This window comes from Chenopodium quinoa, unplaced genomic scaffold (assembly GCF_001683475.1).
Source record: "Chenopodium quinoa cultivar QQ74 unplaced genomic scaffold, ASM168347v1, whole genome shotgun sequence".
In the NCBI taxonomy this organism is placed as follows: Eukaryota; Viridiplantae; Streptophyta; class Magnoliopsida; order Caryophyllales; family Amaranthaceae; genus Chenopodium; species Chenopodium quinoa.
The window spans coordinates 2,317,963-2,390,051 of NW_018743787.1; the positions used below are offsets into that span (position 1 = coordinate 2,317,963).

At 37.5% G+C, this 72,089-nt stretch overlaps 2 protein-coding genes across 3 annotated transcripts; both read right to left on the minus strand.

The window, feature by feature from the left end:
• Window positions 1–16,037: 16,037 nt before the first annotated feature.
• On the minus strand, window positions 16,038–17,402 carry LOC110684934. Its single transcript, XM_021861376.1, has one exon. It carries the CDS (start codon window positions 17,400–17,402, stop codon window positions 16,038–16,040), a length of 1,365 nt encoding a protein of 454 aa, XP_021717068.1.
• Window positions 17,403–19,502: 2,100 nt separating this feature from the next.
• LOC110684922 (phospholipid-transporting ATPase 2-like) lies at window positions 19,503–51,161 on the minus strand. 2 transcript variants are annotated; one of them, XM_021861357.1, is made up of 25 exons: window positions 50,823–51,155; window positions 50,402–50,532; window positions 48,038–48,251; window positions 45,275–45,391; window positions 43,835–43,927; window positions 43,570–43,744; window positions 40,645–40,811; window positions 40,413–40,517; window positions 39,173–39,270; window positions 38,952–39,094; window positions 37,565–37,661; window positions 37,322–37,431; window positions 37,068–37,232; window positions 35,909–36,063; window positions 35,746–35,826; window positions 28,722–28,842; window positions 26,430–26,536; window positions 24,401–24,532; window positions 23,883–24,036; window positions 22,008–22,125; window positions 21,736–21,909; window positions 21,221–21,272; window positions 20,718–20,845; window positions 20,201–20,351; window positions 19,503–20,072 (listed from the first exon to the last, which is right to left on the minus strand). In XM_021861357.1, the coding sequence occupies exons 2-25, from the start codon at window positions 50,527–50,529 to the stop codon at window positions 19,740–19,742; spliced, it is 3,318 nt and encodes a 1,105-aa protein (XP_021717049.1). In that variant the 5' UTR covers window positions 50,530–50,532; window positions 50,823–51,155; the 3' UTR covers window positions 19,503–19,739. The 2 variants fall into 2 exon arrangements, 1 of the variants encoding a protein (XP_021717049.1); XR_002503890.1 differs by lacking the exon at window positions 19,503–20,072 and having other exon boundaries at window positions 20,213–20,351; window positions 20,718–20,861; window positions 50,823–51,161.
• Window positions 51,162–72,089: the final 20,928 nt, after the last annotated feature.

The window sequence follows — 72,089 nt, forward strand, 5'->3', positions numbered from 1 at the left end:
ACTGCTCCTGCAGTGTTAAGGAATGGTCTACCCAAAATAATTGGGGTTTGCATATCCTCAGCCATATCAAGAACAACAAAATCTACAGGTATATAAAATTTACCTACTCTAACGGGGACATCCTCTAAAACACCTAGGGGGTATTTGAAAGAACGGTCAGCCATTTGCAGAGTTATATTGGTAGCTTTTAATTTACCCATATTCAACTTGGAACACACAGATAATGGCATGACGCTAACACTAGCACCCAAATCACATAATGCATTATCAATCAACAGATTGCCAATATGACAAGGGATAGAAAAACTACCCGGATCTTTTAATTTAGGTGGAGACTTATTTTGAACTACGGCACTACACTATGCAGTGAAGGCTACTGTCTCTACCTCACTAATAGACCTTTTTCTCGTCAAAATTTCTTTCATAAATTTTGCATATGAGGGGGGGATTTGTGTGATCAATTCAGTAAAGGGAACTGTTACCTTCAAATCTTTAACCACCTCCAGGAACTTACCAAACTGCTTATCCAAGTTTGTCTTCAATTGACGATTGGGGAAAAGAAGTTTGATAATTGGCTTTTGAGCATTCTTATTCTTATCTGGAGTAACCACCTTCTCTGGAGTTTTACCCTGCAATGTAGAATTAGATGTGTTAGTATTATCATCCAGCCCGTAGCAACTACATTGTTTGGTTTAATGGAATCAAGATTAGCATTATTTAGTAAAATAGGTTCATCAACTCTGGGCATAGAGGGCCTTTCATAGTTTGAACCATTCCTTAGAGTAATTGCAAATGCTTGATCTGTAGGCTTAGTCGGCTGTGCCGGCAGGGCTCCCTGTTGGCGTGCTTGTAGAGTAGCGGAGAGTTGCGCAATTTGATTATCTACAATTTTATTATGCGCTAAAATTTGATCAATTGTCGCATCTCTGCTCTCCATGTGCTTTTGCATATTGACCAACATTGCTCTAATTTCCCCCAAAGAAGGGTCTGAAGATGAGGGGGGTTGTTGTGGTTGATTCTTCTAGCTAGCGTTGGGATGATAGTATTTCTGCTGCTGTTGCTGTGGCACCTATGGTTCTTGTGGTGGTGGATTTTGAACATTAGTGCTCCGGTAGGAAAGGTATGGATGATTCTGATACCCAGGATTGTAAGTGTTGGAGTATGGGTTATTCTACCTAAAGCTTGGAAGGCATTAACTTGCTCCACGGAACTCCTGCAATCCTGCTCCCAATGACCTATAATACCACAATTTTCACAGAAAGCCTCGTTAGAATTATTGTTAATCGCAGAAACATTAGCTACATTAGCAGTGCTCAGATTATCTAATTTTTGGCAAATAGAGGTCAGTTGAGCTTGCAAAAAGGATACAAAGTCGACACTATGTTTCCCCTTGTTAGCAAATCCTCTGGGATTCCCGTATTGGGAATTGTGTATCGCCATATCTTCAATAACCTGACCTGCATCATCAACATTAAGATTCATAAATCTCCCACTAGCTGCAGAGTCTAAAATTATTCTAGAAGAATTTCCAATGCCGTTATAAAAGGCTTGGATTAACTGCCATTGTGCTAAATTATGGTGAGGGCATTCTCTTTGTAAGCCCTTGAACCTCTCCCAATCCTCATATAAAGACTCATCGGCTTCTTGGGCGAGTTCTGGATCGCACTCCGTAGTACTGTTGTTCTCTCTGCAGGATAATACTTGTTATAAAAATTCAAAACAAGAGTTTCCCAGTCAGTTATACCAAGTGTAGTTCTATTTAAGCCATTAAACCAAAATTTAGCTTTTCCAGTTAAACAGACGACTATAGTAGATATGGCTATGTCTACCTCATGTCGCATAAATCTGAATCATTTGAAAAGTTCAAAGAATTTCAGAGTGAAGTTGAAAATCAGCTTGGCAAGAAAATCAAAGCCCTTCGATCGGATCGAGGTGGTGAATACTTGAGCCAAGAATTCGATGACCATCTGAAAGAAAAGGGTATACTTTCATAATTGACACCTCCAGGAACTCCACAATGGAATGGAGTATCCGAAAGGAGAAATCGAACCTTGTTAGACATGGTACGATCAACAATGGATCTTAGTGATCTTCCTATCTCTTTCTGGGGACACGGACTTCTAATTGCGGCACTAACACTGAACCGTGCTCCATCAAAAGCTGTAGAAAAGACTCCATATGAATTATGGACGAAGAAACCTCCTAGGTTATCTTTTCTAAAGATATAGGGATGCGAAGCATATGTCAAGAAATTGATTTCTAACAAACTTCATCCCAAATCTGAAAAGGTTTACTTTCTGGGCTACCCAAAAGAAACCAAAGGGTATTACTTCTACAACAAATCGGAGAACAAAGTGTTTGTTGCTCGCGATGGTGTCTTTTTGGAGAAGGAGCACCTTTCCAAAAAGACAAGTGGGAGGAAAATCGAACTCGACGAAGTTCGTGAGGATGAGCAACAAAATCATAATGACAGTCAAAGTGCTCAAACAACATCTGTTGACGCAGGTCAAAATGATCAAAATGTGCAAAGTCGAACCGAAAATGCAAATGCTCAATCCATTACCCTACGTAGGTCTCAGAGGCCGAGATCTCAACCTGATAGACATCTTGGTTTAGTATTAACCGAGAATCAGGACATCTTGATTATGGATGGAGGTGAACCGGCAACCTACAAGCAAGCGATGGTGACAGCGTAAAGTCGTATCCCCTGATAAAAAATAATTACCTAAATCACTAACTAAGGTAGATAGGGAAGTAGGGTCGATCTCCGCAGGGAAACTAGTCTTTTTACTCCTAATTAATTATTATAATCTAAATTATTTAAGTAACCAATATTTATAATTGAGCAAGAAATTAAACTACTAAGGTTTAGAATAGGAAGAAAACGATATATAAAAGGATCTAGGGCATAGGTTCACCAATAAATAATATTTCGGGGTAAAACATAGTAATCAATCATTGACATTGCATAACTAACATGATTAACAGGCTCTCGCAATTTATTAATCAACATAGATCTAACAGGCTCTCGCAATTTACTAGATCTAAGTTCTTATTGAAAATGGCCTTTAATATCAAATTAACATCTGCTCGATTCATCAATTTAATATTGTTATACTTTTACAAGCCGCAATTGTAAAACATTAAAACAATCCAATAAGAAAATTATCATGCAATACCAATAATCAATAATAGTCAATCATCAATGCATCAATTAACCAGATTGTAAAGGGCTCTCGCTACTTATTACAATCACACAATTAATTTATCGGTATTAAATCTCATCTCTCGAATTTTGACTTAACCATTTATAAATAACTTGCCTATTGAAACTAGACCTAAACATTAATTCTCATCACTCGATTCTTGAATCAATATTGTCAAACTCATGCATAAAAGATAGGCCTAATCTAGTCACAGAGCATTAAATCAATCAATAGGAAATTAATCTAGCATTGATAGTCAACAACAATAAATTACCCCTTCATATTATTTATTAGATCCCCATAAACCCTAGAAATTGAACTACTCGCACATATTAAAAAATAAACTAATCAAAGTAGTAAAATAAATCATGATCAAAGGAATAAAATAAATAACTAAGATTAAGGGAAGAGAAATCGTTACCGAAATAAATCTTGAATTAATGAAAGAATTAGGAACAAAGGTTTAGAGAAATATTAAGAGAGAGAAAACTAAGTGGAGAGAGAAAGTCTAAGAGAGAAAGATTAAGAGAAGAAGAAGTCCCTCATTATTCCCTACAAAAACGTATTTAAAACAAAAACTAAAACAACTCCTAATTAGAAACTAATTGCTCGACAAAAGTGTTTCCCCGGAAACACGCGCCCGATCGGGCTAGAGGCCGCCCGATCGGGCGCGCCTTTTTCTCGCACAGGTCTTCACACAGCATCGCCTGATCGTGCTAAGCCTCACACGATCGGGTGCGCCTAGGGCCGCGCACCAGCACGCTGCGCATCTTGCCCGGCCCTTGTGGCTCCTCGAGGCTTTGGACTTCCGATTGGGCTCGACTCCTCGGCCCAATCCGGATCTCCTCTTTGGGTCTTGAATACTCGGTCCAAACCTCGGTATTCCAAATACTGAGCCCTTAATCACCGACTCGATGGCTCTAGCCGGCCTTGGGCTCCAAAAGTGGTCGTGTTCTTCCAATGCTCGTAGTAGCTTCATAAAAATCCCGGGAGAATGCTCCAAAGGTGCAATTCCCTATAAAACTCAACCAAAACTACGGAAACACTAGAAAACACATATTAGTAATAAAAGTGGCCCTAAAGAGCCAAAAACACTACTAATTATGACCAAGGGACGGGGGTAAAACACTATATAAAATAGACACATCAGATGGCAAGCACCGACTCTGCTAAATGGCAAGAGGCCATGAGATCTGAAATGGATTCCATGTTTGAAAATCAAGTCTGGGACTTTGTTGACTTACCCAAAGGTTATACACCTATCGGATGTAAGTGGATTTTCAAGTTGAAAACCGACAAAGATGGAAATTTATTCATTTACAAAGCTAGATTGGTGGCAAAAGGTTACAGACAAGTTCATGGTATTGATTACGATGAAACCTTTTCACCAGTCGCAATGCTTAAATCCGTTCGGATCCTCTTAGCGATTGCTGCGTATTACAATTATGAAATATGGCAGATGGACGTCAAAACCGCCTTCCTTAATGGTTATTTGGAAGAAACTGTGTATATGACACAGCCTGAAGGTTTTGTCGACAAAAACAATGCTAGGAAAGTTTGGAAGCTTAAGAAATCCATTTATGGATTAAAGCAAGCAAGCAGAAGTTGGAATATGCGATTCGATGAAGTCATCAGTAAGTTTGGTTTTATCAAGAATCTAGATGAATCTTGTGTTTACAAGAAGGTCAGTGGGAGTGACATCGCCTTCCTAGTCTTATATGTCGATGACATATTGCTCATTGGAAACATCATTCCGTTGTTAGAGTCTGTAAAGGCCTGGCTTGGAAAGTGCTTCTCAATGAAAGACTTGGGAGAGGCTCAGTACATACTAGGCATCAAGATCCATAGGGATAGATCGAAAAGGATGATTGGATTGAGTCAGAGTACTTATATTGATAAGTTACTTGCTCGATTTGGCATGGAGGAGGCCAAGAGAGGTCACCTGCCAATGTCACATGGAATAACCCTGAGCAAGAAGCAGTGTCCACAAACACCTGATAAGCGGGTAAGAATGAATCAGATTCCATATGCTTCGCTTATTGGATCGATCATGTATGTCATGATATGTACTAGGCTAGATGTATCGTATGCCTTGAGTGCTACGAGCCGTTACCAATCAGTCCCAGGAGAGGCGCATTGGACTACGGCCAAAAATATCCTAAAGTACCTAAAAAGGAACAAGGATAAATTCCTGGTGTATGGTGGTGTAGAGGATTTAGTTGTGGAAGGTTATACCGACGCAAGCTTCCAGACAGACAGAGACGATTTCAAATCGCAATCTGGATATGTGTTCTGTCTAAATGGAGGGGCGTTTAGTTGGAAGAGCGCAAAGCAGAGTACAACTGCAGATTCTACAACTGAAGCCGAATACTTAGCAACTGCTAAATCAGCTAAGGAGGCTGTTTGGATTCGTGAGTTCGTTGGTGAACTTGATGTTGTACCCTCTATAAAGGGTCCAATAGCCCTCTATTGTGACAACAATGGAGCTATTGCTCAGGCCAGAGAGCCTAGGGAACATCAGAAGGTCAAACATGTCAAGCGGCGATTTCACATGATTCGAGAATGGAAATCACAGGGTGAAATCAGAATTTGCAAAGTTGGAACGGATGACAATGTAGCCGATCCACTTACTAAACCTTTGCCTCAAGTGAAGCACAACAAGCACGTTGAGGCAATGGGAATCAAGCATGTAGGAGACTTGCTTTGATTTCCTTGTTTAGTGTTTTAGTTAATTTTGAGAAAAATTAATGTAAGACGCTAAGGAAAACCATTCAAGTTTTGGAGTAATATAAAACTTCATGCAATATTTTATTACTCCGTTATGCTATTTAATTGTGGTTTAGGATTAAATAATGAGTCCATTCGATTCTGAGAATATTCAAAATAAGGTATCAAGACCAGTCTTGGTAAGGAAACACCTATTAAGTGAACATTGAATATTATAATCGAAAATTATCCCTAATCAAGGTCATTCAAAAGATGGACGATTAATGACCGATTGAGATTAGTGTGTAGTTTGATTTATAGCACCGTTTCATGTGCTACAAGGACATGATTGTCATAAATCATTTGCACAGGTATTGGTTTAGAACCATACTGGATCGACCTATGAGAATACCTTAAGAAATTAAAAATTTGTCATAAGTATACTTCTCATTATGGCTATCGGAACCTATTTCCTCGACCATGAGTATTGTGAGTTCTCTTGTTTGAGTACTAAATCGCTTTGATGTTGTCAAACGTTTGCCGTAATAGGGGATTATAACGGCAACACTCGGGCGACTAGGTTCTCTCAGTAAGAGGAGCTACATTACAAGACTGGGAATGTCCCCCTACTAAAATAGGGAAGATGTCTTTGTTGTATACAAGGCCTCTCGTAGAGCGAGACTGTAAAATGCATGGTCGTGCTCGGATGGATTTTAGAAATCATCTGTTTATTGACAGTCGGACTCGGAATCGGGAAACACTTCTGGACGTAATAAGGATGACAAAATAAATCTTACCTTATAGTTCATGAAGAGACATTAAACAACATAGGAAAAAGGTTGTACACAAAATGCGCACTTGTCCGGAAGGACAAGTGGGAGATTGAAAGGAATGGTGTCCTTCGAACAAGTGTACTATTCCGTTAGTGGGTTCAGAATTATTAGAAAGCTAATATATTCAGTGAGGTCAAGTGATCGGAATGCCTGGGTGGAGGCCGCTTCCGATCAGTAATATTAATGAATAATTAATATTACAGCTTAATCTTGACTGAACCCTTCGGGTCACACCCAAGCATTCAACAAACCGAACCGACGAATTAATTCGGAAGGAATTAATGAGTCGACCGAGTAATATTTATTTAGACGTTGGAAATTCGAGCTTAAAGCGTCGGAAGTCAAGTCGAAAAATAGTGAAAGACGAGACGAGAAATAGTAATAAATCAACAAAAGACCAAAATACCCCTAGCATCGGAATGCCCAAGCAAACCGAGTGCTAAGGGCGTATGGCCTAGCATGGTGGCTAGCATGCGCACCGAGCCGAGCCTAGGCTGGCTGGTGCGTGCTAGCGCACCCATGCTAGCATCGCAAGGCTAGGCGCTGCCAAGTGCATGCTAGCATGCTAGGCACAGCCTTGTGCGCGCAATGGCTAGCAAGCCATGCCGCAACAAGCTGCAGCAGCTAGCACGCTAGGCGCGCCAGCTCGCCACAGCTAGCAGCAGCATGGCTAGGCCATTGCTTGCTGCCTAGCAGCGCTAGCCAAGGCACAAGGCCAGCAGCAGCCCGCACAAGCATGCTGGGCTTGCTGGCCAGCAGCACCTGGCAGCCCGCATGCAAGTGCTGGGCCTACAAGGCTTGCTGGGCGTGGCTGCCACGGACAGCAGCACATGGCAGCCCACCTTGGCTGCCTTGGTGCCCAAGGGTGGGTGCCATGTGGCTAGTGGTCCTTGAGTGTGTGTGGAGTGAGGTGGCCGGTTATGGGAGAGGGAGTGGGGAGCAATTTTGGTCCCCCCCCCTTCTCCAAGTGGTCCTCACCTAACCACTCACATGAGCTTGCCACTTGTTGATTTATTACTAGCTTGATTATTAATTTTATTTTAGCTTTAAAATAAAATGGAAAAATCATACTATCCCACATTGATGGGAGAGTAAATGATACTCCCATCATTTCCTATAAATACCCAAGTATGGGCATTGGGAATGTTGCTTGAGTAAGAGTTGAAAAAGGCATCACAATTAGTGAAAACCTTTGAACTCAATATAATTACTCGGGTTTTATTGGTCGGGTCTTGCTAACCCCAAGACATTGGACCTAGTCACTTTTGTTGGTGTGGGTGGACTTCGTTGGAGGTCTCCGTGTGAGCGGGACTTGAAGCTTTCAAGTAAGAGCTCATTTTGGAGCGAAGCACGCGTCAAAGGTAATTAGCTTATCTTAATCTTGTGATTAATTTAATTATGTTTATGGTTTTATTTATTGCGAGTGCGGTCTTGTTTTTGGGTTTGTTTCCGCGGTGAGTCGGACTCACCAAACCCCAACAACCTAAGGGAGTTTAGTGAGATGCTGAGAGGGTAGCAGCATATGTCGCGCAGCTGAGGGGTGTGAAGGCTGTGTTACCCCGAGGGACCAAAGGGGGTAGTTGGCACGCCTTTGGGGTATCGCAACGACAGAGAGCGGACTGAGAAGATAAATTTCACATCCTTAGCTGGGATTCTGCCGAGGGTGTGAGATGCGGAAATTACCCCAAGGTAAGGGCGGAGAGAGAGTGGGAGATGCGGAGCTTGAGGGAGGCAAGCTATGCCAAGGGAGTGCGAGCTGCAGGTCGAGGGATCCGAAGGGGGTATTTGGTGCAAGGCCGAGGGTCTTGAGTGCACGCCTAGCTCTCGGCCCAACTATAGAGGGAGAATTTTGAGGCATGAGAGAGAGATGCTGAGGGGTTAGGCCAGCTGGCCGAGGGCCTTGGATGCCCAGGCCGAGGGGTTAAGCGTCAGGCTGATGGGGTCTTGCGCCAAGCCGAGAGCCTTACCTCGCACATTGGGGCCTAAGTTTTGCTCGGGTTCTTTGAGGGATGCGAGTCGAATGCCGAGAGATTGATGTGAGATGGTTTTTGGGTTTTACTTGGGAATTTTAAGCTTATAATTTTTGTGTTTTTGGATTTTTGTGTGAGTATTCAAGCCGAGGGATATGGAGAGTTCCACGGGGGTGGAGCATAGTGCCGAGAGGGTTGGTGCGCCTAGCCGAGGGGATTTGGGTGTTACCCCTAGCTCTCGGCCTCCACCCTTGGGTAAATTTATTTGAATCTATTTCATTCGTGAACCACTTTGATCATGCTCCTCAGCTGGGCTTGTCTATGAATATTTTTCTAACACTTGAAATTTTTGTTGACATTATAGAAGTATTTCTCCCCGGGGTGCGCTTGATTTTGCTTCGAGAAATCCTTCCGGCCTCTCTGACTAGTTGGTGAGTCTTCAATACTTAGTTTTTGTTCTCCAAGTATCATATCTCCCTGCTTAGTAATTATTTTCTACTTTTTCCTTGTATGCTTCCTTGTTCCTCGGCTGCGCTATTGATGATGTTAGGCTTAGAGGTACGCTTGTTGTATTTTTGTATGTACATTGAGAATTCCTCGGGGTAGTCTTGAGTTGAGCTATGCATGTATCATGAACGACCAAGCGACTCAAGATTACCTTGATTCTCTCCCCGGCCCTTCATCTTATGATTTGTCTAAGGAAATCTGGGCGGGGGGAGTACTTGTAACAAATGTAATTGGTAGTAGTGTTGATTCTTCTGTTCCCTTGGGTGTGCCTTTTCCATGTGTGCCATCCCCTCCCCCCGAGCATGATTTAGGCTTTGATTATTTTTTTCCTCCTTCCCCTTGGGAAGTTTCTCTTGCAGGTGAACCAACTTCTAGGGGTTCTTTGAACAGATTGCTTATTGACGGAGTGGTGACAATGTCAAGTGAGGATGATACTTCTACTTCTCTTGGGGCGCCGGTGATTTTAAACCACCAGTTAGGAGAGTTAGCCCTTGTGTCACCCTTCCACTACTTGGCTTAGATCTTTATCTGAGGGTACTAGACATTTGCAGACTAAGTACCATATTAGGGAGCCTTTTCTCATTTCCCCTCCTGGGGGTGATAGCACCGTAGATAACCTCCCCCGGGGTGTATAGATGTATATAGGCAATGCTTGGACAACGGGTTGAGATTTCCGCTACACCCTTTTGTTGAGGAGTTGTTGATCGAGTATAACCTTAGTATAACTCAGCTTTTTCCTAACTCCTGGTTGACAATAAACACGTACATAGCCACTTGTAGTCTACTTGGAGCCCCTTGCACCATAACCGCCTTTAGGAACACACATAGGCTCTAGGAGGTCCCAGGTAATGTGGATAGCCATGGGTGGTATGCTTTTCACGATAGGGAGTTCTATCTTACTATAAACACTAAACCCACGAGTCAAAAGGTCTTTCACCACACCTTTCTCTTCATTTACCATGATGGGGGTTGGAGGGTTCCCCGAGATCATAGCGGTGTGCCTAAGGTTGGCTTGAACTACAATGTTCCTGCCATGGGAGTCGATGAGGCCGTGACAGCTGTTTGGTTGCAATCCTATAAGGAAAGAGGGTCCAAAGTGAAGCTTCCAATCATGTGGATTTTGAAGGATAGACACTTTCAGAAAGAGCGGTTTTTGAGTGTGGTGGGCTTGAGCCAAACCTATGATAGTGGTAGGATTTATTTTTGTTTACTTATGTTTTTCATTTCTATGCTTTCTCCTGAGCCATGTTGTTCACTAACAAACTTGTGCAAATGATGATTTCAGGTGTTGCTTTCAAGCAGTTGACAAAGAGATTTCAGAAGAAGATGTCGGAGGTGAACTTTCGAGCTGGGAAGGTCAAGGTTTCCATGAGGAAGGGGAACATGAGCATTCCTCCCCCTCCCCAGGTATGCCTACTTCTTTGAGGTTGGTTTTTATGAAATGTCGCTTTTTTGCTAACTTCACTTGTTATTTGTTCTTTCAGAACCCGAAGAACTCAAAGTTGAGGAGGAAAACGGCTGAGAGGGGAGAGGGATCCTCCCAAGGCACCACCAACATGGAGATAGCCGATCAGGGGTCTCAGCTTGTCTCTCCGACCGGATCCACTCACATCGAGCTTCTGGAGGCCGAGGGCTTTGGGAATCGAGGAAAACAGCCTCAGGTGGAAGAGAGCGAGGAGGAAGGGGGAGGATTGCGAGGACATGACTCCTTACTTTTCTGACTCTCTCCTCGGCATCACAAAGAGGGGCCGAAAGAAGATGGTAAAGCAGACGATGGTCTGCTTCCCATCGGCGAAGGATATTGAGGTGGTGAAGAAGGATCCCAACAAGGCTATTTCTTCAGCCTTTGATGGCGTCTTGAAGGTATATTTTGTTATACAACATTCCATTTCTCTATCTTTAGTTTGGTTGCATCTAACCATCATCTTTTTGTCTTTTTGAACATGTAGGTCGGCATGACTTTGAGTGTGCTCGTCGAGGAGTACCGAAGGGGGCCATGAAGGATGTTGAGGGTCTCCGTGGTGAGCTTTCAAAGGCTAAGACCGAGATCCACGGCCTCAAGGAGGAGCTTGCTGATGCCCAGGAGGCCGGGACATCCCGCATTCAAGCCCTTGAGACTCAGCTCAAGGAGGATAAGGAAGGGAAGGAGTTGATCGCCAAAGAGCTAAAGGAGAGGAAAGACGAGCTGGCCCAGATGAAGAGTGATCTTGCTGAGGCTCGGAGGAAGGTGGAGCAAAGCCAGGAGGAGGTAATTGCTGAATGGAAGAAGTCTCCGGCTTGCGCTGATTTCCAATCTGAAATTGGATATGTGGCCTTTGAGGCGGGGATTGAGGATGCCCTGACTCATATGCAGGTTACCTTTACTTCTTTCGGTCTCCAAGATTCGTACCCTAAATTAAGGACCTTGTTCGCGAGGCCGAGGAGGAGGAGCAGAGGAAGGTGCTTGCCGAGGAGGGCATGACCGAGGAGTAGCCCCTTGCCTTGCTTTGATTGAATTCTCCTAGGATGTGTTTTCTTTTTGTGAAACTTGTGATATTTGTGTTGGAACTCTGACTCGGCTTGTATATTTGCACCTTTAGCCTTTGCCTTTGTTTTTCTTATTTGAAGTAGATTTCATGTGCTCCTACTCCCGCTTGCTTTATTGTTTGTCACTTGCTTATTACTTGCTCCTTCACCTCTAGGGGCCAAAAAGAAGCCCCTAGTGCTTATCGAGTAACCTTGGCATGAACGAGGGCTAACTGAGCCTTATGTTCTTTTTTGCAAGTACGTGATTTGTGTGAACATCCGGGGGCTAAACGAGCCCCAAGTTATAATTTAACTAAGTAAATGGACTAGGGGCTAGACAAGCCCCAATTTAAGATTGATAGGAGAGCTAGGCTATCCCTGCTTATTATAACAAAGTGAAACGATTTTGGGGCTAACATAAGCCCCAAGTTATAAGAGTTATGCTTTTCCAACCTTTTAAATTAGGCTGGGGGCTAAACGAGCCCCAATTTATGAGTGATCTTTTGGCCAGGACTCTATCTCAAATGCTTAAGTATAGGCTAGCATCTTGCCCCAAACATTGGAACAAACTTTAGTGTTAGCGAACCAAAATGCCTTATGCCCGGCATGTGGTGCTATCAAATGAACGTTGGCTATGCTAATGAGCGATATAAAAGTTTCAAAAATAAACTAAGTAAACAGCAAATAACAAGTGCAAAATAAATGGGGCAAACATCCCAACCGGGGGTTTTTCATTATATTAACAAAAAGATGAAAGTCATTACAATGATGCGCTATATAGAAGTTGATCTCCTAGCATCGGCTCTTATTGCCCCTAGGGCATCATTGTGATGAAGATGCCTTAGACATAAAACCGCCGGAGGTTGTCTGCATTCCATGGTCGAGGGAGGTCCTTGCCATCAGGGGTTTGTAAGCGAAAGGTTCCCGGGCGGACTACCTCTGTAATCTTGTAGGCCCTTCTCAATTAGGGCTTAGATTTCCCAATGTCGGGGGCTTGCCCGCAGCCTCACACTTTCGTAGCACCCAATCACCTTCAACCAGGGGCCTTGCCTTGACTCTTTTGTTGAAATAACGAGTTATCCTTTGCTTGTATGTTATAGAGCGAAGCAAAGCATCTCCCCTTATCTATGGGAGTAAGTCTAAGGCCAAGGGCTTCAGCTTATCATTCCGGTAGGGATCATAGAAGGTAATCCTGGGGGATGGGATCCCAACTTCCACGGGGAGTACTACATCACTCCCATATACCAAGGCAAAAGGAGTTTGCCCCGTAGCTTCCTTGATTGTGGTACGAATGGACCATAAGATCCCGGGCAAGTCATCTACCCAAGACCCCTTCGTGCCTTCCAGCATTGTCTTCAACCCTTTCAATATTGTTTTATTTTCCGCCTCCGCTTGGCCGTTTGTTTGGGGTCGGCACACAGCCGAAAACCTTGTCTTGATCCCAAAACGCCCACAATACTCTATAGTTGGCCCACTATTGAATTGTCGGCCATTATCTGAGATTAAGATGCGGGGTACCCCGAAGCGGGTGATGATATTCCTCCAGATGAACTTCTGGACTTGCTTATCGGTTATTGTAGCCACCGGCTCAGCTTCAACCCACTTGGTGAAATAATCCACCGCTACTATCAGAAATTCCCTTTGTCCCAAGGCTATGGGGAATGGCCCTAGGATGTCCATGCCCCAACGATCAAAGGGTAGGACTGACTGAATACTTGTGAGGACGTTATCCGGAACATGGGGCATGTCAGCGAACCTTTGGCATTTTTCACACTTCTTGACAATTCTGGCAGCATCGTCCCTCAGGGTTGGCCAATAGAACCCAGCCCTTAGCGCCTTTCCAGCTATAATCCTTCCACCCTGATGGCTACCGCATGCCCCTTCATGAATTTCTCTAAGTACATAATTTCCCTCCTCCGGGGTAATGCACTTCAGCAATGGATGAGTAAAGGATTTTTTATAGAGGATCCCCTCATGAAGTAAGAACCACTCACTCCGCTTTTTGATCATTTTGAAGTCAAGGGTGTCCTCGGGCAGCTCCCCCTTTAAGCATTGAATGATTTGATCCATCCAAGTTTCCCCTCTATCAATGTCCATGACAGCAAGCCTTTGGGTACTTGGTTTTTCTAACACTTCCCACATGATATTCCAGGGGTCTATCCCCTCAGCCGAGCTTGCTAATCGGGCAAGAGCATCAGCTTGCTGGTTCTCTGAGCAGGGAATGTGCCTGATTTCAAAGTTGTCAAACGATCTTGCCAAGCTTTCAGCCTTTTCAAAATAGGCTTTCATGTTCTCCTCCTTCACCTCGAATTCCTTTGTCATTTTCCCCACTATGAGCTGTGAGTCTGAGCATACTTGAACGGATTTTATCTTCATGAATTGGCACAAGTTTAGCCCCAATATAAGAGCCTCATACTCAGCTTCATTATTTGATGCCTGAAAGGAAAACTTGACCGCATATTCAAACTTCTCTTCCTCCGGGGAGATGATGACTAGCCCAGCTCCACTCCCGGCCTTACTAGACGACCCATCCACATAAAGAGCCCAAGGGGCGGAGGTCAATTGGAGTAGGCCTGTGAGCGCATTCAGCTATGAAGTCGGCTAAGGCTTGGGCCTTGATGGCCTTCCGGGGTTCAAACTCGATTCCGAAATCAGCTAATTGATCTGACCAATCTGTCATTCGGGATGAGTGATTTTTGCTCTCTAGCAATTTCTTGATTGGTTGGCTGGTGAGGTCTTTGATCAAGTGTGCTTGAAAGTATGGCTTCAACTTCCTACTTGCCATCACTAAAGCGTACACCACCTTCTCTATGAGAGTGTATCGGGTCTCAGCCCCCCTTAGAGCATGGCTGACAAAATAGACCGGTACTTGGCCTTCATCTCTTTCAGCAACAAGGACCGCACTCAGGGCATAGTCTGATATGGCCAAGTACACGAACAATGTCTCCCCAGGGAGGGGGCTAACAAGCTTTGGAGGGTTCATCAGATGTTCCTTCAGCTGCTGGAAAGCTTTCTCAGCTTCTTCATCCCATAAGAACTTAGGCCTCTTGAGGGCCCTGAAGAAAGACAAACTTTTATCCGCTGATCGGGATAGGAACCTCCCCAATGCGGCTAGGCAACCTGTAAGGCGTTGCACTTCCTTCACATTTCGGGGGGATTCCATGTCAAGAATAGCTTGAATCTTATCGGGGTTGGCATCAATACCCCGCTGATCAACCATGAAGCCCAGACATTTTCCACCTTGCACCCCGAAGACACAACTGCTGGGGTTAAGCTTCATTTTATACTTTCTAAGGGTTGTGAAGGTTTCCCTTAGATCAGCTATGTGGTCCGGGCTTTCCTTGCTTTTTACGATCATATCATCAACATAGGCCTCAACATTCCGACCTAGTTGCCCTTCAAAGATTTTGTTCATCTGACGCTGGTAGGTAGCCCCGGAGTTTTTCAAGCCGAAGGGCATCACATTATAGCAATAACCCCTTGGCTAGTGATAAAGGCTGTGTGGGCTTGATCCTTCTCTGACATGGGAATCTGATGATACCCTGCATTGGCATCCATGAAGCTTAGGAGGGCGTGACCAGCAGTCGAATCCACCAACCTATCAATCTTAGGCAAAGGATGATCATCCTTTGGGCATGCCTTATTCAAATCTGTAAAATCCACACACATACGCCAAGAACCGTTGGGCTTCCTAACCAACACCACATTGGATAACCACTCAGTGTATTGGCATTCTCGAATGAAACCCGCTTCGAGAAGCTTCTTAACCTCAGAAGCTGCGACTTTGTTTCTCTCTGGCCCAGCATGTCGGAGTTTTTGTTTGACGGGCTTTTAGCCCTCCTTAATGTTCAGCTCATGAGTCATTATCTCGGGGTCTATGCCCGGCATTTCATCTGCTGTAAAAGCGAAGATGTCTTTGTACTCTCTAAGTACTTGAATGATTTCTTCCTTGAGCTGGGGGTCCAAGTTCTTCCCTACCCTCACAGTCCGAGCGGGGTCATCCCCTAAGGGTATGCTCTCATCTTCTTCAATAGGCCTATGCCTACCATACTGCTTTGGATTCTCAACAATGTAAATGCTCATGACTGGATACTGAGGTTCATCAATTTCCATGGCTTTCCTCTTAGCCCCCTTGTCCTCTTGATTGACGGAGCTCTTAGGTGACTTCAAGCTATCTACATAGAATTTTCTTCCTTCAAACTGATCTCCAAATATCTTGCCCATCGATCCGTCATCGGTCTCAAATTGGAGGAGTAAGTGATAGGTTGAGATGGCAGCCTTAACCCTATTGAGAAGGGGTCGGCCAAGGATCATGTTGTATGGCAGAGGGGTATCCACAAGAACGTGTGAACCAAGCTTCTCCCTTTGTTCTTTTCCCCCAAACGGATAGGAAGCTTGATTGTTCCCAAGGGGTACACATGATGCCCCCCAAATCCCACTAAGGGTTTCTCCAGGGGTGTAAGGTCACCTCTTCCAAAACGCATCTGCTCGATGTATTTCCATGTGATGATATCCGCTGAACTTCCACTATCTACTAAGATCTTCTTCACCTTAGCATTGGCCACCTTCATATGAATCACTAAGGGGTCATCATGAGGCCTTTGAATCTTCTTTCCTTTGTCATCCCCGAATACCATGAGGGGATCCTTCGGGGTAGATGAGGGAGTGCCGATATCATAGATGGGCTCTTCGAGCGACCGCAAGTGACTTTTGCGTGCCCTGTTAGACAAACCCCCGGAGGCAAACCCTCCGGCTATGACATTGATGCTCAAGTTAGTGTCAGCTGAGCTATGGGCTTCTTGCACTTCTTTGGCGGCCTTGCTTTGCTTATCCTTCGGGGGGGACTTGAGATATCTTTTAATCTTTCCCTCTTCAGCTAGCTTGTCAAGGGCTCTCTTAAGCTCTCTGCAGTTCCGGGTGGTATGACCACACTCCTTGTGGTATTCACACCAAAGCTTCTTGTTCCTCTGCTCTATCGGCGTGTTCATGGGGTTAGGCTTAGGAAGAATAGCCTTGTGATTTATGTCCAAATAGATCTCACGCCTATCAACATTGTACTTGAGTCCTTCATCATCACTCTCAGCCCTTCTCGGCCTTCTATTCCTGTTGTCATGGTAATTATCTTCTTGATTCCTCTTTCCCTTGTTGTTTGCTACGGGTGCCTTGCACACCTCACTAGCTTCAATGATCCTTTCAGCTCTCTCCATGGCTTTAGAGAAGGTGCTCACCTTGTCATGGACAAGTTCAAACTTCAGCTTGTTAGACTTGAGCCCGAAGAGAAGGGCTGTGAAATCAACATTGTCTTGGAGGTCGGGGATGAGCTGAGACTCGGTGTTAAACCTCTTGATGTAGTCCTTAAGACTTTCATTCTCCCCTTGTTTGACCGTCATCAAATGAACGCTAGTCTTTGTTTGCCTACTCCCAGCGATGAAGTGCTTTTTGAACTGAGTGGCTAACATATCAAACGTTCTTATGCTCCCGGGGGTAAGGTTGTTGAACCATGTCTGGGCTATGCCCTTGAGAGTAGTGGGGAAGAACCTACACCATGAGTCCTCACACCCGGTTTGGACTCCCATCTGTGCTTTGTAAGTGTTCAGATGGTCCGTTGGGTCCGTCTTTCCATCATAAGGGTCCAATGTAGGGATCTTGACCTTAGGAGGAATAGGGGTATTCATTATCTCCTAGCTGAAGGGGGTGATGTTCTTGACAATCCCGAGCCTCCGTGGCCTGGGGGAGGAAGGACGCTCGGGGCTTTTGCTTACTGAACGAGCGGGCTGATCAGTTCCTCTTCTTGGTCTGGAGGTAGCTGAGTGAATCATGCTATCTCGGTACCTTGTTGACCCATGCCGAGAGTGAACTCTAGTTCGACCTCTTTGGGGGGGGGGGGTTATCTTCCTTGGAGTTCTCCCTCTTGGAGTTGATTATCTCTCGGGCATCTAGAGTGCCATCCTTCAGCCTTCGGTCATTGATAATCTCTCTACCATCTCTTGGCCTGCTTGGCTGCCTTGTCTCCCGTTGAGGGTCATGGGACTGATCGGGCTGAGAGCGGCGAGATGTCTGATGCTGAGGCTGAGAGGAGGCTTGATGGAGATGGGACACGTGAGGCGGAGGATTAGGTTGTGGAGCGCTCCCCTGCCTGCCTTGCCCCACCCCTTGGTTGATAAGTGCCCTGAGGCTTTCCTCCAAGTTTCTGTTGATCTAGGCTGCCAGCTGGTCCAAGTCTCGGCGAGTGGCCACTTGGGGGCTGTTCACTTCTCTCTCGGGTTCACTACGAGCCCTGGGTATGATTTCCTCGACTATGTGAGCATTTCTAGCTGAGAGAATTGGAGCTTGCCTAGTAGCATCTTGTTGAGTGTTGCGGGGACGCCTAGTGTTCACCATGACTTTTTGTTAGTTATCCCCACAGACGGCGCCACCTGTTTCTGGAAACAGAATGCTCCTGGGAGTTTTAGGGTAGTAAGGGTAATCAAGATGTCCTAGAACTATGTCCAATGAATGTCCGAATTTCCCTCAGCTATGCCTTGCTGTCCGAGAGCTAGGCCTGCAAAAGAGAAAGAAGGTTAACTGCCCTGGGGGTGTGACCCGGGAAAGCCCCTCCGATGCTTAAGTCAGCGAACGTACTTTCTTGTGAGAGAAAGTAGAGAGAGAAATAGTACTTTAGAGAGAGAAAGTAGAGAGAGAAGATTAGAGAATTAGGAAAAAGTTACCATCATCAATGATTGGAGAGCTATTTATAGATGTACTTTCAGGTGGCAGAAGTTGTACTTAATTGGACAGATTAGGGGTAAATTCGTACTTTGCTCTAACTAATGATGGGCTGGATCATGGAGGGGTATTTTCGTAATTCCAGGTCACTAGGCTTAGGACAATGGACTAGGCCCAAACAACTTCCATAGCTCACGCCTCTCGCGCATCCCCATTTCCCATTCCCACTTCCGTGAACCAATAAAAAACACCTCGAAATCTTCCTCCTTTCCCCACGGAATCCCCTAAAACTATCTCCCACCACCGAAAAACCCTAATCGAACCTTTCCCGTCATCTCTAGGGTTTCTGTTAGGGTTTTTGAAGGTGGGGGATGAGTTTTAGGGGGTTTTGTGGGCAGAAGAATGGTGGTTTCGGGATGGGTTGGCAGTTGGACGAAAGAGGCAAGGGGGTCGGCGCCGATATCGGGGGAGGTTGGATCTACGCTGCTGGTGCCGGGGGGCAGAGAAGGGTGGAGCGGTGGCTAATAATCTTTTAAAAATGAATAAATAAATAATTAATTAATCACATTAAATTGCTAAATCGATAATATTTTGACAGGTGTCCCATATAATCTATTAATCAAGTCAATAACCAATTATAACTTGATTTAGGCGAAAACTCCACAAAATTTGTATTATTTAGAAATAATCAAAAGATTGAATTATTTATAGTGAACCGCTCAAATTTGTATTACTTTGACAATTTTCCAAAATATAATTTTTTTTTTTTTGTTGACGGGTACTAATATGATAAGTTAACAATAACAGTAGTGGGCGGGTTATTTCTCAAAAAATCTTTAATTTAAGGATATTATCTAAACGCAACTGATTGAATTTTGCAATGAGAAGCATGACAAAGTAACATGTCCACAAGAATAATAGAGCAAGTAATATATAATACATTATTAATTTTTTATTCAGATTTTTATTGTAATTACATTTTGATTTTGATTTTGATTTTGATTTTGATTTATCCCAATTAATACAAAGTTTGATCAACCACCACCACAACGTAGAATCCATGCGATGAGTGAAAACCACCCCCTAAGTATTAGAGATAAGCATCCTTGCGAATGTCACTCTGAAAATAGAATGTTATTACAAGGTTAAACTCAAAATTGTAACCCCATCCCCAAAAAATGTGCATAAACCCCTTTTTTTCCCTCTGTACACATGATACTCGCATTCTATATTTAGCCTAAATGTGACATTACAAACAATACAAGGGCTATGTATGATAAGCTATACACTCCCATCATGCTGCAGAATCAATTCGTCTTACAATTTCTCGAGTAGTTAGAAGATAACCTGCCTTGTGTCTGGAAAAACTCAAATGGTGTCCCTGGGCCAAATGACCTTCTGGTGGAATTCGGCGAGCCCGGCAACAGAGGCTCGAACACTGGAGTCCTCTTCGGGTGAGCTACAGACATGGGTATAGCTTCGTTCTCAATTAGCCTAGGCTGCGGTTCAATATTACCTAGAGATAAGATGGGGCCACCCAAGCGCTCAGCTTGCTGTAATAGGTTGATCTTACTTGGTCTGTATGTGAAGCGGAAGTATTTTAGAGCTAGTATGGGACCCATTCCCGCAACAACAATTAGCTGAAACAAACACAGGTTTCTGTCAGTCAAACAAAAAAAAAAAAAAAAAAACAGAAGTAGAAGAAAGCAGCAGGCAAGGAAAGGTATCTATAGGGAGTCTAACAGATATCCATCGAGTAGAGACTTACAAACATAGTAATCCAGTACGATGGTTGCTTACACAACCGGAACATGATTGTGTGCATTCCTGAAGATGGAATAGTGCTGACAATGAGATTGATGATGTAGAAGGCAATCAAATTCCCCCATATTGCAAGGTGCTGTAATATCGTAAAAGAACTAAAACCAGGGAAACAAGAACATAAGTTTGACAGGATAAACTAACAAGGGGGCTAAGTATGAAATAATAATACTTTATATCAAACCAATCGAGGTACATAACTGAGCCAAAGTGTGAACCACCCCAATCTCTCTTTTTAAAATATATAGCTCCAGAAATTGCAATTTAATAACCGCATTTAATGATGAAAGGTTTAAGAGACCCACATTGGATCCCAAGGGAGTTTCCTTTAACTAGGGGGAGGGGGTTGGGGAGGAAAAAAAAAACCTACATCTTTTATTCGAAATTCCTCGCCAGCATATTACTTTCTTCAACCAGCATATTCTAAATCTAGCAATCAGAGACAAGTATTTTTTAGGGCTTACTTTGTTTCCAGTGCTACAACAAAAGCTTGCAGCCAAATGCATCCAGACAGCGCAACCATAGCTACCTGCTCCGTTTCACTTTTTTCACCAGCATATGCATTTAAACTGATAATAAATACAACAATAGCCTGCATATTGCATCAACTTGGCCGGTTAAATACAACCAAGAAGATGAATATATAGGAAATTAGCTCAATGGATAAATGCAACTTAAATACATCGGTCCCTGATGGATAACCAGTACCAAATGCAATCAGGAATTTACAGTGTGTGAATAGACTTTCCTAAGGTGGCAGGAATTTACAGTGTGTAAATAGACTTTCCTAAGGTGGCAGATAAAGATGATCAAACTAGTGAAAATTGTCTCAAGGGGGTAGAAATGCCTGAAGAAATTAATTGTTATGCTTAAAATTTGTGCACTAAATCACTAAGGACTTTCATTTCGTCACTATTCTCAATAGAATTACAACAGTATAGACGCAAATGAGGATTAAAATACGTACATGGAAAAGAGACCGTCCAAACCACCCAGCAAAGGTACTTGGATTCAGAACCCTGTTACAAAGGAGCAACTATGAGACACACAGTACACTCAGCTGATTATATATTAAATGCTAAATCAGAGAGATTTTAATTTTTATAAACAATTTATCCCAATAAGAGTTATAATCAAAAGAAATGTCTTAAAGTAACATATAAATATGAAATCAATGCCGAGCAAATTCATGTAATCATTGAGAAATATAGATTTAATCTGTCTCACCCAGTCTGACAAAAAAATTCGACTAGAATGTAATAATGTATCATAAGTTTTTCACCAACATATCCTGATCAGTCTTTTACCCATTATTCTGCAAAATTTAATGATTTCACTAAGTATTTAAACTACTCTTTCCATCATCTCTGAAGACATCAAACTAAACATGCATTTAACAAGGAAGCAAACCAACAAATTAATTGATTTTTTTGTTTTCTTTAGTGAACCATATATTTCAAGCTCCAAGAGAAAAGTGCAGACCTTCCAGCTTGACAGTAAAATAAGATCTGGGGATGCTGCATAACTGTCCTCTCATTTAGATCTTTGTCAAGGACACTAACTAGCACAGGAACACTTGTGTAGAAAACATTATAAGCCATTAAACTGACAGAATTGAAAAGGCTAGTTCCAGATATGCCTGAAACAAAAGAGTAACTGAATGTCCCAGAAGGCCGGAAGAGTTAGGTAAATTGTATTAAATGAAGCCAAATAAAAGAAAAGTACAAAGATTAAGAGCTTTAAGAGTGGCGTACAATATTTGTATGAAGCAGATAATTAGGGACTTGTAAAAGGAGTATTGGGAAAGAAATGCAGTGCGGTTATATGAATAGCGTCCATGCACAAGAATCAATCTCTTTAAATATTGGAATCCTGCAATTGAGATATTCTTGTGAGACACATTTACATAAGATTTTAGACCAAAGTCAAGCCTCAAAAACACATCCAACGTGTTTAAGAGGCTTCCAAGATCCATGTCAAAATATTTATCTAAGAAGGAACATGTAATAAACAGTTTACCATACTAATTAAATTCTTAATCAGAAACAATATGCTCCTCTTCCATAAATTAGCTTGAAAATGAATTATCTGTAATATGTATAAATTTTATAAGGTCAAAAGATGTTCAATCATCTTCAGTTAGAGAGATGATCCGGCAACCTACAATTAACAATCAGGATTTTTGAATGTATGGCAATATGGTAGTCGCTTAAAATCATCAAGACCCAAATATCGGCAACTGACTGACAGCCTGAGTTGATAAAATATAAAAAGAAAATGATATAAGAGGTGCCTTTTGGATAAATCTAAGTCTGAAAACTTATTTATGGACAAAGTCTGGACACAACTCTAAATCTTCTACCAAAAAAAAAAGGAAACAATATTACTCATACATTTATAGGAAACTACCAATAGATCAAGGCCATGTTTATATACCGTGGTTTTTCTCATTCCCTATATCAACTCTTATCTTTCCATATTCATCAATGGATAATTCCATCCATTTACTTTATGTACTACTTCCTCCATTCTGGAATAATTGACTATGTGTAAGTGAAATTATAAAACTGTTAATTACACTTATTTAACAACAATTGACATGGTAATGCTTGTTCTGTTTTTTTGTTTTTCTTTTTCTTTTAATAAATTAATAAATAGATATAGTCAAAGTTAGGATATAAATAGAGAAAAAAGTCAAACTGTATTATGAGGAACGGAGGTGGTATCTAGAATTCTTAACAATATTTAATTTATTGCCAAGGACCACTTGATACTTCTCGCATAGTGGTTTATAAAAAACCCTCTAGCACAATTAAGGATGCATGTCTATCCATTACGTGTAACAGAAGGCTACATTGGGCACCTGATACAACTAAGCTGCCAAGATCTAAAAGTCCTAGGAAAGTTTTTGTAAGAAAATTGCTGATGATTGAGAGAAAGGAAATAAGAAGATAAGCTTACTAACTTTTTTCCTATCTCATTAACAGATAATTCCCAAAGGGAAAAGATAAGCTAGCCTACTTCAACAAAAGAAATAATTTAATGCAAACAAATTCTTCCTTCGTATCTTAATACTTACAACACTTCCCTAAAATGGAAATGTCACAATACTTGCAACACACTATAATTGGAAAGTTTTTTAGGTTAAAAGTTGTACTATTACCCTTATTTAAAGGTCATGGCCCAACCTCATTTTGAGTATATCAAATCATGTGAGGCCCACTATTTTTAATTACCGTGAAAAAGTGTGTTGCAAGTATTAAAAAACGGAGGAAGTATATTTTCAGACTAAACAAGCAATTGCTTTAACTGATAATTTTGATTTCCTTCATAAGATTTACAAACTAAACACATATGGGGGAAAAAAATAAAATAAAATAAAAAAAAGAAAAAAGAAAAAAAAAAAGAAGAAGAAGAAGAAGAAGAGAAGCTAAGAAGATTTTAGTTTCCCTAATCAATGTTAACTTTTCTTAATTAAAAATTCCATAACTAGTAATAAAGATAATAAACTTGACACAGTAACAAAAAAAACATAAAAAAACAACGAAAGTTCATGACTAAAAACAAAACCACAATTAATTATATGAGATGATGAGTAAAATTAACAAAAAAAACTTGAAAATGCATACTCCCAATGCTATAATCGGCTGCCCTTGCAGCTTGTAATCCTTCCCTCCCACTGATTCCAACACCAATATCAGCTTGCTGTATCATCCTTACATCATTGCCACCATCACCAATAGCCAATGTTTTATAGTCACATGACTTTAAGAGCTGTACAAGCTGCAATCAAGGGTCAAAAAATAATCACGATGCATTCACGAACACCCATACGTCCATGTAATATCAATTTTTAGATAACAATTAATCTTCCAGCGCAAGAAGTTAGCCTAAATAGGTAAGATTTTTTGGGCTTCAGGGATACAGAATTCTATCAGTTTTGGGGCACCCATCTACCTTGTGCAAAAAGTGCATAGCCATGGTTTAAATTGTTTATGAGCAACAAATCATAGACAAGTTCATCAAACTTCTTTTGTAACTATACTTAGGTTCGACTTAAAAAACTCAATGGATGAAAGTGCATTGGGTAAGAAAATATGATGTAATCATGTATAGACCACATATAGAAAGTCATAACAAATTGCACCTGTGCCTTCTGTGATGGAGTCACACGGCAACATATGGCAGTTCTTGACAGTATTGCTAATTCAGAGAACTCTTTTTTGTTATGCTTCAGTGCAATTTCAAGTGCCCAGCCATCTATTACAAAGGCTACATCCTGCATTAATAGGAAAAAAATGAAAAGAAAATATTGATGGAACAACATAGAATGATATGAAACAGCCATGAGAAAGACATCTATTGCTCTCCGTCTCCCCTTCTTGCCATATTTTCTAAGGATAAATCATAAACAGATTACAAATGGTGGAAAAGCTAGATACATGCAACTATTATTGTGCGCAAAGCATTGTCAGCTGCACTGCATATATAGTTTAGAAACTAAATGCTCTCCCCCTCACAAATAAAGCATTCTTCTAATTTCACTTTCAAATACAAGTGTATGCATTTTCAATTAGTACCTATAATTTTTATTCCCTTTAAGATGAAACAATTATAATCTCACATCGCACACAATATTAATCTCATTCTTAGTGAATTCTCGGTTAGATTTGTCTTCATTTATACTTTCCAAATACTATTTTATTTTATTTTATTTTACAATTTCACTTCTTGATGATTAAAAATAAAAATGTTTAAATATGCATAAGCAAGCATGAACCAAGAGATGTTTCATCAAAAAAATTGGCAGAAGTACAGCATATCAGTAACAACAAATTTCTCATACTGCTAAAAAATTGCAATAGATATTTTATTGGAAAAATTGAAAAGAATAATCCCACCTTTGCTCAATCTGGGAACAAGCCCACCTTCACCCCTATTTTCTCAAAACAAGCCTTTAACCGATTCTTTAAGTTAGTAACCAGATTTAGAAAGTGACTTGACACGTGTCACTTTCTAATTGGTTCAATTTTTTTTAAAAAAAAAACATTTTTTTGATATAAACATTTTTTTTTAAAAAAATAATAAAAATAAAAAAACTCTCTCCAGCCTTCTCCTTCCTTCAGCCACTACCACTACCGCCCTTCCCCCCTCCGCCCTAGTGGCCACCCCCTCACCGCCGCAGCGCTACCCCGCCTAAATGGCTACTCAAACCTCTTCCCGAAACCCCAGCAGCCAGTCCGAAAACTCCAACTCCAACTCAAATAAACCAACCCAGAAATTGAGACTCCTAACATGGCTAAGTGTCTCATGCTTCAATAATGATAAAATCAGGTAGTTGTAAGAGAGTTTACTTGGATTTTGGATTTAAATTCATTGAAGAAAAAAGAAAGTAACGGTGCTGCTCTTGTTAACAATGATTATGAAATTGAAGAAGGTGAGAAGGTTTTTGGGGTGGCTGGATTGAGTATTTTGGGCTGGCTGGGTTTCAGGGTAGTTGGGTGGGGTTTCCGGGTGGCTGGGTGGGGGTTTCCGGGACAGAGGGCAGGCTTTCCGAGGTGGGGGTGGTAGGGAATAACGATGGGGGTGGGGCTGCCATTGAAGTTGGTGGACTGGTAGTTAGGGTGGGAGGAGAGAGATTAAAGAGAAAAATAAAAAACCAGCTAAACAAGTCGTAGGTAAAAAGGCTGGTTTTGAGAAAATAGGGGTGAAAGGTGGGCTTGTTTCCAGATTTTGCAAAAGTTGGCTCGTTTTGAGCAAATCAAGCAAAGGTGGAATTATTCTTTTCAATTTTTCCTAATTTAATCTTCGACAAATCCATGTCATAAGAAATTTGTCGAGCGTCACAAAGTCAGCGAACCCATCCATGTATCAACTAATTTCGTTTTCACCTTTTTTTTCTACATAAACTTCAAATTAGGTTAATGAATCAAGAGACAGCTGTAAATGAATTTATTCAAATAAACAATTCATAATCAGTATATTCCTTTAAACCAGCCACTATACACACTTTGAAGATCATATACTTGAGTTATTGATCAGAGGAGCCATATCTTCTAAAAAAATGAATGGATTATTAACAGTTCACACAAACAGAAAATATAGAGTAACAAACACAGTGGAGACTGGAGAGTCCTATCATCAGACCAAAACCACTAAAAATGATATAACAGTACCTTTGTTTCAGCAGTTGTTATTCTCATTGTACGCAGGACCCTTTCCAAGTTACTGCGAACTTCATCTGCTGTCTTTCCATCAATCAACAGGAGCTGACCTTTTGGTTCTGTCCAAAGTTCAGAAAAAGTTATAACCCTTATTATTGAGATGATAGACATGATACGATCATCTCAGTATCTGTAGATAGGAAAAGAAAGCAAAGCAAGTGAATTCCACATATATTACATGGAAATGAGGTCATGTATTCAACAAATGCTGAGCTAAGTATCTAATCCTTCTGATGAAAAAAATTGGAACAGAGCAACTTGGATAATGATAAAGAAAGGGAGTTAGTATTCACCTTACTTCCTTTTGTTCTCTTTTGTCTTTTTTGGGGAACAGTGTGCAATTATCTAAATATTCAATTTACGAGTGATCCTCAAGAGAGGGATTAGGTGAACTCCCTATCCTACTGACCTTCCTTGAATCTTGATGGCCCTGACAGTGATTATATAGTGTTGAAAGTTGATATTGTAGATTGAATAAAGCATAAGGATAAAGAGCCCTCACAAAGTAAACAAGTTTACAAATAACCCCAACTTCTCGGTCACCAGATTGAGTAATACTTGAAACCCCCCAACTGCCTTGGATCATATAGATTAAATTATTGCGAAGTGGTACACTGGTACCCAAGAACTGTATGCCCTTTGTGGCTCTCTCTAAATAATTCCTATGGCCAGATTTGCTACGAGTCAAGTCATATCAAAAAGGAAAAATTGCCCGGAACAATCCCACCTTTGGGGCATCCGCTAATAATAATCCCACCTTTGGGTTATTTTTAAATAATCACACCTTTGATGTCAATTCTCTTTAAATGGTCCCAACCGGTCAATTTGTTATAGCAATTTTTAAATAATCACACCTTTGATGTCAATTCTCTTTAAATGGTCCCAACCGGTCAATTTGTTATAGCAAATTACCTTGACACGTGGCGGCATGTGATTGCTTCAAAAAAAAATTAAATTTTTATAATGAAAAAGATAAAAAATAAAAACAATTAAATATTTAAAAACCACTCCACCGGCTGCCCAAGCCACCTTCCCCGTGCCTGACTCCACAACCGCCCACCCCCAGCAGCCCAAAGTCCTGCCTGCCCCCCGGCACCGGAGCGCCGCGCTGACAGCCACCCCCCTTTCCCCTTGAACTGTCGACTTTCTTCTGGGACTTTTGATGGGCTTCATTAACAAGCTTTTCAAGGTCCGAATCGATTCTGGTTAAAGGAAATTACTGGTATGAACTTCATGGGTACCACTCCAATTAGAGACGGTATGAAGATCATCAAGAGTTGGGCTTTTTTGTGCTTGGTGTTTTCAGGGAGAAGGAAGTAGTAGTCAGTTCCAACGCCGCAGCCGAGGAGGAGGAGTGTGTAGCCGATGTATATGCGGTTTTCCGCGGCAGAAGAAGAGGAGCTTGGGTCGGAGGAGAGAGAAGAGAAATGGCGAGGGGTAAAGGAGAGAGAATTTGTGGGGTCCGTTGGTGGTGGCTGGGGTTTAACATGGCTGCCGGCAACCTGGGTGGTAGAGCTGGTTGGTTTTAATTTTATTTTTTTTAGAAAAAAGGTTTAAAATAGTTAATTAATAGCTAATTACTAATAATCATTTCTTAAAACAAAATTAAAATTAAAACTTATTTTTTGACCAATCACGTGATGACACGTGTAAATAAACACACATGTGCATAAGGCCCCCTAAGCAGACACGACTGACCAAACCTCTCTTGTATTCCTTTTTTATTCACTTTAACTCAACCAATCTCCACTATCTTAATGTTTTATTACCATCTAATAAACATGTGCATAAGGCATATAGGGCGTTTATTTGAGCACGCAAGGAGTAGAACGTATCTAGCACATGGAAAAGGATGCATTGAAAGGCTGTTCATGTAGATTTAAAGTTTTTGTACCACAAATATGAGATTCATATTAGCATGAAGCACTTTAAACATGAGGAACCATTTATAAATGTTATTGTTACCAGTATAAGAAATTAGGAAAAGAGTAGGCTCTCTATCAAATGGATCATTTGAGATAATGTATATTAGACAAATGAGATATTGCTGATGTTCTATTACATTAACAAATAGATCCCCAAAGCATAGGAGGCGTCTGTATATAAGATATAGAAAATGTATGTGTGAAACTTCTGAGATTTGAGGCTTCATGTTTTTCAAGATTGGTTTTCATATCTCTGGGGCTTTACCCAATTTATATACCGATATAAAAGGAAAACAGCAATTAGCACAAATTAAAGTACCTGGGGATACAAAATTGCAAGAAAGTGCAATTTGAATAGCAGTTCCCTGCTTGTCTCCAGTTAACATCCAAAAGTTTATTCCAGCTTTTCTGAGAGTCTCAATGGTTTCTGGTACCCCATTCTGCACAACACAGAAGCATACCAATAAAAAAGAAGTACCAATGCAGGTTTTGCAAATCTTCTCTGTTTTTTCTCAAACAAACAAATCCACAGAGATACAAAGAATGCACCTCGTGTTAAGCATTTACTTTCATTATTTACTAGGGGTGAGTAAAAATTTAGGGTACCCTGAGAACCGGAACCTGCTAGGAACGATGAACCTATAGACAAGGTTCCGATCTGGGTAATAAAAATGGGAACCTGTTGCAACAGGTTCGGGTTCCGGTTCCGGGTAATAAAATTTTGGACCAACCTGTAGGGTACCCTGTTAGTATAGGTTCCCTATAGGGTACATGAAACCGGAACCTATTGTAATCCCCTGTATTTTTAAATAGTTTATAAATGAGATTTTATTTTATTTATAATATTTATTTTCTATTTTTCCGGATTTTATTTTAAAAAGTTTCAAATTATTTTGGGTGGAAAATTATTTTATTACATTATGGTTTTTATGAACCATCATTCTATAGTTCATGTGAATACAAATAAGCCTAGTCCATTTATTCCTTAATTGGCCCATTATTTTTTATGAAGCCCAATATTCCTACTTACCCTACTACTCTATCTCCTATTAATACCCCATAAATCCCCAAAAATTTTCCCACACAAAACGTTAACCTTATTTTTCTTTCTCCTTCAATTTTATTTCTATTATTTCCTTTTTCCTTTATTTTTTTTCTTTCTTTCTTTTTCTTTTCTTTCTTTCTTTCTTTTTCTTTTCTTTCTTTTCCTTTCCCCTTTCCTCCTTTTATACGTGAGCCATGCTCATTAATTCTACCTGCTACTGCTACTGTTCACCGCCAGCCGCTGTCGGTCGCCGGAACGCCGGCCATCTGACCCCCGGCGCCGCTGCCACCTTGCCGGCAGCCGCCCCCTTTTCTCCTTCCTCCTTTGTTTCATTATTTTGCTTAATGTTATTAAATTGTGTTTGGGTTTTGATTTTGTAGTATAAATATTATATTTTTAGTATCAAAATCATATTTTTGATGTTTTAAACTAATAATTCCAGATTATAATTGTTATAATTTTCAGATTTTAAAAATTTAAAACCTAGGGTTCTAATTATTGAAATTGGGATTTTAGGGTTCTTATGAGCAATTAAATTGGGGCTTTTGTATCTATTCAATTTCTAAAAATAATTAAGCATAAAAACACGTTTTAAAGGAAGTTTTAAGGAGTTTTAATAAAAGTTATATTGCTGGAAATTAGTTTGGGTATTAATTTGTGATTATTGGTTGTTTTCTAGGAAGTGATTATTCCCTAGGAAACTTTTAATAATTGATTAAAAGTAGCACAAAGGATTGTTTATACGAGGTACGTACATGTCTACTTCGCTGTAAGTAGTATCATGTTTTGGTACCAAAAGAAAAGAACTTAGTTTCATGTTTAGAGAACACTTGGATGAAAATTGTTTGGTTATACATTTAATTAATTCATGTGCTTATGTTTATGAGACATGTTTTGGTGAATTGATTATGTTTGTATGGAATTATGGATGCAAGCACGTTGAATTATATTGGATTAATTGTTTGTATGGGATGCTGATTGCGTGCTTTTGTGTATGTTTTCTTTTGGTCATGGCCTTCGCCTTCCAATGACCTTGTGATGATCCAATTATTACACTTGTATTATTGGGAAGCAGTATTGCAAGGTTAGCTTGATGATGTGAAGTTCGGGGATTTGACATACGCATTGTCAAGGGATTGGTGTGATTGAGAGTATTCGATTCTTGTGTTGAACTTATTTATGCTTTGCTACTCCGTTTATGTTTTGGATTTTCATTACTGGTTTGGTTTTAAATAAGGGCCTTTATGGTTCCAATTTGTAAGCTTTGACTTATTGGTTTTCTAAATTATATTATTTTAAGATTTAAGTTGGATTTCCGCTGCGATACTTTGATAAAGCCTTATCGTTTTAACACGTGGCGGTAACATGCCAATGGTTCTCCTCTATTTTATTTAAATTAAGTGGCTTGGAAAAGGGAGAATTATTGGGATGTTACACCTATCATTTAAGCCCTAGTATAAAAGCCCTATATCAAAATTGTATAAAAGCCGTCACCTACCTCTCTCCCTCCTCTTATTCATTTTTCATCTTACCCTAAATGGTTTAATTAATGGTGCCGCGTGTCAACACGACACGACACGAGACGACACGACACGAGACACGACCCTTGACCCGGCTCCGGGAAAGTGTCAACTCGGGGATCGGAAAAGTGTCTGAAATAGGTGATAAACAAGATTTGTAATTTAAAATTTTAGGGTTTAATTCAAAATTTTACCAAAATTTCGTGAATTGCTAATTTACAAGACACATGTAGACAACAAAAGTATAGGGCTTTTGGTTGCCTGAAAATTCCGATTTCACTTATGTATTTTCCGGCTCATTGAACAGATCGCCGGCGACGACGAGTTGTGGTGGCTGGTTGTTGAATGAATGAACAAAGAATGAAAGAAGTGTTAGCAAAAATAAATGACATGCTGCCTTTGAAATTTGAAAGAGAAAAGAGAGGGGATTAAGTTTGATTTTGCATGCATCTGAATATCTGATTTAATGGAGGAAAGAGAAGATAGAAAGAGAAGATAGAAGAGAAGAGAAGATAGAAAGAGTAGAATACGTAGAAAGAGAAAGGAACAAAAGAAGACAAAAAAGTGTATTGGAATTTGGAATTCCCTATGTAGTACTGACTCCATATTATTATTTTTTTATTTTTTTGAGAAAAATGTCCCCTATGTATTATTAAGTGTGAAACATTAAAAATTTAAAACGTTGTTTTTCAAAAACAAAAAAAAAATAAAAAATAAAAAAATTATTATGTTCATTTTTAACTGTCGGATTAAATTTTTTGGACACTTTATACAGTAGTCGTATCCTAAATATTAGTCAAGAAACTCCCTTGAGGTGTTGGACACGACACTTTGTCTGAGTAACCCTGTGGTATTAATATAAGTATTTGTAATTTTGTATTAAATAGTCTAGACATCAAGTAACTATTAAGCTTACTTTGAAAGACAGAGTACCCTGTTCCATAATTGGTTGGTTCCGGCTCCCAATTTGTAGGAACCTGGTTCCAGTTCCTATTTTTAGGAACCTTTTGCAACAGGTTTCGGTTCCGGGTCCTTACAGAGTACCCTGCTATGCTCACCCGGTCACCCCTATTATTTACTCACCTCGTGCTTTGCAAGCTTTACTTATTTCTTTCGCTAATGTTTTTTCAATTTCTCATACCTTAATATTTTTACTAGCATGTTTATCCTCTCCTTCTAATCCCTTTACAACTCTTTTAAAACTCTCGTAAATTTTATTTGTATACTCTTTCTGTTTTTCACTTTACACACTTCTCTAACTTTTATTCAATTGATTATTTTGCTATGCTCTTTTTCCTTTTCGGACGGTTCCTTAAGAAGATTCATGTGCCAACCCCAAATCATTTTGGGCCTAAGGCTTTGTTGTTGATGTTGTTGTAAACAAACAAATCTGAAGTATGCACGACAAAGAGGCCTGGATCTAATAAAAAAACAAAAAACAAAAACAACTGAAAACCAGCATCAAGTCAGAATCTTGTAATCCCTCAGCACCACTATAAAGTTTCTATTCAGAATAACAGAATGGAGGATACTGTTAAGAAAGAGGAGTTTGATTAATTTCAGGAAAAAACAGCAATAACAAAAGGATATTCAAACTTCGACAGGTTTGATTCTCACCTATTTTAACAATCTAAAAGCAAACATAAACTCTCATCAATACTCAAGATGAATTTCCACCCTCTAATATTCCCTATAATAGTGCTTCCCCTCTAGATAACTACCTACCTATTTCATCAAGCAAACTATATTATAACACCACTACGTAAGTAACCCCCCCACCCCACTCCACCTTGTTTTGTTGCTTATCACAACCTAACTCCAAACTTTCACCCTGTCCTTTCCTTAAGGTAGATATTAGTTTGCATTTGACTCCCGGCCTAGGCAACAATGATCCACATCCCACTTGTCGCTACACAAAACCGAGATAATACATCAGCTTGACATGAAACTACCCAGCAGTAAGCTTTTATCTTTTCTTTCAATGGTTGAGCCATGAACATTAGTTATGAGACTTCCATGGAATGATATCAAGAGTAGGATGGGTTTGGTGCTGGAATCTGGTGAGTTGGGAGGCATAATAAAAACAATTTCTGTACAAAAGGTTAGATATGGTTATGAACTGTTGTAATGTCCAGATGAAGTTCTTAGTGCTTGCTGTTGGGATTGCAATAGGATGAATGAGGCTAAACTGAGGTAAAGAGGTGGATAGGTGCTGGAGTTGGAGTTTTGTGGGCTGAGAACGGGTGAGAAGGTCGGGTTTAATAATGTTGGAGTTGTAAGGTGAAGGATGGAAATATGGGGGTTGAAAGTTTTAGGCATTGGGCATCAACCTAGTGGGGCTCATGCCCTCTCTTTATGGGCTTAGATGAGCTACTAATCAAGGGATTAATGTTTAATATATTTGTGGGGTTATCCAAACTTGTGTTGGGTTTATAGGTGAGGTGAGGATTGAAATAAATGGGTAAGAGAATGTCCACAATCCCTTGCTTTACATCTACAGATAAATGAGTTGTCATTCAGATCCTTTCCCAATTTAATTGCAAGCTCCTTATCCAACCTCAAGGTGTGTGATCAAATTACCCTTAATAATGTCCGCAGAACTATTCTCTAGGGCAGCAACAAAGTCGATGTTATCCCTGTCACTTCCTTAAAGCATCACTAATTTTTTCTTCATCATGATACAATTTCTGACAGAGACATCACGGCCATCACCGCAGTAACCTTCAATGATAAATTGATAACACCCAGACCATCATCATACCCACTATCATTGGCAGTTCAGCACTTGATTCACCAAACCATCAGAACCATGCCCCACCAGATGCACAAACCATTGACTGTCCTGAGTGGACGAATTACCCTCTTTTGATTGCTTATTCCTCCACCCATGGAAAGGAATGTAATTTTACCCGCAAGCCTCCAGGTCCCGCCAACTAAATAATAGCTGTTTTTCTTATTTCACTCTTCAAAATACCAAGCATGCATATGTGCTAGACATGCAAAAGCAATGACCTTGTTGCCAAGACAGTGAAAAAAAAAAAGTTAACAATAAACACTATGTTTGGTTCAACTTATTTTATCTGAAGCACAACAAAAGTGCACCACAAAAATGAGTTAATAATGGATATTGGGAAAAAATGAGTTAACAAAAAACACTATAAAATCCAACATTTACCCAATTAAAACTATTTTTGGCTCAAACTTATTTTGTCTAAAACTGCATCCCAAAAAAAAAAGACAAAAACATACACTGTTTGTTCCGATGCATTTTATCCACATCATCTATATAAAATTGCACAAAAGATACCCCTGGACTTATTTCTTCAACTTTTTTTTTTTATTTTGACAAAACAAAATGATAAAGACTAATGATCTAATGTGATGTGTGGTTTGGACCAAACACCACATTAAATTGCAGCTTGCAGAGCAGTTTAACTCCAAAAAATTTTAGAAACAGCATAAAAACCACAAAACTATAATCGGCTAAAATTCTCAAACCACTAAACTATTTGGTTTGTAGTTTGGACTGCACTCTGAACAGCCCCAAGCAGTTCATCAGAATCAAAGTACCATAACATTATAAGGACTAAGAAACTATAATGGTTCTAGCTCCTTATTTACTTGACATCAAAAAGAACCCAGTTGCAAAAAGCATATGCTAAATTGCTAATATCATATCTGGCCAACCATATTATAGAACTAGTCTTATGAAGAATTCTTCCACCATTAAATAATCACAAAAGTTCTCTCCAACAAATTATAGCTATGTTTCATTATCCACTCCCATCTTTACTCCTACATCTCCTCTGAGTCTTCATCTTCTCCATTCTACCCTACCACCGTGCCGTACCAGTACCAAATCAGCAACTCCTACCCCATACCCTATATTGTCATCAACTGAAAACTCATCCTTTCCCACAGCTCCGACAACCAAATTCACGTGTATAACCAATCTAAGCTTCTTTGCTTATGACATAGCTTGAGTAAATCAGCAAAATAAAGTACTTGGGAGGTCGGAATTGACAAGAGGTTACGGATCAATACCCAAATTCAACCACCAAGCATAGTTCATTATTTCTTATCGATTGTATTTTCTCTATCGATTCAAAGTTTTGTCAAGTTTTCTCATCTAGTTGCTAATTTGATGGGTTTTGCTTTGTAGTTCTTGTTCTTTCATATATTTTGAGTGGCTTTTTATTTTAGAATTGGTTTGAAATGCTACTATAATCTTTGCCATGTTTTTATTAACATTATTTTTTAATTAGATGTTGGATTCAATTGTGGTAGGTTCCCAATCCCTCTTTAAATTGTTGGATGTTAGAGGTATTGTGGTGGTTTTAGGGCAATGAAATTTAAGTGATTGTGGTAGTATGGTATTGGTGGTGGTGGTGGCGGGTGGGTGATGTAACAGTGGTAATAGTCATGATATCTATGGCCATGCTTCCCAAAATGACAGTGGGTGCTTGGTGTTGAGTACCAAGGGAAAAACTGTATTTTTGACATTCTCTCTCCATTTCCTTAACATATTATCCATTCAGAGATGGTATGACTATTTATGAACAGAAGACGTATAAAATATATGCACTTGCTCAGAAAGGGCACAAAACCAAGCAAAAAAAAATAAAATTATATGAATGTAAAAACAAACAGCAATAAACATGCCATAAGTTTGCAATCAAAACTTAAGTTTTTCCACGCCGAAATTAGAAAAAAAAAAAAAAAAAAAAAAAAAAAAAAAAAAAAAAAAAAACTTAACGTCTTCATAATAGGGTACTTACTTGTAAACGGTCTTCTATTGCAGTCACAGCAAGAATTTCAAGGTCATGTTCAATTAATTGGCACACTTCGGCTATCCGCCACTGCAAATCAATGTATATTATATTCAAGGAAAACAAGATATTGTTATATAATCATATAGATAATGGTGAGATGTAGAGTTACCTCCCTATCAACCAAAGTACTACTAGCCTCCTTAAACATCAAAGACCATTCACGATATTCATCCTCCTTAAGCTCACGATATGCCAAACATAAAGTCCGTAATCCCAGTTGAGCATAATGTTCAACAGCTTCGGTAAATGTCCGTATATGTTGACCTAGTTTCAGAAAGCAAGCACTCAATAAAGTGGCAAAAGGAATATCATGTCTATAATAAAAACAGCAAAAACTACCGTGTTAATCCTGTGAAGGCACATCTCTTGACTACAGAACCAAGGCCCACACTAGCAAGTATGATGCACATCATCATCAGAAATAAAAACTTCATATCAAAATAGGTCAAAGAAAAAAAACGGCATTTAAGTTGGGTGACATTATGAAGAAGAATTTTGAGAGGTTTTAAGACAAAATAACTCACTTCAACACCAAGGAAATTTTTAAATTTTTAACAGGTGGCGATTACACCACACTAAAAATTATTAACAATTATTTCGTGTACAGACATGAGAGATACTGAAGTTGAGAAGAAAAAAACATTATTCAAATATTTGAGAATATATATTGAGAGAGAGAGATTAGAATCCAGGTACTTGTCTTTTCATCACTCCCTTTCTTGGTCTGTTTATCAACTTAATCTAATTGAAAAGACTAGGTCAAAACTTTATATAACAAACTCGTTTTAGTAAACGCCTACTATAATGCTCCATGTTCCACACAATTTTCCATGTCAACCATCTCAAAAACCATTAAAAAAAAACACTGCATTCACAAACACACCAAACATCACTCGATACCGTATCTTTAATATAAGTGTTATGTGAACCATCTCTACAACTTTGACAGGCTAAATTAATTGTCCCTCTCAAAGGATCATGAGATTCTATAGCATGATTTCCAATAAAAAGATCAAGACCTCCCCCCCTCTAGTTTTCGCCACTCCAAAATAAAATAATAAAATAAAATATATTAAAAGAAGAGGACCTATTATTAAACCCACTGAGGCCCCCTTAGTTTTTGCCACTCCAAAATAAAATAATAAAATAAAATATATTAAAAGAAGAGGACCTATTATTAAAGCCACTGAGGCATGATCTTGGATGGTCCAAATGGGAACAGCCTTACCCCTACTATTCAAAAAAGAAAACCAAGGAAGGTTTTTTACCAGTATTTGCACAAGGGAAAATTGCTTCATCAGCCCCTTTCGACAATAGCATAATCTTCCCATTCTGATAATCTCTCACGACAACTGACATTCTCTTCCTATCAGAGGTGAACTCCAGTACGTCCAGTAGTTCATATTGTATCAATGACCCATTGCAATTGATCTCTGGAAAAAAAAAATTCAAATTATGAGCCTTGCAGATATATAAACACCTGACATGTACTTATATAGATAAGACAGAAACAGAATGATACCAAGAACATTTGCAGCCTTATTGATTAGAACCATATGCAGTTGAGCAGCAGCATGAACTAGTGCCTCTTCATCCTGAGATTGTGACTTATACACAACATCTCCCCTTTTACTGAAGATTGAGAAAGACAAAAACGGACAACACAGAACTTTACCATAAGATCAAACGCAAACCTCAGCAGTACAAATCATACAAAAGGAAAGAGCCTAATTAATGTGACATTCAATTCAAATATAAAGGTCACCTCTTTGTTGGTATAACTGTATTACATATTGCCATAACAGTTAGAGATCTGATGATATCTGAAGAGCCACTGGAAACAGCATCGAGAAGTGCAGCATCTGTAAAATATATATAAAGAATTAAGAGCCAGCACACAAACCCCAAACAAATTTATACACGATCAAACCAGGCTTCCCATGTAGTTTAACAGGTTTAGGAATATTGAAGAAGCATTTACCATGAGGACAACTGGTGTAATCACAGAATTATAGAGGAAACATTTATAGGTAAAAATAGGTCTGATATTTAAACATCCAAGGAATAAGCAGTAAGTCTATTGTGTTTTATTATCATGGCATACATGTGCTGCTTCACACATTACAGAATTGGCAGTTGTGAGAATACAATTCAAATAACAGCTGCACCCAAATAAATTATATTTAAATACACAATAAACCAAAACATAAGGCTATACCCCTTTCCCCTCTTCCACACCAACTGTAGTCAAGTAATGCAGGGACGACAGGAAGATCTTTTTCCTAGAAAACCAAAAATCTATTTCTTTAAACCTCTGATTGGAAAAATGGCAATTGTTCCGCTAATTCAACAGCTATAACTTAGGCCAGATTCCTTATCCTTTACTTGCACAAAATTAAAACACTGCTAGGACGATCAGGCAATCAGTAACCAGTTAAACAACAGTATATGGTAATCCACCAACCTTAACAACACATGGATTCTGCGGCCTAGACTCAACACCAAGTACTAAAGAGCTTAATTAGCCCTCAAGTGATCCTCATACACAAGAATCCTCAACCTCGCTGAGTTTTATAACATTCTGTGAATTCACTCAGTTTTTCAAAGATATGAAATTGCCTCATCATTTCCCACAAAAGGCCTCTTGCTAAAAAAAACAATCATATTCTCTTACTTGCAGTCACTCATCTTAAAAAACCTATATACTTCCGTTGTTCAAAATTAGTTGACATGTATCCCTTTTTGGGAATTTTCTTTTTGGTTGAAATGTTTCTATTTTAGGTAGGTTTTAAAAAGTTCAATTCCTATTTCAAAATTTCTAATGTTTTATAAGTTGATAAGTAATTGTCAGAGGAGATGTTTTTCATTAATAAGACCTAAAGAAAGTAAACAGACCTGGGCCACCTGGCAACTGTAGAAGCCAGAATAAAAAATCTCAAACAAATCATTCGTCATTTATTTATTGATTATCCCAGGAAAGCCAGTTTCAGATTTTAACAAAGGAATACTCTGAAAAGATATATTTTGACAACACCCATATAGTACCTGTGAATGCATGCCAATACGAAATTTGAAGACCTAATGCAATACAGATGAAACTGAAACAGCAAATTACAGATAACAGCATCACAAATTCCTTGCCAAAAACAAACCTTTCAAGGCATCCCCATTCTCACTCCCGTAGAAAACTCCACCAATGCAGCATTTCTTGAAGACCATTTTGTTCTCGGTTAAGGTGCCAGTTTTATCAGTCAAAATATATTCAACTTGTCCCAAGTCTTCACTAATTGCTGTACTGCAAAAGAAAAATACAATTATATCCTTCCACATTCATTGTTTATTGGACTTATAGAAGCAAAGAATCATATCTTACTTTGCTGCATGAGAAGGGACACCAGTTTCTTGGTCAAACATTTCAAGATCCCAGTCAATAAACTTAGCATATAAACTCTTTACCAGATCAAGAGATACCTGCCAAAATCAAAGTATACAAACTTCACATATAAGACGCACTGCAGAGTTATACATAACTAATTATTATTGTTTCAACAACAGTATACATGTTCATCAGTCCAAAGCCAGTATACATGTCCGTCTAACTCCAAAACCAGAATACATGCTCATCTAGCTCAAATTAGAGTACATATCAGAGTTTTGTACGTTTTCAGATACAGACATCTACACGACCAAAACTTCTGTTATTAGTATGTCATTTTCTACGGATATACCTGTCAATGAACAGGTTTCTCATAGTATCTCCATATAATCCTCATCACTACTTCAGTTACAGATCTAAAACTTCGAAATAAACCAAAGGACAGTTAACAGTACCAGATACTCATTCTATATGGCCCAGTTTTACTTGATGCCCACTTATTGAAAGTAACAGTAAATAGGAAGAGAATGGCATACTCTAGGACTTGAACATAATCAAGAACCCACCTAACCATTAAAAATTACTTTCAATTGAAAAGGCAGTCAGTTTTTAAAATGTGAACCAGGCAATAACCCCCAGCCACTTAAAATGAAACTTGAATATTGAGTGCATCTGTGCAAAGGCTTATTCCTATTTTGTGATACAGAAAATAAACTAGACAGACACCAACGGGATTTCACATTGTCACCCATATACAGAGGAAAGATAAAGATTGAAGGACTCATTCAATCAAGCTATTGTGAAAACATTTATCTAAGTAAGCAAAAAATGCCAAGTGTCACTCAGAACTTAATACTTGACAACAGCTACATAAAAACTTCAAAGAAAGGAACCATGACATGCAAACAGCAGAGGACAGAAAAACAGCAATAAGAATGAAATGGTTTATAATATCACTAGGAGAAGCAATGTAGAAGGAAACAAAGAGGAAAGATAAATTAGAAGCAGAGAGCTCCAAGCAATCCCTGAACAGAGCACGCCAATATGATACATATAAGGAGACACGGGAAAGAAACGAAGGGGATGATAAGTTTGAAAAATAAAGGAAAAAAGCCACAAGGGTAAGCGAAACAAAAAATGACGCACGCAGACAATTGAAAAGGGTATCAAAGAAACATGCTAACTCACAAAAGCAAGTTCGTTCAAACTTACAGGGGAGGTAAAATAAGCTGCCTACCTTTATTGAAATGGGAATCATTATGGAACATAGCAGCTCAAACCGTAACGGGATAATCAGCAGTTCATACCATGGGCTCTCCTTGGGATATAAAACATACCATTGCTGCCAGAGAAAGGAGAAGAAAGGAGAAATATTAGGCAGGCACTAATTTTCACAACATTTTTCCAACTTATATAGACACAAACAAACAGTTAATTAACTTATACAACATTTGCAAGCAGAAGCAGACCTTTCTTGCTTCACTATCCTTCCAGACATTTCCAGCTACACCAAGAACAGTCACAACCACTATCTGGAAAACAAATATTGCCCCAGTCAACTTGTCAATCATAGCATCAACAGCAGTTAACTTGGGCTCAGGGATCCCCCGGCTCATTCCAAGCTTGGTTTCATTGCCTGGACATAGAAAATGGGGGAAATGTCAAGTAAAAAAATACAGCAGCTTCAATGTATCTTTTCAAAATCTCAAGCCGTCACTAGAAAGTAGAAACATTGCACCAAATATTTGAAAATCACAAATTTTAATTTTCTCCACATGATGGCAAAGAATTTAGATAATCAACATCACCTAATGGCCTTATGCTTGATATTGATCTATTGTAGTTCACATGTTGTTCACATGATATCAACCAAAGATTCAGCATCAATTGTTGATGTAACTTTTAGAATAATAATCCATTACCCAATACTGGTTGAAGTTTACAAAAGACACCTGAGTCTCAAAATTGGTTTTAAATTGCATGTACAAACTTATTAAATTTTTGTCCTTGTAACTAGGGGTGTTAATAAGCCTAACAAGTTCGAAAACTTTTAAAGCTCACCTTGAAAATTTTCACGAGTTGAGCAAAACAAAGCTTAGCTCAAAAACCTTTGAGTAAACCCAAAATGTTAATTTACTATTATTTACTATTGTTATTGTATCGCACTTCATGCGTTCTTTTTTACTTGACGCTTGCCAATGCATAAATTTAATTGTCAATATCTTCAATTCTATATTATATGTAAAAATTAAAACAATCATATAACATGATAGGATATTTTGAGATGATTCAAACAAGATCTCACGTGACTGTTTTTCTAATGTATAAATCACAAAAGTCAAAGGCGCATGTGTGAATAGCGTAAAAGTCAAAATGGTAAAGTAAAAATGAACGGAAAAAAAGTATATAATAAAATCTAACTGGAATCTTTTGTTAAAAGTTGGACCATATTGATGGAAGATCAACAAGATTATAGCCCGAAGAAGTTATAATTTTTAAAATCAAGTTTTAATTTTTAAAATCAAACAAGAACTCACATGACTGTTTTTCTAATGTATAAATCACAAAAGTCAAAGGCGCATGTGTGAATAGCGTAAAAGTCAAAATGGTAAAGTAAAAACGAACGGAAAAAAGTATATAATAAAATCTAAGTGAAATAATCATGCATAAAACTTTTAAGCAGACATGGAGTCAGGAAGGAACTCTCAAAAAAATAAAAAGAAAACAAAAAATAAAAAGGAACTCTCAGATCCTTTGACTATCAAATATAACTCCCTTTCTTCGTCATCTCCAATCAAGATTACGAATTACCTAGTTAACTTAGAGATATTAGCGGTTCTACAGTATTTTAAACATTTTTTCCCCTCTCTCCTATAGCTAGATTTCATCGTGTTCATTAAGTCAAAAACTTACCACTTGCATAATGCCTGATTCTATTTGTAGTTCTGTACTGCCTTGCACCAGCAAGAATTCACTGTACTGGGAGCGGCTTGAGTTAAAAAGGGGCAACACCTCTGACTCTCAAAGTGTCGTAGACTGTGTGCCTAGGCATGCTTTTGAAACTCTTTTTTCTTTTAAGTGAAAATACCATCAGCAAACCTACCATGTCACCCGTGCAGTATAGGCAAGAGCTAAATCCATCACACAGCCACAGACGCACTTTAATGAATTACAAATATTTTTGTCCACAAATCAAGGTGCAACTCCATATAAAGCACTTGACTCTACCTATAGGCTATACAACAGCATCAAGAAACATATCTGACAAAACAAGCTTTCCTCAAAGATCTTTTGTTCAGTCGGTGACAAGTAAATGTGTAGCTACAAGATCCTAAATGAAACTCTAATATCCATTCAATTTTAAGAGGGAGGAAGGCTATGTTTGGTAACTAGCTTATTTGACCAACATTAGCTTATTGACTATTAAATAAGCTAATTCAAGGTGTTTGGTAGGAAGCTTATTCAATGAGCTTATTCCACTAAATAAGCTCTTTTTCAAAAGCTCCTTTTAGGAGCTTTTTCAATTAGCTTATTCAATTCTTATAGTGAAATGACACTTATACCCCCATTTAATTTAAAATCCTATATGAACTATCTACCCCACAATTAGCTTTTTGGTCATTTAACATTATCATTCAGCTTTAACCAATCAGCTGTTCACCAAACATTTTCATACAATCAGCTAATAAAATAAGCAGTCAAATCAACTAACACCATCAGCTTCAGCTTTCAACTTTTCCTCAAACACGGCCAAAAGCAAAATTGCACATCAACATTAAGAAGGAATGGTATGCTGAACACAACGTCAGTCATACAGCCGAACAGTACAAATCATCAGAGGGATAATTGTTTCAAACTCCCACACCCGCTCTCTTCGCTTCTGTTCCCCTCTCCAACTCAGACTTAAACTCTACGTGACTACCTGAGTTACCAAGCCAATCACCCATTTCAAACCAGGACTAAGCAATGACCACACACTTACACTTACTCTTCACAAGGAACTAGTTATAGCAGTAAAAAATACCTTCTCATATTGATAGAGCAAGTGAGAGTAACGGGGGTAACAAATGATAAAGAAGGTAATAAAAGACGTAAGCGAAAATCTTATAACACATGATTTTTCTATGTTCTGGAGAGCAAGACTTTAAGAAGCAAATAAATCTCCATGAGACAGGATAGCTGATTTTGTGCTCGTATCAGGTAGACTATAGACTTGTAGAGAACTACATCAGCGAAGAAATTCTTCGTTTAACCCCACAGCCCATATAAATTTGCATAAACATAGACAAGGATTGCTTGTCGGCAAAGAATACACAAATAGTTTTTTGCAAGAAAGTATAGATAATCAGATCATCTTCTGTTTGTTGAATAACAAAGTAGGACTGAGGACTGACCAGTGTAAACTGCAACTCCGCAAGCCCATTCTGTATTCCTCAGATAGCATGACTGAAGAATTGTGTTATCAATTGTTAAAGGGCATAAATCGTTGTCAATGAATGGAGGAAATAATCTGAGATTTGCATCAAATCTCATAATATCTTTATCCGGATTAGGGCACTCAATGACCCCCTGCAAATGGTAGAAAATGAATAACATTAATTATGATGTGATTTCCATCTAAAAGTTAAAGGCATAGCTACACTAAATAGGAGATCATGCCTTTATCTTTTGTAGTAGTTCAAAGTCTATGCCCATGCAAGCTGAGGGAATGACTCTTCTCTTCAAATCAGTTTCGCCATCCAATGCAGCAGTCTGTAGTTTTGTTGAGTCAAGGAAAAGGCATCGTAGTTACAAACTTACAATATCAAAGCTATCCTAACCTTATTAATAAATCTGAACATGATATAACACAAGCACTATGATTACTTCTCTTATACATGGATGGGACTCCTTATATAACAAATTTATATATATAAAAATAAATAAATAAATAAAGAAAAAATAAAAAAATTGCAAAAAACCACCTTTTATAAGAAAATTTTTGCAAGAAACCACCTTATAAAATTTTTTTTTGCAATGACATACCTTAATCAGAATTTTTTTCTCGCAATAACACACCTTAATCAAAAATTTTTTTTTGCAATGACACACCTTTGGTCGAAAAAGAGGGTTTGACCCTGTCTTCCGGCGTTGACCCGACCACGTGCGAGACACGTGATCTCTTAAAACCACTCTCCAACTACGCCAACCACCAAAACTGCCTTATCCACCCAACCACCACCGAAACCACTCTCCCTAGTGGCGTTTTGGTGGGTGGTGTTGTTGGAGAGTGGTTTTAAGAGGTCACTTGCCTCGTACGTGGTCCGGTCAACGCGGGAAACAAGGTTAAACCCTCTTTCCCGGCCAAAGGTGTGACATTGCAATGAAATTTTTTATTAAGGTGTGTCATTGCAAAAAAAAAAAAATTATAAGGTGGTTTCTTGCAAAAAGTTGCTTATAAAAAAAGGTGGTTTTTTGCAAAATTTCCAAAATAAAAAAAGAGCATTTCAAAGTAAATGGGCTGACTGACAATTATGGACTTATCAGTAAGTATAAGACACCACTTCAGATTCAATTCACTATTGTAAATTTGTGTTTAGGTACACAATACCTTAATGATTTAGGTAATCCCTTAATAATTTAGGAAATCCCTTAATAATTCAGATTCAATTAAGGATCACTACAAACTAATTCCATTTTTAATTATACATAGTAATATTATTTGGTTTGTGCAATCCCTTTGACACCCAAGGATGTTTTTGTAGTTTTACACACATTGCTTTCTACTCGATTTCTGGATCTATTATGTTCAGGTAGACCTTCAGAATAGTTTTTCGGTTGTCAAAGGGAGTACAAAATTTGGGCTGTTCCAAGTCTGAAACAAAGTAGATTTATATTATGTCAATCACTATTGATTCACTGCAAAATTGATTCACTATTTGGATTTGTTTAATATTACAAATTGGTTCATATTACAAAGACAAGCTTCTTTAATAATCAACTTCACACATTGATTTATTCTTATTCATTGAAAACAAAAAGAATATAAAGTCATAGTAATAATTGTAATAATGTAATTTAAACAAACAACTTGAGTGTGTGAATAGATCAACAAATCACCTCCACATAACATGTTCCTTGCGGATCAGAAGAACCAAGCAAAACAAGATCACATGGAACTTCATCATTTTCACAAAGCCACACAAGATTGCCCACATGAATATCTTGAGATTGAATCTGAAAAAATAAAGTTGCAACACGGAAAACATCAAATATCAAGTGCAATATATCATACTATCTATTAAAGGAGATCTTAACATGTTTGTAGACTTAGTCACAATGACTTATAAGTTATTGTTTCTCATCAATCATAAAAGCCATTTTGCAATACCCAATTATCCTTCTATTCATAGTTGTTTTGCCTCTTCTAAGGCTCAAGACAAAGATAGCTTAAAGTTAATCGTCTCAAATTTTGTCCCTGATGGTTGTTAGCAAGAAGATTTCTTTAGCTTAAGGTCTGTTAGTAGAACAAGCTGAAATTGTGAAACCGATAAGCTGCTCAAATCGGTGACTTTTGGTGAAATATATTTTGGTGAATTGTGAAAGAAATAGCCAAAAGCTGAAATATACTTGGAACAATAGTTAACAGCAAACATTGGGTGAAGTTAACAGATTTTGAGAAGCCATCTCATTAATTGACAAGCCAGCTAAAATGAGGAAAACTGACTTGAAAACGTAAGTTAGTTGAACTTATAATCTATCAGAACAGAAATGCTTACCAAATAAGACATCAAGTTGAAAAGAAATTATTTGGGGTGAAATACTTGCCGAATATGTTACATAAAATTGTTAGTTAGCTATACTGCTATAGCCTATAGGATTCATAGGAATGTCACATGAGTATGAACCCAAAACGAAATGCTAATACAACACATGCCCCCATAAAGTAACCAAAGAAAACTCCACAATCCTATCATTACTCTCCAGCCAAACAAGTGAACTACCCCTTGCGTCTTTCAAACTTCATAAACTAACTGTGTACGGGATCGGAACTAAGGGAGTGTTTGGTGTGTGGGAATTAGAGAGGAGATTAGGAAGCTTGGTCCCAATTTGTAACAAATCCAGCAATGGGATCATAAGAAGGAGGGGGGGAGGGTTGAGAACAGAAATTCCTAGTTCCCAGAAATTAAAACCCAGGGGGGCTGGTAATATGGAATGAGAATCGAGAGGGGAGTTGAAATGATTAAATTGTCATACAAGAATAGGAAGAGGAAGAAATGTTGGAAAAGGTATGTAATCTTGTAATTTATCCCCATAATCAATTTCTAATCCTCATCCTACTCTAATTCCCAAACTCTCATTCCCACATACCAAACACCGCTTGAACAGCAAAACAGGTTATCCAATATAAACCCTATTAAAGCAAGTAGTCTTCTAAAACTTGAAATGTTACATGATTACTATGTCTATATTCATGTATAGCTAAGGATGTTGGATGTTGTTTATTCTAGCACTTAGGTTGCATTACCTAATACTCTAATAGGTATTAAATCCAGAACCACTAGGCTCCTAGAGTCCCAGCATAATTAGAACATGCTGCATAATTAGAACCACTAGGCTCCTAGCCTCATTGTCCTTTTATCCCTTGTAGCTAGAGAAAAATCTGTAATTGTAAAAGAGTATACAACTGAGATAGAACTAAGTATGATACTAAAATTCTAGAATTCCATACATCTGAACAAAATATTTTAGACAAAGCGCCAAAAGCATGGGTACATGTGGCTAGAAAAAACCTTAATCCCACAAAAGACTGGTTCAGTTGATATAATATTCCTGACTAGCCACAACAACCAAAACATAATAATGGAATCCCAGCCCATAATTAAGCCTCCCATGATGTCTTATAAACTCAAATAGAAAAGTACAAGTTTACAAGGACTAAAGCTAGGTGTCTGGGACAACCCACTCTTCAACATTTAAGGTCAATTCCAACTAAAAACTAGCTTTTGCAATGTAAAACAAAGGACTAATCATAACCCTTAAGCACATAAATAAAGGAACGACACTTCATTTGATCATTGAAAAAACACTATAAAAATCGAAGTAAGGTTCTTTATCATCAATCTCCAAGGTAATAAATATCTTTATTTGCTAAAGAACATTGGGCTTCCAAAACCTACAGGTGAAAGGTGAGAGCGAGGACTTCTCCATAAGATTTATTATGTTGCATCTACTATAACTCTCCTATCTAGAAAATATCGATGGTGAATCTGAACATATCTCAGTCTAGGTCATTTTTAATTAATTGTATATTCAGAAATTTTAGAGGAATAATATTGACATCCTCTACCCCAAAAGAAAGGGAAAAGCGATGATGCAAGAGTGGTTAACCATGGGTTCAAATAGATGATGCAAGTGAAGAGAAAGAGTAAGCTCCCATCAAAACATTCCCAATTCCAAAAATAAATATGACCTCAATTCCACACCATAATTCTTGCCAACTAAAAAATTTATAAATAAATAAATTACAAAAAAAAAAAAAAAAAAAAAAAAAAAAAAAAAAAAAAGAAACTCAATGAAAGACACAAAAATTCAAGGCCAAAGTCTGAAGAGTGAACAACTGCAACAGCAGCACAATAAATCCTCTAAATCTAATAAATTTTACATTTATATAGACTTAAAAACCTGAATTAAACCCAATTGTCAATTTTAACTATATATTTCTAGATGCCAGCAACCTAGTTTTACCAAAACAATTTAAATGACAGGTAAACTTTTACTTAATTCAACTTTCTGTGTGCTAGTGGCTTTTAGCCAGCTATACTGGAGAATCTCTAGAGAGGAAAATAGCTACGCAAATATATGAAGTAATGAAATTCATACATGCTTTCTAATGCCATTCCTAACAACCCACACTTCTTTCTCGTTTGCATTTTTGTCAGAAAGAAATCGATTGTAATCATCCCATGCTTCTTTTGTTGCTGAAACTGCAAATATAAATATAAGTGGACCCCAGGTACTGGCAGGATTAACAGGGGTGATGAGTGGCCATAATTGAAGACAAGCAATCAACAGAAAGTACTGGTTCATAAATCGGCTGCAATAAAAAGAAGATACAATCATGTCAGCAAACAACCAGAACAGCAGAACCTAAGCTGGCCAGTTTCATCTTTAAGTACAAAAGAACACCTTACATTCACAATTGATTTAAAGGTGCATATTGATGTATGCAGCTGAGAAAATAAACAGATTCCATGAACTAAAGCATAATAAAAAGAGCTAAATAATAGATTATGTCACCTCATAGTAATGTAAATTGAGTTCATTTTACTGAGGCGCATAAGAAGGTGTCCACATACGCAGGGAATTTTATGATGAATTAATTAGAATTTTGATAATTTCTAAAAGATAGCTCTGTGTATACAGTTTTGACATAGTTCACATATACTGACATATATAAAACTTTTTAAGATTCTTTTATTCAATAAAAGTTAAATGCTTGAACTTAAGCTCTGAAGGTGAATGGTACTAAACCCAAAACTTGTTCATGGGTATTATTATATTAATCCATATGCATTTTAAATCAAAGAGACTCACCAATTAGCCCAATAAATAATGGGGACAAGTGAAAAAGAAGAGAGATAACAGCCATCTCCTCCCATTACCAATAAATTGGATAGGTACCAATCTAAGTTTCATATTGATATTTGGTAGCAATACATAGATCTGATAGATGCCAATCATAATGGTTGAGGATAGTATAGAACTCCAGATACTTTCTTGCAGCGTGGTAAATGTATTTGAGATACAGACATGTCCCCCACCATGTCTATAAATACTTTCTCATAGTTGTAGATTATTTCAAAAGAACTTGGTTTTTTAAGCATGATAATAGCATTCCAAGTTCAAGTGAAATGGAAGGAAGTTATAAGTAATAGGAATGTTCATTATTCAATTTAAAACCGAAATCCAATCCAATCCAATCCAAACCGAATTATCAATTTGGATCACTTCAAATCATATTAGATCAGATTGAAACTTTTTTGAAACTTCAGATTTTTGGAATGGGTCATATTGAACCTAATTGGAATTGAATATCTTTCTAAAGTATCACCAACTAATAATGTTTTTAATGATGGTTCCATAAAAAATAGATTGGCAAAGACATAGATGAAGCTTAGCCAATAATAAGATAATAAAACCAAAGAGAATGAAGTAGTAAATAATGATAAAAGAGGGATACAATGTGAATGCTCCAATAAAGTCTAAAATATCGTGTGCTTGACCTTATTTGTTTATTTATGTCTGAAAAACTAGTTAGTAGTATATTGAACTATTGCTTTACTTTTATTTGTAACATACAATTAAATTAATTTAAAATGTTAGTTTTTTGGGATTTATTATCGTGCGTGGTACTGGACATAAACTAGTTTATATTTATCTCTAAACTCTTTTATCTCTCACTCGGGACTTACACTTCATTAAACCATTGCACACGATCCAATTACATAAGAACATTTTCGTGGACACATAACTTTCTTTCCCGATTAACTTTTCACATGTCAGGTATCTTCTTCGACACTTTCCTTTTTTGTCATTTCTCCCTACATGTTAGAATAGTCCAAAATGTTTAAGTTTTACACTTACAGTTAAATAATCAACTTTTCTATTAATCCAAAATAATCTTGTAATTCTACTCTCAAATACTTCATAATAGAAGATCATTGAATCAAATTTACAGTTTTACTTGTCTTTCTTAAATGCCTGACCGCCCAATCCATAAGCCTAGTATCTAGTATACATATAATTCAGTTCTGCTTGGAAGTGTAGTGCTGGACGCCTGGACACACTCATGCTACTGCTGTTAATATGCGACAAAGTTTGTAATGACTTATGAATTTGTAGTTTCTTAAATCAAAATAGTTCTCAGTGATAAATCTAATTATAGCATGTATAGCAATGTGACATTATCACATTAATAGTATTCTTCAAATACATACCTTCACATAACCAACAACAAATGAGGCAACGAAAGTGAGAAGTCTACTAAAGAAAATTACAAAGGAAAATTGAAAACGTAAGCACTTACAAAATTACAGTCAATAATATTGGCAACAAAATATCAACCAAAGAGAGTTGATAATAATGTCAAAGTTAATACCTACTTAAGCACATCATTGAGAATGCAAGAACAAACAGCTTCGAAATACAAAACCCCACAAATTAGGAAAAAAAAAAAAACATCACCTGAACTGTTCCAATAAGTTCTTTGGGAGGAAGTTGAGCAATGTGTATTTCCGATTCGATACACGATTATCACAGTAAAGTTCATGCACAGATTCATCATCATTTATATAAACGTAGCGCTTCATCATGTTCTGTAATCATAAAATCATACGAACCACATCAATAGCCATACCCAAGCGAACATTACAGGTTTATACAGAAAAAGTTCATCGTTCAACCCTAACATTAAAGGTTCTACAACACATTATCAACCAAATTTGATTCAATTATCAAATCAAGCTCGAAATATCACATAATTCAATTCAATTTGAAATCTAAATTACTATACTGACAATTAAATTCAATTCAATTCAATTAGATCAACGATTAAACCTAGATTGTGAAATTGAAATGATGATTACATACAGAAACAACAATTTACCTCAAAAGCTGCTTCAATGGAGAATAGAAATATTAAAAGAAGCTGCTTCAATGGAAGATATTAATATTAGAAGGCGACTCAAGTCACTCAACGGAGAGCGTGGAGCGCGCTTAAATGGGAAACTGAGGAAGAGAGAGACGGAGATGGAAGAAGACAGGTACGTTCCACAGTTTTTTGTTTTGTTTTTTTTTTTTTTAATTTTTTATTTATCCATTAAAGTGGCTTGTACACTTTATAAATGTATCTATACTATCTATTTATCTATACTATATATTAAAAGGCGTCTCTAATCAAGGATACACGCCACGTGGCACACCTCTCTTATATTAGAAAGATGCCACGTCACCAAGAAGAATTCGAACATATCTATCTATACTATATATTAAAAGGCGTCCCTAATCAAGGATACACGCCACGTGGCACACCTCTCTTATATTAAAAAGATGCCACGTCATCAAGAAGAATTCGAACATATCAACTTTAAAAACGTTTATGTCAAGAATTGAACTCAAGTTCATTAGAAAATGGATAAGAAATCATATCATCTTTGGTATCTAATACGTTTATTTAGGGCTTGTTTGGCATCAGTTTTGGTTTTCAGTTTCCTTTTTTTTAAAACCAAAAACTAAAAACAGGAAACAAGAAAAAGGTGTTTCCACTTTTCTGTTGTCAGTTTTTAAAATTATTATAATTTTAATAAGTTTATATAATTTTTGATTCATTATAGGACTCATATCATATGCTTTTAGAAAACAAAAAACCAAAAAAACAGAAAGACACAGCAATGCCAAACGAACCCTTATTTACTAGTTTTGTGCTCCGGCGATGCCCGAGATAGTTTGTGTAAGATAAAATTATACTATTATAATTATAATTTGATTGAAAAATTAAAACGCTAAATGATGTTGTCTTGTGACCTAATTATAAATTTATTATTTGTTATTTTATCGAAGAAATAACTCTAAACTAATAATCTTATTCTAAAATTCTATCCTAGTTTGATTGAAAATAGAATTCTTACCTAATTTTTTTTATCTTATGAAATCTATCCAAGGTGGCGCGACACTTGACGGTTTTTTATCATATGAAGTCTATTTAAATCTATCTAAGGTGGCGCGACACTTGACGAAAAGTTGAAATGCCAAGTGTCGCTATTTCGTGACCTGACATAAAGTTTAGCTTTATATATTAGTTATTTATTTATTCTTCTTAAATATAGTTAATGTATGGCATGAGATATATTTTTTTTATACAAATTATTTTCTTCATCCAAATCTATAATAAAAGTATTTAATTTAAGATTATTATAATACAAGAAAACTATAATTCAAAGTAAAGAATATTTAACGTATAAATCCGAGGCATCGCCCGGGCTAAATACTAGTTTAGTATTAGATCCCGTTCACTTCACCCTATTTTTGCAGAATTGAAATTATTTTTACATAATTGAAATTGTTTTTGCTGAACTTAAATTATTTTTACTGAATTGAAATTAAATTCACTAAAATGAAATTTTTTTTGCTAAACTGAAATTATTTTTAATAAATCTCTATTATATTTCTTCTTTACATTTAGTGATTTTTACTAAACTGAGATTATTTTTACTAAATTGAAATTATTTTTTCTTAACTGAATTTATTTTTGCTGAACTAAACTTATTTTTACAGAACTAAAAAATGAGTTTTATGAGATTTTGTACAGGTTTGGAGGAAAAGAGTTAGCCAAATTTGGAGAAAAGAAAAGAGAAAAAAAATCGGACTCAAGAGCTGTAGCGCGCTCGACCGGGCGCGAGAAGAGAGTTCAAAAAGGATGAAATTAGCCCGACCGGGCGAAGGCGCGCCCGGTTGACGAGTACGGAGCTTTTTTTTCGCCCGATCGGGCGAGGTGGCGCCTGACCAGGCGCGAGAGTAGAAGAAAAATTAGAGGTGAGCTCGCCTGACCGACGCGAGAAGGGCCAAGTTAAGTGGATTAGATCGTACGACCGGGCGCGAGATCAGCCGGCCTCTTCCCTTTTCTTCTTTCTTCTTCCTTCATCTTTCTTTCTTCCTTATTTCTTTTCTTCCATCATTTCTCTCACTAAAAACTCAAATTTTCTCTACCTTCTGTCCTTCTCTCTAAGGTTTCCTCTTCATTTCTCACCCAAATCCAAAATTTTTTACATATTTGGTCTTCTATCTTCATCCTCTACATTTCTACACCAATCTTTTCTAATTTCAAACAAACTTTTTACAAACCCATGTTTCAAAATGGCATCAAAGAGGCCAAGATCACAAGGGGGGCGTGGTTCAAGTTCCAACCAAGGGTATGATCCGGATTTGCAGCTTCCTCAATGGCCAAGCATTCGAATCACCACATAAACACAACGGGAACGACTCACCAAGCTCTATGAGTGTGAGGTAATCTCTTCTTGGTGGTTACACCGCCCTACCCTTGAATTTTTAGGATTATATGACTATGTTAGGAGATTCATGAATGATATAGGAATGAGAACATTTGTTGATATGCATTATCCTACATTTCGTGAATTAACTTGCGAAGTTCTTTCCTTTCTGAATGTTGTTAATAGTAAAAATGGGCCAAATTTTTATTTTTGGTTGAACAATAAAGATATTAGTTTAACTTATATCGAACTCTGTAATTATTTGATTTGGAATCTGTAGACACCTAAAAATGTCTCCCCAAAACCAAATTCGATGATGAAAAACCTTTCATCGCCATTATTGGTCGGGTTGAGTATTTAATTTTTGGAGTGCTTAAATTCATATTCAATCCCAATACATTTCATTCCTAGATCATTTCCCCAAACCATAACTTATTTTCCTCTTTTCGTGCCTTTAAACCCAAAATAATTCATTTCGTGTCCTTTAAAATCATTCATTTCGTGTCATTTTTATAAAAATGTTTAATCCAGTTTATTTTGGTCCATAATTTGGGTCCAATGATTGAATGGCTGAATGGGGTTTGAAAAGAGCTTTCCAATGATATATTATAAGCCCAAATCCGAGTTATAACAAATAAGTTATGACCAAAATACTAAGCTGAGCCCAAACCGAACCTAAGCTCACCTTACCTATGACCCAATGATCATATGAAGGGTCCAAAGGTTTCAATCCCATTCCTAAACCAATTAGGATTAATTGGAAGCTTCTATAAGTTTCTAAAAGATCTTAATTATTGTATAGAATATTTCAAGCATTACCCCAAACTTGAAACCCACTGTGATCATACACTAAAGCATGGTGGCGTCCAAAAGGAAAGAAGATAGAGCAAAAGAGTCGCCAACAAGTTTTAGGAACTTGTAAACTGTTCACAAGGTGAAGGTTACACCCCTTAACGATCCAGGAGATCGTCAACTCCAATAGGTCTGGAACCATGACCGGTAGTTTGGGGATGAAGGTACAAATCCAACCTAAAAGAGATTGAACCTGCCCTAATAATAGGCCTCTACTTTATTCTGATCGTATTCATGTGCGCTTTCGGAGTAACATGCAATCAATAGGATTAACGCTAAACCTGTGTTATCTATGTTGGTTGAATATTAATGCACAAACAAATCTATTATTAGCGATCACTTGAATTATAATCATTTTAACCCTAAACAAGATTATTAATTATCTTATTCAGCATGATTACAAGTACAAATTCCCTTTAAGCATGCATAAAAGGCGTGATCGATCAAGCTATAACAATAAATATATATCAAACAACATGATATTAACAAATTATACATAATTTATCCCTCAATTAACAAATAACATTAAATAATTCATAAATTAACAAATTACGAAAAATAATTCGTAAAATTAACAAATTACGTGAAACAATTCGCTAATTAACAAATTACGTGAAACAATTCGCTAATTAACAAATTACGTGAAACAATATTATTCAACACAACAACAATCATAATCATAAGTATCATAACCATGTAAAAGCATAATATTAATAACAAGATCTTAGGCATGATACTAACAAGATTAATAACAAACCCTAGCATGTCACTAAACAATAATGATCAAATATTTAGTCCTAACATGATACTAACATGAATATTAGGAAAGACAATAAAAGGCATCACAGAAATCATAATAAGCATATTTGATATTATAACTTTACCCTAAACATGATGAACTTATTGTTGTCATTCAAAACATCAAATTAAGAAAAACAACCTAACATGATACTAGGAATCAAAATAACAATCTAGACATGATTTCTATATCATAATAACAATAAATCAATTAAAGTACTTACTTGGATGCTTCGTATATCTTTCTAATAACAAAATACACATGTTAGTAACTTCAAGGAAAATATAAAATCAAAAAATTAAATTAAATAATTGAAAGAGAGATTTGGGACCAAACCCTCAGAAACTAAAACCTTTCACGTCTAGGGCGAAGGCAACTTCGAACTTGGCTAGGTGTTTCTAGATCTTGTGAATGCGGAATTTTGTATGCAAAATGCTAGTTTAGAAAGAGAGAGAGAGTAATAAAGAGATTCTTGATGAGAGTTGGTGATAAAGAGAATTGATGAGAATTAATGATTGAAAACGGAGGTTTTAGGAGGCTATGTTTAAAGAAAATCAGCCGGATTTGATAAAAAAATAAATAGAGTTTGAAGAGAATAAAACACGATCGCAGCGCCAAACACGCGCGTGTCGCCAAACGCTGGAGTGCAGCGCCAAACGCCAGAAGGTCTGTCGCCAGACGCTGGAAATAAATTTCCACGCGTTTTCCTATTTTGATAAAATTTAGCCGTACGAGAGGGCAAAATCGTATTTTCCTCAAAAACACTTCTTTTATTCTAATTAAAACTCTTAAAAGTCAGCTAAAGTCAATTTATCAATGCTAATTAAATTAGGAATGAAAAGAACCTTCTAGAGGAATCTAGAAGACTATAATCAATTCAAACTGCATTAGGAGTGATAAATCAATATTAGGTCCTCCTCTAGATCATTGGGCCGCATATAAATATCAAACCGAGCCCAGTTTAGTAATTTGGCCATAACTTCCTTATTATTCATCGGAATTGGGCTTATAATATATCGTTGGAAAGGTCCTTTCAAGCTCGACCCAACTACACTATTATTGGACCCTTGCCATGGACCAAACCAAACTGGATTAGCCATTTTCTTAAAATAGGTTTTCAAAAACAAAGAGAAAGAAAAGAAATAAAAACTAACCGCAACACTAGAATTTCCATACTTTCACTTCAATCGATTATGATACGACGTGAAAGGTACTCATCACTGGGTTTGGTTTTGGGGAGACACAAATGGGTGTCTAAAGAAGCCCCCACTTTGACTGAGTTTGGAGAAACGCAAGTTTCGAAAACAAAAGTCAAAGTATCAATAGGGACAGAGAATGATTCATAACGTTCTGCGATCCTAAATCATTCTTGTAATGCCGATACCTGCAAACTAGCGTTAGTTAAACAAATAAGAGAGTTAAGAAACGCGTATCTTGCACCGTCGAGCACACGTCTCTGAGAGCTGACCGATTTGTTGTTGTATTGTTGTTGTTGTGACAACCTTGCCATCGAAGATAACTTCTCTTGAAATCACTTCCAGTTGTTTGTGACAACCCTCCACAATCTTAAGGAACGCCGTCGATCAATTCTGCTACATCTCGAGCCTTTTCCATGAATCATAGTGACAACCTTCCCAATCATAGCAAAAGTCGTCGAAGACCGCCTCATCACTAACCACTCTTCTCAAATTTCAGTGACAACCTCCACAATCTTAGCGAATGCCGTTGAAGACCGCCCATCTAGGGCTATCTTCTCAAATCTTTGGTGACAACCTACTCAATCTTAGCGAATGCTGTCGAAGATCGCCCATATCGTGCTATCTTCTCAAATCTTGGTGACAACCTCCACAATCTTAGCGAATGTTGTCAAAGACTGTCCATCTCGTGCTATCTTCTCAAATCTTGGTGACAACCTCCACAATCTTAGCGAAAGCTGTCGAAGATAACTTCACTTGAAGTCATCCTCAGTTGTTGCGATAATATTCCGAAGAAAATTACCGAAGATCAACACTCACTAGTAGAAAAATACAATAAGGCACCCCCATAAAGGCACCGGTTCAGGCCAAACCGGTGCCCTAAACCGGCCCAAAATTGGGCGCAATTTTACACAAATAGAAAAGGCCCCGGTTCAGCCCAAACCAGTGCCAAAAATAAAAAGAGCACCAGTTTGAACCGGTGCCTTTACGAACCGGTTTATTTAAATATTAAAAAAAAAACCCGCCCATAAAACCCCCCTAACCCTATCTCTTTCTCAATCAGCCGCTTCCTCCTCGCCTCCTCTTTCTCTCTCTTCTCCTCTCCTCTTTTTCTCTCCTCTCCTCCTCTTTCCCCTTTCTCACCTCGTCTTTCTCATCTCCTCCTTCCCTCATCTCCTACTTCTCTTTCTCATCTAGATCTACTCTTTATCCCTCAAGACTACCACGTCTCCTTCTCCCTCAAAGCCACCATGAAGACCACCACGGAGACCACCACGAAACATGCAACACTGTTCCCCCACCACCAAGATCGTTATCATTCGATTTCAATTTCTGATTTTTGTTTTTTTAGAATTCTGGATTTGAGATTCGAATATTTTTTTTCGACTTTGATTTTTTTTATCCTTAATCGATTTTTTATTTTCGATTTTGATATTTTTTGTTCAATTTCTAGGTTTTTTTTTCCCGATTTCACTTTAGGTTTTTTTTTTTTTTGCGATTTTGATTTTTTTTTTCGAAATCTGTTTTTTTTTATTTTGATTTTAATTGATTTTTTTTTTGGGTTTTTTTTCGATAGCAATTTCAATTTTTTTTAAACGATTTCTGGGTTATTTTTTTCCGATTTCATTTTTTTTTTCGATTTTTTTTGTTTATTCGATTTTAATATATTTTGTTTTCAATTTTGATTTTTTGTTTTTTGATTTCTGGGTTTTTTTTTAATTTTAATTTTTTTTGGGTTATTTCGATTTCATTTTATTTCCAATTCTGGGTTTTTTCGATTTCTGGGTATTTTTCGATTTAAATATTTTGCGAATTCAATTTTTTTTTCCAGGGTGTGAATCTTAGTGGGTTTTTTTCGAAGCTTAAATATATTAATCTTTTTTTTTTGTTGTAATTGGTGCAGGTATATTGAGTTAGATCTAAAATGGAAGAATCAAGATGCAAGAATATTGAGTTGATTTTTTTTTATTTATATTGTAATTTTTGTTATTTATATTGTATTTTTTGTATATATGTTGTAAATGAACTACTGAATTGATCTATATTGTAATTTTTTTTTTATTATACAATGTAAATTTTCAATTATATTGATTTTTTTTTGAAGCAATTCAATTATATTGATTGATATTCCATTTATATATTTGATTTTCTTAATTTAAGTAAAAAAAGACCAAGAAAAAAAAATTAAATTTTTGGCACTTTTGGCACCGGTTAACCGGTGCCAAAAATGGGTAAAAAAAATTATGAGGTTGTTTTTGGCACCGGTTAACCGGTGCCAATAACTAGTTTTGCCACCGGTTTGAACCGGTGGCTTTTCATGCAAGCAATTGGCACCCCCAACATTGGCACCGGTTCAAACCGGTGACATTGAAGGGTTTTGAACCGGTGCCAATTTCATTTTTTCACCTAGTGACTTGTCGGTCTTTAAAGCTCTCTTGAACTTTGCTTTGGCCAGTGCGTCGGCACTTGTGCTGATCGTGAACCAGTACGTCGGTGCTTTGCTGTTTGTGAACCATTATGTCGGTGTCTTTGCTATGAGCCAATGTTCAGGCACTTTAAGCTAAGTGAGACGATCTTTTATCAGGTCGATCACTTTATGTGATTGTAATCAAGCCGACTTCTTAATCATGTCAAATTGCTTATAGGGGCTAACTGGCGTACCAAGGAACCCAGAAATTGTTGCACTAAGTCCGCATAATATAATATGGGGGCCATGCATTGTGTCGCCGCACCAGCGCTTGCTGGAAGGCTCTAGCGCCGCACTTTGCTTCTGTCGCCAGACGTCAGATGTTGTCGCCAGGCGACAGCCTTGTCATCTGGCGTTGGAGTCGGGTCTTCCCTATTTTGCCCCTTGTTGCTGCTGTTCGTTGCTCGGTTTCGCTTCGAACTTTGAACATGGTTGTTTCCTTTCAACTGAATCCGCTTAAATCTTTTGTAAATTAAATCTCTTCATCTCCAATTTACTAATCTATGTAATTTTACTCAAACTCTTCTCATCTTGGAAGAATCTCTTGAAATCTGGGAATGTTCTTGCTTGCTGAGATGCACCTACATTTATATCTTTGACTATAGAACTTTGCTAATATTTCTTTAGGGTTGACCTAAGACTTAGTGTTGCTTGTTGACTTGTATGACGACTCACTTCATGTGACTCGTGTGTGCGGAGTGTTAACTCAATGTGATAACACGACATGACTCAATGTGTACATGACTCGTGTGTGCTTTGCAATGTGATCGTGTGACTTGAAAAAGCAAAAATTTTCCGTCATTTTTGTGGAGGGTACCGACTTTCTCCCGAAAAAGAAAGACGCGAAAAAAGAAAGAAGCGAAGTTTTTGAAGGTGCATGTTGAATGAGCTTAATCCGTTAACGTTGTCTCTCATAGTATAAGGATTGTAACATCTTAGACTATCCTAGTTGACTCGATAATGAAAGTATTTAGGTAACTTAGGCGCGGAGGCTAAGTACTTCATACTTTGTGATACAATGATGATTGATGTTGATACGACAAGGCATGCTTCAGCGTTGTGTTAAGATTTCATGACAAAGGGTTCCTAAGGGAAGTATATTTGGTCATGTATCTGTGAAGTGTGTGATGGTGATACTAAAGTTAGGCCGCAAGGGCTAAGTGTGTGGAAAAAGATATTATTTCAAGAAGAGTAAAATGATGGTGACTCTTAGGCTAGGTCGGCTAACAATGTAGGGATCAAGCCCCCAAGTCTAGATCTAAATGAATAAGGATGAGCATAGGAAATTCCTAGATATGATCAATTATGAATGTAAATATGAATGCATTTTTATTACGGCCGCACCTTGATGTGAGGTTGCCTACGTATCCGTTAGGAATCAGGCCGAACGTAGCTCTAGCCGAACCTCGCACAAGTGTGTATACCTCAAAAAGGTCTTTTAAGGGTTGTAACGTGGTTAGGATAAAGGTTGAAGAAGAAAGGGATAAAGGCTCAAGACCCTAGATAAGCCCCCAAGGTGTGCAACCTTGCTTTTGAATCTTTGTATTCTTGAGTTTTCTCACTTTAGAGCTCTTTCTTTTTTTTGATTTTTTAATTTTATTTTAATAAGTGTGGGCAATCTCGATCATGCGGTCTATCACTCACTTGACATTCATGTTTCTCAGGCACGGTACCGAGCACTCGATAAGAGACGCAATCTGAGACGTGTTCATATCGAAGACATTTTCATATCAAAGACATTGGAACACTTACCCTTTTGTACACTTTTATTTATTATTATTATTATTTTTGCTTATTGTTTTACTACTTTAATATTTTGAAGTCATTCAAGCTTTTTATGAAATTGAAAATTGCATAAGTTGCACATTGTCCCATCCCAGAGTTAGGTAGATATGGGTTGAAAAATGAAGGGTCTATCGTTAGACAAGGCTCAAAGTGGTTTATAAAAAAGGATTGCATAATTGAAGGGTGAAAGGTACTATAATGTGGCTACAAGGGGTGCCTCAAATCATTGGTATACCTTGTGCTTAGTTTGACATGGATTTTTTTTTTCTTTTAAAAATGAAATGTAATGAAATGATCATATGCAAGAAAATAAATACTCAATTTCATTAAAGGAAAGAAATAATGATCCTACAAAATAAATCTAAGGAGAATAAAAAGGTGCCTATGCTAGACTTATTGGGGAAAGGGTAAATAAAAGAAATAGAAAAGAGGAGGTCAAGAAATCTCGTCGTTGAAGCTCGCCTCTTGTCTTGTGCCGTTTGCTTTATCATCACTCGCTCTTCTTGTTAGCTGGAGGCAGGGGAAGCTTGTTATTATTGATCAAATGTTGGATAACCTCCTTTAACTTCCAACAGCTCTTAGTAGCATGACCCCTACCTTGATGGTACTTGCAGTGTTCATCTAGATTCCAACTAGGCAATCTCTTTTCAGGCGCGGGATCTTGATTAGGTCCAATGGGAGTGATCAGTCCCTTAGCATGGAGTCGATCGAAGGCAGTATCATAACTCATCCCAATGGGGGTGAAGTCTTTCCTTAGTTGCTTCTTAGATCCTTGGTTATCCATGGCTAAAACTTCACTGAGATCAAAGGTACTAACATTGTTCCTAGAGTGGGTGTTTTCAGAAGAAGAAGGATTGTTATTCTTCTTTCCTTTCCAGCTACTATGGTTGCTATTGTTAGTAGCTTTTTGCTTCGCAAGGTCATCTTTGATCTCGATGCCTATGTCATATATGGCTTTGAAAGTATTCAAATTGTGTTGATATTTTAAGTGCTTTGAATACTTTTCTTGTAAATTCTTGATGAACATCCTCACAGATTCTTTTTCGGAGGGCACCTCAATCATTTTAGCGGAATTTTCCCTCCACTTATTGAAGAAAGAGGTAAAACCTTCATTCTCTTTTTGTCTTAGCATCTTAAGTTGTCTATAATCGATTTCAACTTGAATATTGCATTTATGCCTATCAATGAAAGCGTTTACAATAGCATCCCAAGTAGAAGTTTTCTCTTTATCAAGAGAAAAGAACCATTGTTGACAAACGATTTTAAGAGATAAGGAAAAAAAGGAATGAAAGACTTTCCTATCAATCCCCTTAATGTTCATCATAGTTTCAAAGGCTCTTAAGTGAAGATAAGGATTACCTGTTGCCTTGAATTTAGGGATGTCAGTGGCATTAAACTTCTGCGGAAGAAGCTCCGATCCTTGTCCACCGAGACCCCTTGTGAACTGATGCCCTGAAACTTGTAGTCCATTTGTTGTTGCCTTGAATTTAGGGATGTCGCTAGATAGCTTGCTCAAGCTTTCTTGCATAAGGTCCATTTGTTGTTGCTTCACAGGTTCATTGATTTTGAGGGTTAAAGCCTTCAATGTCTCAGTCACGTCAACCAACTGCTTCTTGAGTTCATTGACTTCTTCTTGACTTTCCATTATCTTCTTAGCTTTTCTTTTCCGACTCACTGGTTTATAAAAAAAGTAGAACTTGAACAAATATGTTTTCCTTGATTAATCACCCTTCTCTCCTTGACCAAGTACCGTGGAAAGGGAAATTAGGGATATTCATTATTTGACTCAAACTCTATTTAACATGCAATAGATGGAAGAAGGTAGGAAGAATGAATATTGTGATATGGGGATAGCATGTAGAGAATGAAAAGATGAAGTAGATGGAGAGAAATAGAAAAATTAGGAATATAATGTACCCCCAACTCAAGTGACGGAAAGAATGACTCATGCATGAACCTAAGACATGGTCATGATGTGAAAAGAATATGTACAAAGTGTGTGCCAAGACTAGCGAGTGTAGGTGACATGTTAAGACTTGTGTCATGACCATGTGACTAGACTCAAGCAAAGACTAAGTTAAGACTTCATGTATATGCATTAAACTGGACAGGCTGTGGTATTTTAGTCATAACTTTTGATTTTTGACTCTGATTAGGATGAAACCAACGCCAAATTAAAGATAAAACTCGAGTCTACAGATCCACAGGTTGTAAGACTCGTACCTCTTTCTAGAACTCTGGCTATGACCAAAACAAGTTGACGTTTGTGTAGTATACGGGAATAAAAATCCGACGCCCTTTAGTCATTGTTTAGTTTATTAAGACTTAAACATAAGTCAAACAAACGGTTAGGAAAAAACACATAGAGTATGCACAACAAATAATGGATAATTAGTCAAGTAGGCACAATATGATGCAATGAGTTTGCAACCTAACCATGGCTCTATTTCTCTAAAGTTCGGGATATGGGTTAGTCAAAGAGGGTCCATGGTTACTTGTCCGGATGCACCGTGCAGAAGCCTTATCTTTTGAAGGGTTGGCGCGAGTGGATGGGACACCGCGAGTTAGAAACTCGCTTCCATGGTTTGGTGAATTCAACATTCTCGGATGTACCCTTTGTTGCACAGAGCGTTTAATCAGGTAGATGGAGCATGAATTCCCATAGGGTTATGTCCATATGTAGAACACATATGGGTTTCAGAAAAGTGAGAAAAACTCAATCAGGAAGTAGGATCGAGCAAACAGTGCTTAAAACTGGTCAAAATTAGAACGCATATTCCTGGCTCGGTATTGGAAGAACTTGGCGCCAGCGAACAGAGGCCGTTGCCACAATTTGGCTTTGGCTCCTGGAGACAGGAATATTGCTTGGCGATAGAGTCAAATTGTTGGCGACAGACTTTATTTTCTGACGCCAATTCCTACATGCCTCAGCTTTCTGTGCTCGATAAAATTTTCCAGTTTCGCGCAGCATTATTTCGATCCTAGTTGTGAAAGATATTCCTCAAATTTCCTACGTGTAAAAATCCTATGTTTTTAACTCATTACAGATGGTCTTTCCAATGAGAGCTTTTTTATGCATATGACAATAATGTTAATCAAAATTACGCACATGAAATACTTAGAACTTTTCGAGTCTCGTCCACTCATTCTAAATCATTGCTAAAATAAATTTTAGGAATTAAAATAGAAATCCTCACCAGTGGAGTCGCCAAAAACTATAGGAAAATATTTCAAGCATTACCCCAAACTTGAACCCCACTGTGATTATACACTAAACCATGGTGGCGTCCAAAAGGAAAGAAAATAGAGCAAAAGAGTCGCCAACAAGTTTTAGGAACTTGTAAACAGTTCACAAGGTGAAGGTTACACCCCTTAACAATCTAGGAGATCGTCAACTCCAATAGGTCTGGAACCATGACTGGTAGTTTGGGGATGAAGGTACAAATCCAACCTAAAAGAGATTGAACCTGCCCTAATAATAGGCCTCTACTTTATTCTAATCGTATTCATGTGCGCTTTCTGATTAACATGCAATCAATAGGATTAACGCTAAACCTGTGTTATCTATGTTGGTTGAATATTAATGCACAAACAAATCTATTATTGGTGATCACTTGAATTATAATCATATTAACCCTAAACAAGATTATTAATTATCTTATTAAGCATGATTACAAGTACAAATTCCCTTTAAGCATGCATAAAAGGCGTGATCGATCAAGCTATAACAATAAATATATATCAAACAACATGATATTAACAAATTATACATAATTTATCCCTCAATTAACAAATAACATTAAATAATTCATAAATTAACAAATTGCGAAAAATAATTCGTAAAATTAACAAATTACGTGAAACAATTTGCTAGTTAACAAATTACGTGAAACAATTCGCTAATTAACAAATGAAGTGAAAGTGTGGAAAGTCTAGTGTTGCGGATAGTTTTAATTTCTTTTCTCTTCTCTTTGTTTTTGAAAACTTATTTTAAGAAAACAGCCACACCAGTTTAGTTGGTCCATGATATGGGTCCAATAGTAGTGTAGTTGGATGGGGCTTGACAAGAACTCTCCAACGATATATTACAAGCCCAATTCCGATGAATATTGAGGAAGTTATGGCCAATTTACTAAACTGGGCTCGATTTGAGCTTTATATGCGGCCCAATGATCTATAGGAGGGCCTAATATGATTTATCATTTCTAATGCAAATAGGAATGGTTTTAGTCTTCTAGAAGGTTCTTTTCATTCCTAATTCAATTAGCATTGATAAATTGACTTTTGTTGACTTTTCAGAGCTTTAATTAAGATCAAAGAGCATTTTTGAGGAAAATATACGATTTTATCCTCCTGTACGACAAAACTTATCTGATTTTCGAAAACGCGTCAAAAACAGGCCTGGCGCCAGACTCCACGCACTGGCACCTGGAGCTAGGCTTGGCGCCTGGCGCCAGGCATTGGCGCCTGGTGCTAGTGTTGGCGCTTGGCGCCAATGAGCCAGGGCTGGCGCCAACTCTGTTTTAGTTGCGCCAGGACTTTGTTTTGATATTTTATCTTTTTGGCTGATTTCTCTATAACGTATTAAAAACTCCGTTTTCATTCACGAATTCTCATCAACAACCAACTTTTCAATTAGATACACTTACAATCAGTTTTCAATTCTCATTCTCTTCTAATTAATTCATTCATCAATCAATTCATTCATCCATCTCTCTCTCTTTTTTTCTAAATTAGTCTTTTACATACAAAATTCCGCATTCGCAAGATCTAGAAACACCTAGCCATATTCGAAGTTGCCTTCGCCCTAGACGTGAAAGGTTTAATTTATGAGGGTTTGGTCCCAAATCTCTCTTTCAATTATTTAATTTAATTGTTTGTTTATTATTTTTCTTGAAGTTACTAACGCGTGTATTATGTTATTAGAAAGAGGTACGAGGAATCAAAGTAAGTACTTTTATTGATTTATTGATGTTATGATGTAGAAATCATGTTTACATTGTTATTATGATATTCCTAGTATCATGTCTAGGGTAATTTTAATACTAAATATGATTGTTACGATGCTTCCTATGTTCTTCCTAATATTTATGACTGTTAGTATCATGTTAGGGCTAAAGATTTGATTTTTTATTGCTTAGTGACATGCTAGGGTTTGTTATTAATCTTGTTAGTATCATGCCTATGATCTTACTTGCTATTATTATCATGCTTTAATATTAACATGAATATGATTATGATTATAATTGTTATAACTTATGATGATTATGAATATTATTATTATTTCGATGATGATTATTTTATTTATTATGATTATGATTTTTATAATTATTGTCATGATTATAATTATTATTCATGATTATTTATTATTATGTTGCTTGATGATTTGTTATTGCTTGATCACGCCTTTTATGCATGTTTAAAGGGAATTTAGTATTTGTAATCATGCTTAATCAGATAATTAATAATCTTGTTAGGGTTAATTTGATTATAATTCAAGTGATCGCCAATAATAGTTTTATTTGTGCATTATAATCAACCAACATAGATAAACAAGTTTAGGGTTAAACCTATTGATTGCATGTTAATTAGAAAGCGCACATGAATACGATCAGAATAAAGTAGAGGCCTATTATTAGGGCAGGTTCAATCTCTTTTAGGTTGGATTTGTACCTTCATCCCCGAACCCTTATTTGGTTCAAGACCTTATGGAGTTGACGATCTCTTGGATCGTTAAGGGGTGTAACCTTCACCCTGTGAATGGTTTACAAGTTCCTAAAACTTGTTGGCGACTCTTTTGCTCTATCTTCTTCCCTTTTGGACGCCACCGTACTTTAGTGTATGATCACAGTGGGGTTCAAGCTAGGGGTTAACGCTTGAAAATTATTCCCCACAGAAAGAGAGAGAGTAATGAAGAGATTCTTAATGAGAGTTGGTGATAGAGAGAATTGATGATTGAAAACGGAGGTTTTAGGAGGCTATTTATAAAGAAAATCAGCCGAATATGATAAAAAAGAATCAGAGTTCGAAGAGAATAAAATACCACCGCAGCGCCAAACATGCACGTGTTGCCAAACGCTGGAGTGCAGCGCCAAACACCAGGTCTAGCGCCAGACGCAAGAAATAAATTTCAACGCGTTTTCTTATTTTTATAAAATTTAGCCGTACGAGAGGGCAAAATCGTATTTTCCTCAAAAACACTTCTTTTATTCTGATTAAAACTCTTAAAAGTGAACTAAAGTCAATTTATCAATGCTAATTAAATTAGGAATGAAAAGAACCTTTCTAGAGGAATCTAGTAGACTATAATCAATTCTAACTGCATTTGGAATGATAAATCAATATTAGGTTCTCCTCTATATCATTGGGCCGCATATAAATATCCAACTGAGCCCAGTTTAGTAATTTGGCCATAACTTCCTCATTATTCATCGGAATTGGGGTTATAATATATCGTTGGAAAGGTCTTTTCAAAACCGACCCAACTACACTATTATTGGATCTTTGCCATGGACCAAACCAAACTGGATTGGCTGTTTTCTTAAAATAGGTTTTCAAAAATAGAGAGAAAGAAAAGAAATAAAAACTAACCGCAACACTAGACTTTCCACATTTTCACTTCATTCGATTATGATTTGACGTGAAAGGTACGCATCACTGGGTTTGGTTTAGGGGAGACACAATGGGTGTCTACAATTATCCTTTTTGAAGATATAAGATTAAAGAGTTATAAATTGAATAAAACTTTTCTTTTTGAAAGTCCTAATTCTATTCGAATTGAAAGACGTTCAAAGATAGTCATATATGATTTTTTGCCTCATATTTTTTTATCCAAATCTTCGATGGTTGGATAGCCCTTGAAATTATCTTTCCAATGATATATTATAATAACAATTTCGAGCTATAACGAAAAATATATGAATAAAATATCAAACTCTATCCAAAACTGACACCGTCTCACTATTTTAATATTATTCAAATTTGGTTAAAAATTAGACTTCAAAAGCTTTCTAACGATATCTTATTTATGTTATTCTGATTTCTGGATCAAAAGATATGATAAAAACAAAAACTGCACTTTATCGAGTTTTATTCCGATTAAATTCGGATCTTATCTTGTTTTTCCGACCCTTCTTTTTTCTCTATAAATAGAGGTCATATCTTCCCTTTTTCAATCATCAACAAGCTTGATCACAAATTCGTTCTCTACTCCCTCACTAGCCTAAACACTAGCCTCCCCATTCTTTCACTATTCCTTCCTTTAAGCACTCCAAGGAGTTCATACAATGCCCAAAGTTCTATACTTAAGCCAAGGCGTGAAAGGTATAATTAACTGAGGGTTTAGACCAAATCAAATGTAATTTTTATTTAATTTTATTGTTTCAATTTGATTTATTTTTATTGAAGTTACTAACAGTTTATTCATGATGTAGCAATTCAAGGAAGCGTGGAAAGTGAGTAATTAATCACTTGATTACTCTTATTTTTATTCTTATTGCTAGTATCATGATTAGGTTATTTTATATTTGATTTGACTAACGCTATTATTGTTAAATTGCTTCCAATATTAATGTTTATTCTATTATTTATTTATGATCACCATATTAAATGTTTAAAGGGAATATGTAATTGAAAATCACGCCTAATAAGATAATTTGGACAACCGGTTTAGGTTCCTTTTTAATCTTGTTATCAAATAAAGTGATACAAATTTTAGAATTATGTGTTGCATTAATATTCAACCAATTTAGCCTAATAATAGTTTGGTGCGAATTGAATATTTTATTTGCATGCCTTTGAGATCGTAGGAATCACTTTTCATTATAAGAATCGAGTAGAGGCCAATACGGGCGAATTTGACTCCATGACTCACTTCGTACCATCATCCCGGATCCTCCTTTCGTGATTCCGAACCATATCATGGATTATGAATGGGGTGTAACCTTCACGGGTCAATCGTTGTTGCCTTTTGTTGTCCCTTTATTCGTGGTTGCCTTAAATGATCCGTGAACCGGTTTACAAGTTCCTTAAAAACTTGTTGGCAGCTCCTATTTTATTTATCCCTAATCGTATACGTCAATTCCCACTTCCTAAGAGTGCCAAGCATATCAACTACATGCTTTTAATGTAGGCGCACTTCGAGCGACACCTACAATTTGGCGACTCAATTGGGGAGGATTCTTGGTTATTTATCGATTTGAGTGATCGTTATTTAATTAAGATGAGTGGATGAGACTTCAAAGATTCTTGAGTTGTATTCCTGCGATTTAATTGACATTGTCTCATATTAGGTTTAGGTTACCTACTTTGCCACAATAGTACGTGTTCTACGTTTGTGGCTAGCCCGGGGGATTTAAGCTCTATCAACCCGAAAACGCTCATGGAAATAAGGGTTCATCCGAGTTTTTAAATCCACCCAAACCATGGAGTCGAGTTCGATTTCATCACGAACTCGCGGAGCCGCCCGTTAGCATACACCTTCAAGGGAGGCTGCCTTGCTAACGCGTCCAAAATCTTAACCATGGTACCCTTTGACACCCAAATAAGCTTGACCATAGTCGAACATAGGACTTGACTTTAGGTTGCGAACTTCATTGCATCATGCATGACAATGTGCTTATATGTGCATTTTTTTATTAACTTTTTATTTTTATTTTTAGTTTTTCTGTTGTCATATCTTTTTTATTTTTTTTTATTTTTTATTTATGTCGAGTCATAGTCTTTTTTTTTTTAATTTATTTATTTATGAGTCAACCCGGATTTTTCTTCCCGTATCTTGCAAATTTTTTTTTTATTTAAGTCGAGTCATAGTCTTTTATTTATTTATTTATGAGTCAACCCGGATTTATCTTCCCGTATCCTGCACAAGAGTCAACTTGTTTTGGTCATAACCGGAGTTCTAGAAAGAGTTATGTGTCGTGCAACCTATGGATCTGTAGCTTAGAGTTTTATCTTTCATTTGGAGTTATTTTCGTCCCAATCAGAGTCACAGATCAAAAGTTATAACTAATATACAACATGTCCAGTTTAGGTGTCTTTTTAACGTCATCTTTTTTTATTTTTTTATTATTTTTTTATATCTTTTCGTGTCGAGCTTGTTGTAGCCAAGTCCTTTAATCCGTGCCAACATGTATAACATAGGATTATAGATTTTTATTTATATTTTTATTTTATTTATTTTTTATACCCATGAGTCCTAACTCGATCTTCTAGAATTATAGTCCTATTCCTAGTTTCTTGTGATTGATTTTTGTGCTAACCTTAACATGTGTTCTTTGATTTGATTGTTTTTGATCTTATTTATGACTAACGATTGCCAATGGACCGTTTTCACCTAGTAAATAGCATAAACATTAAAATTGGACAAAATTAATCAAGTTAGTTTGTCTTTTTTTCTTCCATGCTATTTGGTCATTGGGTCCTTTGTTTTTCACAACGTCCTCATGTCTAGCCATGCGATCATACCACGAGTCTTAATAAACTCACCTAATCACACATGTTGAGTCATTGCACACACTTTGTCTTCGAGTAATGCACTATATTGTTTATGATTGTATACTAGGACCATGCATGCGTCGTTTTCCGTCGTAATAGTAATGAGTGGCGTATTTCCCATCAATTTTCAAAGTTGTTTCATACACTCTTCCTTTACAATTCAAGTATTGAGTGAATGCATTAAGTGAATTCATCATTACACAACACTTGAGTCTGAAATCACTAGTCAATAGTTGGAAGAATAAGGGGAATGTCACTCCTTCCTATCAAAGCATCAACAACAACAAACTTTTTTCCTCACCAGGCAGCAAGAAGTAACTCATAAACACCCATGAAGACAAAGCATGATCCAAGCTTCTCACCAAGATTTCATGTTTTCTTCTTCTTTTGTTTTATACTCTCCCCCTAAAAAGTATAGCATAGGTTCTCCTTATCTTTATGTCTATATGCCATGTTCCATCAATGAGCATTTCTTTCCTTTGAATTCAATCATGTCATTTGCCAAAAAATAATATTCAATTGCCGAACTAAACACAAGGTACACCAATGATTTGAGGCACCTTTCCAACCCTGTCATTCCCCATTAACCGTTCAAGCACACATTCCATTTCTTCATCAACCACTTTGAGCCTTGTCTAATGTTTGACCTTCATTTCTTCAACCACATTCACCTAGCCCTGGGATGGGAAAGTGTGAAATTTGTGTAACATTCAAAAAGCAAGTAAAAAAAAAACAACAACAAAGCAACAATAAAACAATGTCTAAGGGTAAGTGTTCCAATGTCTTTGATATGAACACGTCTCAAATTACGTTTCTCATCAAGTGCTTGGTACCGTGCCTGAGAAACATGAATGCTAAGTGAGTGATGGACCGCATGATCTGAGATTGCCCACATTGATTCAAAAGCAAAAAAAATAAAAAAATAAAATAAAATAAACTTGCAAAATTTAAATTCACAATTACACATCTTGGGGATTCTCTCGAGTCTTGAGCCTTGTACCCTTTTCTTCCTTAAACCATCAACTTAACCACATTACAACCCTTAAAAGACCTCTTTGAGGTGTACATACACTTGTGCAAATTTTGGTTAGAGCTACATTCGGCCTGATTCCTAACGGATACGTAGGCAACCTCACATCGAGGTGCGGCCACATTCATATTCATATCCATGCATGATCGACTCAAAGAATATCCAATTCTTACCCCTACCCATCTAGAGCTAGACTTGGGGGCTTGAACCCACGTCATTTAGCCTACCCAGCCTAAAGAGTCATCATCTTTGACTCTTCTCACATATATTTCCATCACCGTAACCTTTGCAGCCAGCCTCAGTATCACATTCACACACTTCACTCACACATCCATATCCATATCGATCATCTTTCCCTTTAAGAACCCTTTATCATGAAATCTTGTTTCAATACTGTGCATGTTTCATCACTGTGCATGTTTCATCATCTTTCATGACAACATTCATTAGAAGAAACATTGTATACTTGCTTAGCTTCCTGACCTGAGCAATATTCATTGTCACGCATCGCATAATGTGCTGAATAACATTTATGTATCAGTGATTTTGTAATCATACAAAGCATATCGTGCTTAGCTCCTTGACCTAAGCAACATTCATTATGCAATAATCACTTCATCAATATATGTGCTTAGCTTCTAGACCTAAGTGACGTTCAAGATCGTGTCTTTACACCATATATGATGCTTAGCTCCATGACCTAAGTTCATTCATCTATCGTGTCACATGATGTAATTGTCTTTAGCCTCCTGGCCTAAGGACATGCATCATGCATGCATTATTTTCAAGACAAGCAATTCAATCCATACGATTCATTTCGTCTTGCTCAACGAGGAAGTTCAAAACTTCTTCTCTTATTCATGTCTTTTCTTGTAAGGAAGTTAAAAAAACTTTTTCAAAATTTTCTCATCGAGGGAAGTTCGAAAAAAAACTTCAATTTTCACGTATTTCTTTTTTGAGAGAAAGTCGGTACCTTCCACTCATCTCATGACAAAAATGACGGAAAATTTTTGATTTTGCATTTTCTGTTGCTTGTGTTTGCATACACACACCATATACACACACAACCACAAGTTATACACATGTCATGTCATGTCAAGTCAAGCTTGGTCAAGTCAGTTGATCAAGTCAATCATAGTCTATACGAGTCCCTTGGCAAATTTTATTTTGCAGGTCTCAATTACAGCCCACGTCCGGGGACAAGCGGACCATCTACATCCCACACTCGGGGATAAGCAAACCATTTACAGCCCACGTTCGGGG

Bases quoted from the DNA above. Each gene is read 5' to 3' on its own strand.
- LOC110684934 (XM_021861376.1), bottom strand. From the start codon at position 17,402: ATGAATACCCCTATTCCTCCTAAGGTCAAGATCCCTACATTGGACCCT.
- LOC110684922 (XM_021861357.1), bottom strand. From the start codon at position 50,529: ATGATGAAGCGCTACGTTTATATAAATGATGATGAATCTGTGCATGAA. The intron at 40,812-43,569 runs GTCAGTCCTCAG...TTCTATGTCCAG, and splicing joins CGGAGTTGCAGTTTACACTG to GCAATGAAACCAAGCTTGGA. The intron at 40,518-40,644 runs GTCTGCTTCTGC...TTTCTCTGGCAG, and splicing joins AGGATAGTGAAGCAAGAAAG to CAATGGTATGTTTTATATCC.